At 44.8% G+C, this 72,089-nt stretch overlaps 1 protein-coding gene across 1 annotated transcript; it reads left to right on the top strand.

Moving 5' to 3' along the window:
* Positions 1 to 22,191: 22,191 nt before the first annotated feature.
* Positions 22,192 to 67,173, top strand: DIPK2B (divergent protein kinase domain 2B). Its single transcript, XM_055337909.1, has 5 exons — positions 22,192 to 22,635; positions 30,914 to 31,178; positions 57,400 to 57,573; positions 60,320 to 60,608; positions 62,209 to 67,173. Exons 1-5 carry the CDS (start codon positions 22,403 to 22,405, stop codon positions 62,547 to 62,549), a joined length of 1,302 nt encoding a protein of 433 aa, XP_055193884.1. The 5' UTR covers positions 22,192 to 22,402; the 3' UTR covers positions 62,550 to 67,173.
* The last annotated feature ends 4,916 nt before the right edge of the window (positions 67,174 to 72,089 follow it).

The raw sequence follows: 72,089 nt of genomic DNA, 5'->3' as shown, positions 1-72,089 counted from the left end.
CAAGAGCTCTAAAAAGCCTTGCAGTTAAACACAACAGAAACAAAAAAACACACTTATGCAACCATAAAAACCTTTATTCTGTTTTTTAAAAAAAATTATTTCAGTATAGTTGACACACAATCTTACATTGGTTTCAGGTGTATGACATGGCGGTTCAACATCTCTATATGTCATGCTATGCTAACCACAAGTGTAGCTACCATCTGTCACCATACAACACTACATGTATTACGCTTGTAAAACCTACGAGCATTCATGCTGATTTATTTCTACAGCCCCCCCTCAAAAAAAAACCACTTCAAGAAACACTGAACCACATCCATATGTGTCCTAAACACATGTTTAGTTAGGTTACTAGTCCTCCCAGCATTCCCATCCCAAGATCTGCATTCACTGACACCGAACTCATCAATTTACCTCTTTTGGTCTCAGTTAAAATGGCATAGGAAATTAACCTACTCTAGATAATTACCAAAATTGCTTCCAAGTTATAGTTCTATGATTCCTTCTGCTATATTGAGTAGCCTTAGTCTTCAGCCTGACACTGAAGGATTAAAAGCTCTCCTTTAGCAATTCCCTAGGTGCCTACTGTGGTATACATTGTTGCCTTCTCATCTTAGCAGACACTGTGGACACCCAGCTCACCCACCCTTGGCACCTCCTTCATTCCCATACTTGCTACTTAACTGATGGCTTCCAACTTCAAACACGGCAATGCTTTGCCCGAGGCCTTGCTTTGAAGATCATTGTCCACTCAACCTGTGTAGGGCAGGCTAAAAGTACCATGGAGCTCATATCCCTCAGAGCCCTCCATCAATCACTGATAAGAGTGTGCCACATGTGCCATGTGTCCGGAAATACCCTCAAACCCTTGCTCTTCCATTGGAATAACTTTGAAGTGCGTGCAGTCCAGTGTCTCTCAGAATTCCCCAGGGGATTGAACCCCAACTGTCCACAGTAGTAACTGACCTGATAAGGCCCTCTTTACTGACTTCTTTCATTTCCCTATTTTTCCAGCTCCCTCCTCCCCTACCAGTATTTCATGGGATCACCTCCCAAATAATCTACTTGCACTCAAATCCTCAGAGTTTATTTCTGGGGAACTCAAACCAAGATGCTCGTCAGCATTTATGCTGAATGTTCCACGTTCTTTCTCCTTAATCATGCTTTGTTTCGGTTTACTGTCTACCCTGCCAGAAAATGTATTCCTATCTACATCTCTGAAGATCAAGCCAAGCCAACCATGGTAATCTCAGTCCTCTTCCCAGTGATGAAGTAGGATTTGATCTGATTTTAGCCAATGAGATCTGAAGGGAGAATTCTGAGAAATTGTTCTTTGCTCCAAAAAAGGAGACATCCCCTATTCTTTTTTTTTTTTTTTTGACATCCCCTATTCTTCCACTGGAAGTGGCCATGTCAGAATGTGATGCCCAAAACTGAAGCCAGCCTGAAGGGAAAACTGACTCCCCTAATACACAAAGTGGAGAGATGGCAAGATCCTGTCTCCTTGATGACATATTTGGGCAGCCAGAGCCCACTGAACCTCTGGATTTCTTACATGAGATAATAGATTTTGTAATATTTAGACCAATTTCAGTAGGAAAATTCTGTCACTTGCAGTTAAAGATACTCCTATCTGATATACCTCCCAAAGCTCTCAGGGAGCCAAACTAAAATGTCTTGTTTTGAAAACTTGCCACTTGAAAAATTAAATCATGGATAATTTTTAGCAGATATCTTAATAACAGGGACTGGTTCAACAGCTTATGGCACATTCCATACATCCGCAGAAAATCCTCTAAGAAAATTGTTTAATGACACAGAAAATTACTTCAGTGTATTTTTTAAGTGAAAAAGCAAGTATGGTATAAAAGCCCTGAAAAAATATTAATGTTAATACTCAGAACTGTTAACACTTACTTTATTTTTTTTTTGCATCTTTCAAGTTTTCTATTAAGAAGATGCATTGTGGAGTGCCTGGGTGGCTCAGTCAGTTAGGTATCAGACTCTGGATTTCAGCTCAGGTAATGAGCTTGGTGTCATGGGGTCATGAGGTCGAGCCCCATGTCAGGCTCTGCACTGGGTTTGGAGCCTGCTTGGAATTCTCTGGCTTCCTCTGCCCCTCCCACCCCACTCACATGTGCCCCTCACTTGCTCTTGCTCTCTTTCTTTCAAAAATACATAAATAAGTAAAAGAAGATGCATTGCTTTTATATTTGTTTAAAGATCTTATTTATTTGAGAGGGAACACAGGTGGGGGAGGGGCAGAGAGAGAGGGAGAATCAGACTTCCTGCTGAGCAGGGAACTTGATGTAAGGCTTGATCTCGGACCCTGGGATTATGACCTGAGCTGAAGGCAGACACTTAACTGACTGAGCCACCCAGGTGCCCCTATATTTGTTTTTTTAAAGATGGCATTTGAAAAAAATAACCTAGGGTACTTCAAGTGTCTTTTTTCTCTTTCTTCCTCTCAGGGAAAGGACCACTTGTCCATCATCAAAGGACATACCTAGGGGCAGGAAGTGGCCAGGACTATGTTTCAAAAAATCAGCTTCATGAACTGTTCACGGCACAGTTGTCAAGGAGACCATAAAAGGTAACTATTTCTCTTGCTACAGAGGGTTATGAGCAATGTGAGAAGGCTTCCCCCGGCCTGATGGGCAAATCCAGGTTTGCCTTCCTGCCAAAGTCACTCACCATTGGGAACATGACAGGTACAAACCAGCCTCCTGACTTCAGAAGAAGTGGCAGTGTTTGAGGAACATCTTCTACAAGCTAACTTACTGGTGAGGAAATAGGGGTTTTTTGCAGGATGGAAAAAAAAAATCCAAAAGGGAAGCCAGAATAAGAAAGCAGAAAGAAAGTAAAACCAGCATCACAAGGAGAAGAATAACATAGAACTAAGAGGGAAGAGAAATTAGAAGCCTGGTTGCTGGCAACCTCTCCTATGGTGAGTCCTGGACATCTGAAGTTGCTGACACTTCATGACAACATACGGGTCTTCGCAAGCATCGATAGCTCATCCAGTGGTGTCTGCTGTGTAGAGTGCGCAGGACACAGGCTAGTCCCACAAGGCCAATTCAGAAGTATACCATGCTGCCATGTGTATGTTGCCAAAATATGTGGAAAACCTTGTGAGAACCCAACGCCACTTATGCACACCTGGGGATACAAATTAGACTCACTGAAACCACCAGTACAAACTCAAGCCACATCTTGAGAAGTTGTGTGGTAGAGTAGATGCTGCACTGTGTTATGCTTTGGAAGAGCTGAGTTCAAGTCTCAGGTCTGGTAGTACCAACTATGTGACTGGTTGCCCATTAAACATCTCTAAACCCAGTTTCCTCCATCTATAAAATTATTATTGTTATTATTACTATTATTATTAAATAGCTTTGCAGCCTACTTTACAAGTTGGTTATAAGAATCTAGTGGAATAATAAATGTGAAAGTGCTTTATAAAGCTACAGAAGTCTCCACAATGTAAAGTAATATTAGTGATGTGAAAGTCCTGGTTAGGAAAATTAGAAAGTAGAGAACTAGGGACTATAAAGATGCTCAGGGGCAGTTTTTTAACCATACTTATCTAAAAAAGAACCACAAGAGAACAGATCTACCCCTTGGTGCAGATGGTGCTGACAAAAAAAAAAAAAAAAAAAGCTGAACCCTATGGGGTTGCCATCTTTTATATCAAGGGGGACAATTTTCAAATATTAAAAAGTAGGGCTAATATTGTTGAGGAATAATGAAAACTCACATGATCTAAAGGAATTAGATCTTTTTATTGGGACTTTATGCTAAACAAATTATTTCTGACCCAACTTAGATGTTGGATCCCAGGACCAACGTCAGGACAGCACAGAAAAATCACGTTTCTGTCAGTGCGGTCCTCTAGGAGGCAGACTCAGAGGTGCAGTTGGGAGTGCAAGAGATTTAATGATAGGAGATGCTTGGGAAAGATAAGGGGAGAGGAAGCAGTTTGGGGCAGAGAGAGCCTCAAACCGTGATGCAGATCTGACAAAGCCTCCACCAACCCAACAGGGAGCTCTGGAAGCGAGAGTCCCCATTAAAGGTGTCCATTGATGGGCAGAGATGGACAGACCCTACTGCCTTTGCCATTGGCTCCAGCCATTGGCTGGGGCTCCCCAGGAATAGCGTGGTCTCAGCTCAAAAGATGGGCCCTGAAATGCAAACATTTGGAAAGTATCAGCTAACTGCGCTCCTTGTGGTTGATGTACACTTTCTTTCATGAAATGTTATATATAAAGCAGCATCTTGAATGGTGGAGCTGTCAGGAGACCAAAGATGTTTAGACATACTGTGGATTTTTAAAGGTAGCCTCTGCAGAGTGTAGACTGGACTATTGAGCGAGACAATAGAGCTCACTAGAGGCTAGTAGAGGTTCGCCAAGAAAATGCCATGGTAGCTCATCTCACTTCCTATTTTTAGCATTATAAATCTGGCACACCAGGAGAATGTTGATGATATAGCATCACTGGATTTCAGTAAGATATTTATCAAAAGCATTTTTATAGCCTTATCACTGATATAGAAGTATGGGCAATACTTTAGTTGGGCAAATTCTGATATTTTAAAGCTATCATATCCACAGAGATCAATTGATAAGACCTGTTAGCAGCTAATATTTTAAATTCAAAGGTCCAAAACCAGGCCTTCTGTCTTCTTCCAACAGTAACTCCCCTTCCTGATTCCCAGTTTCTGTCAATAGTATTCTATTTTCCTAGATAGCCAGATTTGAAAGCTCTGAGCTTCCATGGATTCTTGCTACCCCCTCATTCTTTTCACTGACTCAGTTTCCAAGTCAGGCTGACTATACTTCTTCTTATCTCTTACATTCATCCCTTTGTTTTCATTCCTACTGCCATGTCCCCTGGCCCTGGGCAACATTTCTTCAAAGCGACCCCATGTCCTGTCCTGCTAAGTGTTCTCCACATATTAATCCATCATACGCCACCCACATTGACCTTCTCTGCTACTCGAAGCCATTGACTTGCTAGCCAAGGCTCCTTTGTCCATGCCCCTCCTCGAACCATTTATTTACCCACATGACCTACCCCTAAGATCAGACAAATCGAAGTTCTGTCCTTACTGTGCCTCTTCCTGTTTGTCAGCTGCCTCGCAGATTTCCTCAATGCTGAACTACACATTTAAAAAAATCTTCCAGGGGATCCCTGGGTGGCGCAGCGGTTTGGCGCCTGCCTTTGGCCCAGGGCGCGATCCTGGAGACCCGGGATCGAATCCCACATCGGGCTCCCGGTGCATGGAGCCTGCTTCTCCCTCTGCCTATGTCTCTGCCTCTCTCTCTTTCTCTCTCTGTGACTATCATAAATAAATTTAAAAAAATTTAAAAAAATCTTCCAATGCTTCTAAAATCAGGAAGTACCTTCTATCCAAGATCAGAAGAAACTGTCCGCCTCAGAAGTAAAAAAGAGGCTACAAAAGGGCAACTGAGAATTCTGCAAAGTGTAGAAGGGACCAATTCTTCTAATTGTCATTGCAACTGTACATTAACTTTGGATCACTAATTTTTACTCACAATGAGGCAGCATATGTTAGAAACTGCTCTTGATGCTTGAGGCAAAAGAGATAAAAATCTCTACCCTTGTGAAACATACATCACGAGGGACTGCTGCCAGGTTCTAAAAAATCTATCTGTCACTGGTCTGGTTGAGTTTTAAGAAAAGCTCTTTAACTTCGAGTGACAAATAACTCAATTGGGGGGGGAAATTAAGGTTCCAACCAAATAGTACATGCAGACAAAACCCATTATACTTCATGTGACAGAAAAAAGAAAAAAACATTTGGAGATGGTAAGCTGTGCTTTGGTACCCCTGGATTTCCCTCTTTCTGCCCCTCACCCCCCCCCCAATCAAAGAGTTAGTCCCTTTCTTATTTTCTCAGGAGGAGAATATGGCAGGTTAAAAAATAAACACAACCTAAGAAAGGGAATCTGGGCTCCACCTCTTGGTAGTACCAGGAATGCAGGAGAAAGGGAGCAGCAGAACCCCAAAAAGGAAATGGCACTTGACGTACATCTCCAGGTATGTGGTGGGTGGCCTTGTAGGCTGCAGCACGTGTCACAAGTGGAGCTTGAAGGTCCCGAGAAACAACTGGAACTGGACAGGAACAGGCCACGTGGAAAGGAAACACTGGCACCAAATATTCCCATCCAGTGGCTGCATGTTAAATAAATCTCCCAGAATGAATTTCCAGAAGAAAAAAGAAGAACTCAAGAAATAATCATGCTAAGATTTCTCACCACTCCAGGATGGAGGGTTCAAAATAGAAATGAAGTCATAAAAATGTAAAGTTACATGTCTTACACATCTAGATGTACAGACTGAAAACTTTACCTACTCTACTTGCCATGTCATGAAATTAAAGGTGCCAAAGAGACCAAGAATCATGAGAACAGGATGACAAGTAGCAAATCACTTGGAATGCTTGAGGAGAAGAGCAAGTCAGGAAAATCTTCAGACTTGGAATGTGAAAAACACACTCAGAATTTGGTGATGATTCTAAAAAGGAAAATAGCATATATTAAAAATTCCAGGGATAATTTAGAACACTTTTTAATGGATGCTTGACGTAGTGTTTCTTGTATTTTTTCCTGTAAAAGCTGCTATTTAAGTTTATGGTGGCTCTTACAATTCTTGGCATTTTGGAAATGAGAAAAAAATTGTTTTTCATCATTTTAAGGAGTTTCAGCTGTCAAAATCTTATCCATCAGCACCCGAAATGTCAAAAACAAGGGCTTTGTTAAATAAATCGTGCTACATCTATATAATGGAATACAGTACTTATAAATGGTCTCATGGAAGAATATTTAATGGCATGAGAAAACTTTAACATTAAGTTCTTAAAAAAGAAAAAAAAGTTCTTAAAAAAGAAAACTTTGTGCAGTGTCAGCCCTCTAACCCCAAAGGTTGTGTTTTAATCTAATAGCCAAATGACACACCTGAGATCCCATCTCATACACCTCATATGGGAGGTCTACAAGTGCTACAGTGATCAACTGTCCAAGTTTTACCAAGATTAAGGGGTTCCCTTGCATGCCCCGGGGCTAACCCCAGGACAGTCCTCGGCATACTGAGAAAGCTGGTAACCCTAATCGGTGCTCTTCCTAATGTCTCAGGAGTTGAGTCAAGTCCTCTCTGCAACAACCCTCTGCTGCACTGGCCATGAGCAATTTCCCTGGGCTCTTGGCTCCCTCACTGCAGAGCCCACCTATAGGACGTAAAATAAGGCCATAAGGCAACAGGACCATAAATATTTTGCTAAATCACATTGGACATGGAACACCATTCCCAATACTTTGTCCAAGGCTCTGTAGTTAGTCCTGCACATTTTTCAGCATTTCTATACTTTTTATGAACACAGTGGATAAAGACCTGCTTGTAAATACTGCAAATGACAAGAATTGGGTATTAACCAACTCTCAAATCCACAATATCTCTAAGACTGAAACTAAAGCCAAGCCCAAGATACAGGGAGGGACCTCAGCTGAATAAGAAGTTTCCTGGTCATGTTCCCTTCGTCAACAACAATTTGGTATCCACTCACAGACAGAAGTGCCTTTGTGGGAGCTATGGATTCCAGCACCAGACACCAAAAGACTCAGGAGAAGTGTCGCCCACTCACAGAACAGGCAAGAGGCATACAGACCTCAGTCCTGGCTATGGATCCTTCAGTAACCTGTGGACTGGCTTTCCAGGCCCTCTTGGCCACATCCCAAGATTCCCTAGAAAACACTGAGACATTCACCCACAGATGACAGAGATTTTGTGGAACTCCTGTTTTCCAGCAGAGAAGTTCCAGCATACTGGTAGACCAAAAAACAAGTTTGGAATCACTGCAGAGAGTAAGAGGAAGAGTTCTACTTTACCTGCATCACCCCTCTTCTGAGGCAATACAACATGGGCCAAAAGGATCTCAGCCTGTGACTTTTCCCACAGGGGAAAATAAGAGCATGTGAGTGAGCATCCAGATTGCCCAGTTGTGTGAGACCCTGCCAAAGAGGCTCTTTTCACCCTCACCCCATCCAGATTACTGAATAGTGAGCTGCATTATTGAGGGGTGGGGAGGGATTGGGAGAGCAACAGATAGGACTCTTGGAGAGTATTAAAAGGATACAGATCCTACTAACTGCATCATTGACTCCATCAAGAAGCCTGCCTATGAGCCACTAGGGGCACTTCAACCTCAAATCTTTCCAACTGACCATGGTACCACCAGCACTCCTTGAATCTCACCCACACATGCCTCCACCCTGTGGCTGGCTGCTTGTGCATGCTTCTGATGGTGACAAGAGCAAGATTTGGCAGGTGACCAGTGAGCACATGTAGAAAACTGACCCAAAACTGTGGGCCAGGAAGAGACCACAAACTTGAGGTTTAGTGCTGCCTTTGGGGGAAAAAAGTGAGGCTGTCAACACTCTCTTTGGTGCTTTGCAAGATGAAAAGAAGACATACCAGTTTAAGAATTCTTCCACAAGAGGGAGCAAGGAGTGTGGAGATCATGTATCCATCCATACAAGCTTCAGAATCCCTAGCGAGGTTGACAGAAGGTATTTCACTCCCAAAAGCAGTTAGTGAAGAGTGGAGAAGAGGACTGCTACTCCAAATGCGAAGACAGTGATGCAAAACTTCAAGGAACATCAAAAATCAGGAAAGCATGACACCAACAAAGGATCACAAAATCTTCCAGTAACTCATCCCAAAGACATGGAGATCTGCAATTTACCCAGTAAAGAATTCAAAACAGCTGTATTAAGGAAACTCACTAAGGTACAAGAAAACACAGAATGACAACTCAATGAAATAAAAACAACTCATGAACAAAACAAGAAATTTAACAAAGTGATAGAAATCATTAAAAAATCTAAAGTTGAAGAACATAATGAATGAAATGAGGGAAAAATGGATTAGAGAGCATCAACAACAGAGTGAATTAAACAGAAGAAAAAAATAATTTAGAAGACAGGAACCTTGAGGGGTACCTAGATGGCTCAGTCGGTTAAGCATCTAACTCTAGATTTTGGCTCAGGTCATGATCCCAGGATCATAGGATTGAACCCTGAGTTGGGCTCTGACTCAGCAGGGAGTCTGCTTGAGATTCTCTCCCTCTCCTTCTGCCCCTCCCCTCATTCTCTCTCTCCCTTTCTCTCTCTAAAATAAATAAATAAGTCTTTTTAAAAAGACAGAAGCCTTGAAATAATCCAGTTAGAGAAGAGCAAAGAGCAAAGAATGAAAAACAGGATCTATGAGATATTATAAAAAGAAACAATTTGCAAATGATCATAGTTTCATAAAGAAGAGAGGGAGTGGGGGCCAGAAGGCTTATTTAAAGAAATAACAGCCAAATCTGGGAAGTTAATGAAGCTCATGTGTCACCAAACAAACTCAGAGAGATCCTCTACAAGACATAATCAAATTTTGAAAAATCAGAGAAAAAGAATTTTAAAAACAGAATGAGAAAATAGGCTTATAACCTAAAAGGAAACACCCAAAAAGCTATTAGTAGGTTTTGCAGCTATGAAAATATACAAACACTGGTAAAGGTAAGTAGGCAGTCAAATTCAAAATACTCTAGTGCTGTAATATGATGGTGTATTAGCCACTTAACGAGTATAAAGATTGAAGGACAGAGCACTAAAATAACTGTAGCTAAGGCAAGGTGGCCCTCAGGACCTCAAGACTGTGTGGGGTCTCATGGTGACCATCATTCAGGTTCCCTGGACAGTGGCAGCATGAAGAAAGTTGCTGGCCTTAGGATGATGGCCTGGTGGGTGAAGATGGGCGCAGTTCAGCAGGCTGGGAAGGCTCCATGCCTGAGGGTAGGAGTGAGCTGTTCACATGACTGCTGCATGACTCGACATCCAGACTCCTTTGGATCAGTCCCTGAGTCAGGGCCATGTAGGGATAGACCAAGCCAAATTTTTAATTAATTAATCAGTTAATTAATTAGTTAATTAATTATAGCCACAACAATTATTAATGGATAAATAACATAAAAAGATAAATTATGACATCAAAAACATAAAAGGAGGGATGCCTGGGTGGCTCAGTCAGTTAAGCACCTGACTCTTGATTTTGGCTTAGGTTGTGATCTCAGGGTCTTGAAATCAAGCCCTGCCCCTCCTCTGCTCTCTCTCTCTCTCACTTTCTTTCTCAAATAAATAAATAAATTTTTAAAAAAAACATAAAAGGAGGGAGTAAAAGAGTAGTTTTTGAATGTGATCAAAGTTACATTGTTATTGGCATAAAATAGACTGTTATATCAATAAGATGTTTTATGCAAGCCTCATAATAACCACGAAACAAAAACCTACATACAGTAGATTCACAAAAGATAAAGAGAAGAGAATCAAAGATATCACTATGGAAAATCATACATTTACAAAGGATGGCAGCAGGGGATCTCTGGGCAGCTCAGCGGCTTTGCACCTGCCTTTGGCCCAGGGCCCGATCCTGGAGTCCCGGGATCAAGTCCCACATCAGGCTTCCAGCATGGAGCCTGCTTCTCCCTCCTCCTGTGTCTCTGCCTCTCTCTCTCTCTCTCTGTCTATCATAAATAAATAAATAAATCTTTTTAAAAAAAACAAAGGATGGCAGCAAGAAGGGAAAAAAGGAACATGGAAACTTCAAAACATCCAAAAGAAATGAATAAAGCAGCATCAATAACTCCTAACCTATAAATAATTACTCCAAATATAAAGTGATTAAATTCTCCAACCGAAAGAAATAGGATGGCTGGAAGGGGGGAGGACAAGAATCAACTATATGATGCAAACAGGTGACTATTTAGCCTTAAGGACACAAATAGGTTCAAAGTGAAGGGATGTAAAAAGAAATTCCATGCATGAGGAAAACAGACAGCAGAGTAGCTATACCTACATCAGATAAGTAAGTCGAAAATGGTAACAAGACTAAAGAAGGTCATTATATAATGATAGAGGGATCAATTCATCAATAAGATATAATGATCATAAATATGTATGCACCCAACATCAGAGTACCTAAATATATCAAGCAAATACTAACAAATCTGAAGGAAGAAATAGAAAACAATACAATAATTGTAGGGAACTTCAATGCCCCACTTTCTGCAATGGCTAGATTATACAGAGAATATCAACAAGAAAATGTTGGATTTGAACCATATATCAGACCAAATGGACCTAACAGGCATTTATAGAACATTCCATTCAACAGCAGCAGTATATGCATTCTTCTCAATAGCACATGGACCATTTTCCAAGATAAATCACATAATAGGACACAAAACAAGTCTTGGCAAATTTAAGAAGGTTGAAATCATACCAAGTATCTTCTTTAACCACATGGTAAAAAGCTATAAATCAACAACAAAAGGAATGCTGGAAAATTTACAAGCATGCAGAAACTAAACAACACACTTCTTAAAAAGCAATGGGTCCAAGAAGAAATCAAAAGGGAAATCCAAAAAAATTCAAAACAAATAAAAATGGAAATACAACATACCCAAACCTATGAGATACTGCAAAAGCAGTTATGGGGGGACTTTTATAGCAATAAATGCATATAGATCTCAAATGAATAACCTAACTTTGCACCTCAAGGTACTAGAAAAAAGAAGAACAAAGTCCTAAGTTAGTAGAAGGAAGGAAACAACAAAGATCAGAGCAAAAATAAATGAAATAAACACTAGACAATAAATAAGATCAGTGAAACTAAGCTAAGCTTTTGAAAAGATAAAATTTACAAACCTTTAACAAGAAATGAAAAAAAAGAGAGAAGACTCAAATAAATAAGTCATAAACAAAGAGACATTTCATTGATACCACAGATATGCAGAGGATCATAAGATAATACTTTGAACAATTATACACCAATATAGAAGAATTTGAACAACCCAGAAGAAATGGATAAATTCCTAGAAACAAAAAGAAAAAGAGAGAGAGAGAGAGAAAAAAACTATGAGAGACTCTTGGGGGCACCTGGGTGGCTCAGCTGGTTAAGCATCTGCCTTCAGCTCAGGTCATGATCCTGGAGTCCTGGGATTGAGCCCTGTGTCGGGGTCCTTGCTCAATGGGGAGTCTGTTTCTCCCTCTCCCTCTGCCCTTCTGCCCCACCCCTGTTCATCATTGATGCTATCTTTCTCTCTCTCTCAAATAAGTGAACTCTTAAAAAAAACCATAAGAGACTCTTAACAAGAGAGAATAAACTAAGGGTTGATGGAGGGAGGGGTGGGGTATGGGCTAGATGGGTAATGGGTATTAAAGAGGGCACTTGTGATGTGAGTAGAATTTAAATAAAAATTTGAAAAGAAAAAAAATTCCTACACACATACAACCTACCAAGACTCAAACAGGAAGAAATAGAAAATGTGAACAGACCAATAACAAGTAAAGATACTGACTGAATCAGTAATCAAAAACCTCCCAACCCAGGAAAAATCAGGAGCAGATGGCTGGTGAATTCTGCCAAACATTTCAAAGAGAATTAATACCAACCCTTCTCAAACTCTTCCAAAAACTTGAAGAGAAAGAAATGCTCCCAAACTCATTTCATGAGGCCCTCAGGATTGATTCCAAAGCCAGATAAAGACACTACAAGAAAAGAAAACTACAGGTCAATATCACTGATGAATATGGATGCAAAAACTCTCAGCAAAATATTAGCAAACCAAATTTAACAACATATTAAAAGGGTCATATATCATGATCAAGTGGGATTTATCCCTGGGATGCAAGCATGTTTCAACATGCACAGATCAGTAAATGTCATACACAACACTAACAGATGAAAGATAAAAATCACGATGATCACCATAGATGCAGAAAAAGCATTTGACATAATACTGCATCATTTCATGATAAATACGCTCAACAATTTGAATATATAAGGAACATACTTCAATATAATAAAGGTCATATATGACAAGCTAACAGCTAACATCATACTCAACAAGTGTGAAAGTTTGAAAGCTTTCCCTTTAAGATCAAGAATAGCACAAGGATACTCATTCTCACCATTCCTATTCAGCATAATACTGGAAGTCCTAGCCAGAGCAATCAGGCAAGAAAAAGAAATAAAAAGTATCCTAAGTTGAAAAAAAAAGTAAAACTATCTTTGTTTGCAGATGATATGATCTTATGTATAGAAAAATTCTAAAGGCTCCAACAACAACAGGAAAAAAACATTCGAACTAATCAACAAATTCAGTAGAGTTACAGGATTCAAAACCAACATACAAAAACCAGTTGCATTTCTATACATTAACAATGAAATAACTGAAAAAGAAATAAAGTAAGCAACCCCATTCACAATGGCATCAAAAACAAAATTAATACAGTATACGTTAATTAAATTGAATTTAAATTTTAAAAATTTTAAAGAAGAAATATAAAAATAATAAATTTAACTGAGGAAGTAAAAGATCTCTATGCTGAAAACTGTAAGACTTTCTCTGAAAAATATTGAAGAATACACAAATAGATGGAAGATATCTCATGTTTATGGATTGGAAAAATTAATAGGGTTAAAATGTCCAGACTACCCAAAGCCATCTATGATTCAATGCAATCCCTATCAAAATTCCAATGCATTTTTCATCAAAAATTAAAAGAAAATCCTAGTATTAGTATGGAACCAAGAAAAAAAACCCAAATAGCCCAAAACAATCCTGAGAAAGAACAAAGCTAGAGGCATCACACTTCCTGATTTCAAACTATACTGCAAAACTATAGTAATCAGAAGAATATGGTTCTGGCATAAAGACAGACAATAGAACAGAATCAAGAGCCCAGAAATAAACCCATGCATATAAGATCAATTAATTTACCACAAAGAGCCAAGAATATGCAATGAGGAAAGGACAGTCCCTTTAATATATGGTGTTGAAAAAACTGGACAGTCATGTGCAAAAGCATGAAGATGGATCACTCTCTTATACCACACACAGAAATCAACTCAAATGGATTAAAGACATTAGCATAAGAGTAAAACCATAAAACTTCTAGAAGAAAACATAGGTGGTAAGCTCCTTTAGATCAGTTGTCAATGATTTGTTGGATTGACACCAAACACAAAGGCAACAAAAGCAAAAATAAACAAGTGGAACTATATCAACCAAAAAGCTTTGGTTTGCCAAACAGCAAAAGAAACCACTAACAAAATAAAAAGACAACCTATGGAATGGGAGAAAATATTTTCAGATCATATATCTGATAAAGGATCAATATGCAAAATATACAAAGAACTCATACAGCTCAGTAGCAAAAAAACAAAATCTGAATAAAAAATGGGCAGAGTATCTGAATGGACACTTTTCCAAAAAAGCCATAAAGATGGCCAGCAGATACATAAAAAGGTGCTCGACATCACTCATCATTAGGAAAATGCAAATCAAAACCACAATGAGATCTTAAAATGGATATCAATTAAGTATAATCATTGGTTCTCAGCATGCATCAGAATCACTAAAGCACAGATTATGGGGCTCCACCACACAGTTTCAGCTCAGTAGGTCTAGGGTAAGGCCCAAGAATTTCCATTTCTAGTAAGTTCCCAGATAAAGCTTGTCTTAAGACCATACTTTGATAACCACCGAGTAAGAACATTGTCGGAGGGTATACCATGGAAAGGCAAATGTTCTGGAAGCATTATGATAGGAGAAAATGTTCAAAGAACTGGATACATTTAGCTTAATATGAGTTATATGGTAACTTGCTACCCATATTTGAAGGCTTATGTGGCAGGACAAGTGGACTTGTGATAGTTTGAGAGGCAAAAGTGAAGCAAAAACTAATTGGAAATTACAAAGAGGCAAATTTGAGCTCAATACAAGGACACGCCTTCTGTTAGAATCATTCAAAAATAGGATTGGTAAGTTTCAAAAAAAATCAGACAATTGATTTGTATGTATGGATATCTTTTTTTATGACTGTATGTATCCTTTATTAAAACCTGGAATATTAATATATACCAAAAGTTTAGCAGTGCTTATCTTTTGGTGGAGGTAAGACAGATTTTTTTCTTTTGGTTATTTGTATTATCTAATTTTACCACAATAAATATGGATTATTTATGTCATAAAATACTAAGAGCTAAAAAATGAAATAGACTGTTTTGCAGTATAGTTAGGTGGCTCCCTGTTACCTAAAGTAATAAGGCAGAAGTTAGTGAAAAATCTTAGTAAGTACTTAGAGAAGTGATTCTCAAACTTTAAAAATACATCAGAATCTCCTGCAGGGCTTCTTAAAATACAGAGTCCTAGGCCCCACTCTCAGGGTTTCTGATTCAGTGGGTCTAGGTTTGAGCCAGAGAATTGCTTTTCTAACAAGGTTTCAGTCATGTGGTTGCTGCTGGTCTGGAGGCCATAATTTGAGTAGCTCTGGTGTGGCAGGCATTCTTCTAAAATGGCTCCCAATGATTTCCATCTTCTGGTATCCATGCCCTTAAATAATCCTCTTCTTTTATGTGTGGGCTGGACCTAATGACTTGCTTCTAACAAATAAAATGCAACAATAGTGATGGAACATCACTACTGAGATTAGGCTATAAAAGACTGTGATGGACTTCTGCTTCCAGAATGATGTATAGAAGTGCATTTCCCTATCACTCCTACTAAGTGCAACTAAAAATTCTAGACATCATAAGTAAATCAAACATAAGAAGACACTTTAAAGTGGAAAGAAGAAGACAGGAAGACCCATTAGCTAGGAAGTTGGGACCTGAAGAATGACATGGTGGTGAGCTCCCTGTATTTTCTTATTGCCTCATACATTCAAGACTTGGTACCAGAGAAGCCAGTGACCTAGAAAGGCCAATTGAAAGAGATTTTTTTTAAGCCCCAACAGATCAATATCTCTTAGCCAAAGGACTAGGAAAGGGCAACCTAGAAAGACAGAAAAAACTGTGACCTTATCTCGACCAGCAAGGCCAAGAGGACAACCTACATTTCCACTCTTGCCAGTCTATAATGAGGTACCCCAACTTCCCTCCTCCACTGGGGTGATGTTATAGAAGGTCAAGTGGGGAGCCAAGACTTTCATGCCCAGCAGGCAATAACAAGGCATACTCACTCTCCCCTCACCATCAGTGGAGACCATGTGGGGAATCTGGACTTCAATCCCCACCCAGTGGTAATGAAGTGCCTACTTTGTCTCCCTGACAGGGCTGTATCAGAGGGCTTAGTAAAGAATCAGGACTTTTACCACCATCCAGTGGTAATAAGGCCATCATCCTCCTATACTATCAGTGGAGACCACAATAGAGAGTAATAATGGGGCACTCATGACCTCCCAGCCAGGGTGAAATTAGTAGAGGCCTAGTGGAGATCAGGAGCTCCCATAGCTCCTCAGAAGCAAAAAGGAGATCCTCCTTCCCAGGTGTCAACAATGGCTGAGTGGGAGCCTGAACTTCCCTCTGGAAGTAATGAGGTGGCTCTCTCCCCACTAGTCCCTTTCCGATGCTATGTCAGAATGTCAGCTAAAACATAAGATTTAAATAAGATTTCGACTCTCATAACATAATATCAAAAATGTTCAGATTTCAATTGAAAATCACTCATCATACCAAAAACTAGGAAAAGTTCAACTTGAATGAAAAAAGATAATCAACAGATGCCAACACCAATATGATGAAGATGTTGAAATTATCTAACCAAGATTTTAAAGCGGCCATCATAAAAATACTTCAGTGATCAATTACTGAAACATCTGACACAAATTCAAAAAATAGACTGAGTAAAGAAATATAAACCCCGATAAAAAGAAATAAGATACAAAGAACAAAATGGAAATTTTAAACTGAAAAATAGACTGAAATTAAGACTTAACAGAATGGAGGAGTCAAAGAAAATAATTGGTAAACTTGAAGAAACATAAAACATAATAAAAATTACCCAATCTGACAAGAGAGAAAATATGCTGAAAGAAAAATAAACTTGGCCTCAGTGACCTATGGAAATACAACAAAGGATCTAACATATATGTCATCAGATTGTTGGTAGAAGAGAAGGAGGGAGGGGTTGAAAAAGTATTTGAATAAATAATGGCTGAAAAGTTTTTAAATTTCACAAGAGACGTAAACATACACATTTAAGAACTTGAGTGAATTACGAACAGAATAAACCCAAAGAAATTCACTCCAAGAGACAAAAGTTCCCAAAACTAAACACAAAGAAAAAATACTGAAAGCAGCCAGAGACTAACCTATAGGCAAAAAATAATGAGTCAAAATGGATCTATTAGAAATGATATGAAGCAAAAGGAAATGGAACATTTTCAAAGTGCTAAAAGAAAAAGAATTGTCATCTCAGAATTATATATCTACAGAAAATATCCTGCAAGAACAAAGGGCAAATAAAACATTTTCAGATGAAGGAAAACTAAGAGAATTTGTCACTAGCAGACTCACCCTAAAAGAATAACTGAAGGAAATGCTCTAAGCAGAAAGGAAATGACAAAAGATGGGGGCACCTGGGAGGCTCAGTGGTTGAGCATCTGCCTTCAGCTCAGGTCATGATCTCAGGGTTCTAGGATTGAGTCCCACGTCAGGCTCCTCACAGGGAGCCTGCTTCTCTTTCTGCCTATGTCTCTGTCTCTCTCTGGGCCTCTCATGAATAAATAAATAAATAAAATCTTTTTTTAAAAAGGAAATGACAAAAGAAGAAATCTTATATCATCAAGAATGAAGAAAAAGCAATAGAAACAGGGAAATAGTAACAGTATGGGTGAATACAACATGCTTACCGTTTCCTCTTGAGTTGTCTAAAATACACTTGATTTTTTAAATGAAAATTATACCACCGTCTGGTGGGGCCCTAAATGTATATAGAGGGAATATTTAAGACAATATAAGTGGGACAGACTAAAGAGTAAAGATTTCTACACTTCTACACTTACCTTTCTATACTTTATTTATTTTTAAAGATTTTATTTATTTATTCATGAGAGACACACAGAGGGGGGGGGCAGAGACAGGCAGAGGGAGAAGCAGGCTCCATGCAGGGAGCCCGACTTAGGACTCGATTCCGGGTCTCTAGGATCAGGCCCTGGGCCGAAGGCAGTGCTAAACCACTGAGCCACCCGGGCTGCCCCTCTACACTTCATTTAAACTGGTAAGCTGTTGACACTACTAAACTGGGATAAGTGGTGCATATATAATGTAATACCTGGAAGAACTACTAATAAAGCTATGCAAAGAGATACATTTAAAAAACACTACAGATAACTCAAAGTGGGAGTCTAAAGTGTTCAAGTGGTAGGACAAACGAAACAGAGAGAACAAATAAAAGTAACATTGAATGGCACACTTAAGCCCTAACTTTTCAATATTTGCATTAAACGTTATAGATCTAAATGTACCAATTAAAAGATAGGGATTGGCATATGGATTAAAAATAAAACAAAATGTAATCCAACAATACTGTCTACAAGAAACACATTTCAAATATAACAATAGAATTAGGTTGAAAGTAAAGGATGGAAAAACATATACCATAGAAACATTAATCAAAAGAAAGTGGGAATAGCTGTATTAATATCATAGTAAGTAGACTTCAGGGCAAGGAAATTATCAAGGACATAGAAGGACATTACATAGTGATAAAAGGGTCAATTCATCATAAAGACATAGTAATCTTAAATGTGTCCACCAAACAAGATGGCTATAAAATATGTGAAGCAAAAACTGATAAAATGGAAAGAAAATTTTTTTTAAATTCACAATTACAGTCAATCCACAACTGATAAGCAACTAAATAGAAAATCAGCAAAGATATAGAAGAACCAACAACACTGTCAACCAGCAAGATCCAGTCAACATTTATAGAACACTCTGCCCAGCAAGAGCAAAGTGCACATTCTTTGCAAGAGCTCATGAAACATACACCACGACAGACTACATCCTTGACCATAAACAAACCTATACAAATTTGAAATAAAAAATTGATACCAAGGACACCTGGGTGGATCAGTCAGTTAAACCTCTGACTTCTACTGAGGTCATGATCTCTGGGTCCTGGGATCGAGCTCCGAGTTGGGCCCCCTGCTCAGCAGGGGAGTCTGCTTGTCATTCTCCCTCTTCTCGTGCCCCTCCCCCTACTTGTGTACATAAAAAAATCTTAAAAAAATACTAAAACCATATGGAATGTGTTTTCAGACTGCAGTGGAATCAAACTAAAAGTCAATATCAGAAAGAAAAACATCGAAACACTTAGAAACTAAGCAACACACATTGAAATAATTCATGTATCAGAGAAGAAGCCTCAAGGAAAATTTTTAAAGTACATCGAACTGAATGCAAATAAAAATACAACGTATCCGTATCAAATTTTGTGGGATACAGTTAATAAAGTGTCAAAAGATAAATTCATAATGTAAATTGCTTACATTAAAATGAGAAAAGTTGTCAAATCATCTAAGATTCTGTCTCAAGAAACTAAAAAATGAAGAGCACCATAAATCCAAAGCCAGCAGAAGGAAAGAAATAATAAAGATAAGACCAGGAATCAATGAAATTGAAAATAGAAAAACAAAAAAGCAACTCGCAGTAAACATGTAAAACCCAAATATTAAAATATAATACCATTTATAGGACTCGAATCTTGGAATTTACAAAATACTGATGAAAGGAAGAAATAAAACTCCCTATTTGAGGATGATATGATAATCTACATAGAAAATACCAAGGAATCTACAAATAATCTCTTAGAACTAATAAATAGTTTCAACAAGGTCACAGGATATAAGATCAACATACAAAACTCAATTATATTTCTATATAATTGCAATGAACACCTAGACACCAAAATTTAAAACACAACACCATTTACAAATGCTCCTTCAAAACTAAAATACTTAAGTATAAGTCTAAAATAATGTACCAGACTTAGATGCTGAAAACTACAAAATGCTGATGAAAGAAATAAAAGATTCAAATAAATAGACATAAATGTTTATGCAACTGAAGACCCAGCTTAATAAAGATGTCAATTCTCCCCAAACTGACATACAGATTTAACTCAACCCTATCAAAATTGCAGCAAGAGTTTTTTGTAGAGATAGATAAGATTATTCTAAAATTTATATAGAAAGGCAAGTGAACTAAAATAGCTAGAATAATTTTTTAAAAAGAAGAAAAAAGTTGTAGGTATCAGTCTACCCAATTTCAAGACGTAGTCTATAGCTACAATTATCAAGATTGTGTAATACTGACAGAGAAACACATAGGTCAATAGAATGGAATTGAGAATCCAGACATAACTGATTTTTGACAAAGGTACAAGAGCAATTCCATGGAAGAAGGGTAGTCTTTTTAATAAATGGTGCTGGAGCAGTTGGATATCCGTTGGTAAAAATATGACCTTGCTTGACCTAACCACATCTTACACAAAAATTGATTCAAAATGGGCCATAGGCTTAAATGTAAGATATAAAACTTTTATAAGAAATCATAGAAGCGGGGCACCTGAGTGGCTCAGTCAGTTGAGCGTCTGTCTTTGGCTCAGATCATGATCTCAGCATTCTGAGATAGAACCCCACGTGGAGCTCCCTGCTCAGTGGGGAGTCTGCTTCTCCCTCTCCCTCTGTCCCTTGCCCCTGCTTATGCTCTCTCTCTCTCTCAAATAAATAAGTAAATAAATAAATAATAAATAAATAAATAAATAAATAAATAAAATCCTTTTTTTAAAAAAAAGGAAATTATAGGAGAAAAGTCTCTGGGATCTAGGTTTGGGTGAAGAGTTCTTATACTTGACACTAACAGCATGATTCATAAAAGGAAAAATTGACAACAGGGCAGCATCAAAATTAAAAATGTTGGGCAGCCCGGGTGGCTCAGCGGTTTAGTGCTGCCCTCAGCCCAGGGCCTGATCCTGGAGACCCAGGATCGAGTCCCATGTCAGGCTCCCTGCATGGAGCCTGCTTCTCCCTCTGCCTGTGTCTCTGCCTCTCTCTCTCTCTCTCTCTCTCTCTCTCTCTCTCTCTCCCTGTCTCTCATGAATAAATAAATAAAACCTTTTAAAAAAATTAAAAATGTTCACTCTGTGAAAGACCCTGTTCAGAAGATGAAAGACAAGTCACCACCTGGGAGAAAATATTTGCAAGCCACATATACAGCACAGAACTAGTATCTAGAATACATAGGAATTCCTGCAACTCTAGAATCAAAAACAAACACAACCAAACATTTCCCTGAGGAGGACAGACAGTGAGCTTAAAAGCACTCGTTTAGCCATCAGAGAACTGTCATTAGTCCACTCTTCCTGCCAATCTTTAACAAAATTCTCCAATTCTCCCTAGACCATCCCGGCCCCCTCTTATCTGGTTCCTACCGCCCGCCCCGGCCACACACACACCCCTCTCCTATCCTAAGCCTGCCTGCCCCAACTTGGTCCTCATTTGCTCTCTCTATTCCTAAATTAGCACACCCTTCCACTTGGTGCTGTGGCTCTTATCTTGCTGTCAGGATAAAGGCAACTGTGTGGCAGTAAATGCCACCAGGTCAGGCTGGCCATGGAGAAGTGCGGCGGGGTGGTAAAGGAAAGAGGGACTGCGGGCAGGGGAGGTAGAGACAGACACTGCTGTGGGCAGGCAGAAGAATCTTTCTGGTGCTCCCTCATCATGTCAGAGGCCACCAGATTCTTTCCCCTCCCTTCTCTGGTCTGTAAGAGGAGCTGAGATATGAACTAACTTACATTTTTTCTATACCCGAAGCAGTCAAAAGGTTTTGCTCTTCGAATCAGTGTTCAGTGTGCCACCTAATAGCCAGCAAACTAACCTTGAGTTATTTCCCAGCCAAATGGAATCAAAGTGGGGCTGGTATGGTTAGTCAAGAGGCAGGCCAAAGTATCCACTGCAGAGGGGGGAGGTTGGTGTGTGTGTGTGTGTGTGTGTGTGTGAGAGAGAGAGAGAGAGAGAGAGAGAGAGAGAGAGAGATCCATTAGGACAGATGTGCCCAGAGCTGAAACAGTAGAGGGTGGAGGACTTCAGGATCCTTTGAAACTCCCAGGTGGAATCCAGGTCGGACACACATCCTGCATGGACCTTTCCTGCCCAGCCAGGATATCCTGTGTTTGTCAAAAGGACTGCGCAGGGAAGCCCTGACCATTGTCCTTCCCGAAATCTGCCAGTCAGCCCTTCCCCAGCGTGCGGCAGCCGCCCCAGACAGAGGAAGAGTAACTCTGGAAACAGTGTTATCAGCATCCTCCATGGACTTCCTCACCTCCTCCCCAGCCCCATTAGCCCCAGGCTCCTTAGCATCCTCAAACAGAAAGTGGGGAAGCTGGGATGGGGTCAGCGCCCTGAAGCCGGCCCCCTCTCTTTTGCCAAGACCTACCTCTGCGCAGCCCTGAGTGGGCAGCTGAAGGCTGCAGCTGGAATCCCGAGTGAGAGATGGAGCCCCAGCTGGGGCCTAAGGCTGCCAGCCTCTGCCCAGGCCGGCCCGGCCTGCTGCTGTGGGTCTCAGCCCTGAGCTGTTCTTTCTCCTCGCTGGCTTCTCCCTCTCCTTCTCTGGTGCCCCGAATCAGAACCAGCTACAATTCTGGAAGGACTTTCCTCGGTCTTGATAAATGCAATGCCTGCATCGGGACATCAATATGCAAGAAGTTCTTTAAAGAAGAAATCAGGTCAGAATCTCCATTAGATAACTCGGAGGGGCAAAATCCGGTTCCCTTCACATGAGGATGTCCAGGAGTTTGATGAAAATGAATCGGGATGTAATTAATGGGTGGGAGCTGATGCAAAGTCATTTAATCATAGTGGTGATGGGTTGAGGTTGGGGTGGGGAGGGGGTTGCGGTATGAAGCCAAATTCTAGCCCTAAATGCTAAATCCAAAGTTTTCTTTTGAAGTGGGAGCTGAAAGTGTTCTTTTCTATGAATGGAGTAGCCCAGGATTATTGAGGTTACCAAGCTCATTTCTCATGAAAAGAGGGAAATAAAATTAATTAGAAGGCCTAGCAAGTGCCTGACATTTTACTCTTTTTATTCACTCTGCATCTCCATCCTGGAGTTAATGTTATGCACTCATTACTCAGACAGTGAACATGACAAGATTAAGTGACTTGTTCCAGGTCACCACCTAGTAAGTGGCAGATATGGGACTCAAACCAGGGCAGTTTGCTCCAAAGTTTCTGAACAAATTTTCTGATCAGAGGAAAACCTAACTTTGGTAAATAGTGATTCACATGGATCTCACCAAAGGATGGTATCGCAGTCTGGAATTAAACCTGTCAACACATAGTCAATGAGTCTTGCCACAGCCAAGACCTGGCAGGGGCTCTAGTGACATTGCTATAACTCTGGCCATTGCCCTCGAGGGGTTCAGGAGGAGGGAGCCATGTTAACAATAATAAGATAATTTGTTTATATAACAATAATAAGACCTGGTCTGATGCAGGCCAGAAATGAAATGTAAAGGACCTCCGGGAGCTCCATGGAGGGGAATATTAATTCCAAATGGGGACCAGCGAAGGCATTCAGAGCAATGCCTTTAAAGAATGACCTGAAATTTGGGAGAAGGGCTTAAGGTAGAAGGACCAGCTAAAGCAATGGCCCAGGGTGTGGAAAGAGGCAAAAAGCACTTAGTGGCTAGAGCATGGGGCCTATGTGGAGGCATGGCAGAAGGAGGAGATTGGAAGAGGCAGATGGGGCAGGAGTCTTGAAAGCCATGCCAAGGATTTGAGACCCTCACCTGTGGGCCAGTGGTTCCACGCCTCTTTGATACCAGAGACCCTTTGTAATAGGCCTTTTCTCCTCAGCCTTCCTCAGGGACCTATCTTAGGCATGTAAGATTTGGTGACCAAGCAAACAGCATTAATTTACAATAATTGATTTCCAATCTGTATTAACCTAAGACGTATTTGATTATCTAACTAAGTTTCTAAACAGATATAATGAATAGAAAGTATCAGTCAAAAATGTGGAACTTTTGCTAGATGGTAAATATCGTATTGATGTGGACTTTCCTCGTTAGACGTTTTTTTTAAAGTATTTCAAATGGTGAAAAGTTGAAAGACCTTCCCAACTGGGGAACCTCTATTTCAGGCAATGGTGAAGGAGTTTGGCGGGGTAGAGACAAGATGAAATTTGTGTTTTGGAAGGATCTCCTGGAAAGTAGTGTGTAGGAAGGGGCGCCTGGGAGGTTCAGTCCATTAAGCATCTGCCTTCCGCTCAGGTCATGATCTTAGATGATCTTAGGATCCTGAGATCAAGCCCTGCGTTGGGATCCCTGCTCAGTGGGGAATCTACTTCTTTCTTTCTCTCTGCCCCTCCCTCTGCTCATATTCTTTCTCAAATGAATGAATAAAACATTTTTTAAAAATAATAATAATTTTTTAAAAAGGAAATCAGTGTGGGAGGATGGACTGGTTGATGCTGGCAGGGGCGGCCAGATCATCCTTCCTAGTCCAAGAGAAAGGTCAGTGGGAGCAAAGCAGGGCAGGAAGGATGCCAGTCAGTTCAGCTAGAGAGTCAATTTGCTGACCAACTCAACCCGACGGAAAGTAAAGATGGAAATGTTGAAAGTGAATGCAAGATTTCCCGCCTAAGAAATGGGGTGGAGAGGACCAAGAACACGGGTGAAATGGGGCTGATTCCTCAGAGAAAGGAGGCAGGGAGAATATGGACATATTTTCCAAGGAGGGTGAACATTATGGAATTCGACAGAAGGAGAGTCCTGGGTTCACATCCTCCTCGAGGTAACTAAACAAGAGTGTATGGATCTTACATTTGACTCTTCGCCAAGTGGCAATAAATGAAGGTTTTTCTCACCAGGCAGGTATTGGCCAAATCCAGGAAGCATTTCCCCAAATAGGTTTGTGTTCCCATTCAAGTTCAGGATATTACCTCAGCTCCCTCAGAATTTATTTTCCATGTGCGCCTGAAAGGGACGTGTGCAGATACAAGCAGGAAAGCACCGGGAGGGCCAGGTTGGGGTTTAGGGCTCTCCCTGTTGAGAACGCACATTCCTGAAGCTCAAAGCAGCAGAGAGAGGCAGTGAGTGGGTCTGGGAACCTGGACTTGTTTATAGTTCTTTACAGAGTCAGCAACTGTTTCCTTATTTCAAAAGTCCTGTTTATTTTAGAATTTTCAAGAAATACCAGAGAAAGCACAAAATGAAAATCATGTATAATTCCTCTACCAAAAGACATCTTGGTGTATATCCTCACCACCTTTTTCCTAAGTATGGATTTAAAATTTTTTTTCAACAAAAATGTGATCATAGTGTGTATGCTTTCCTGTACACTTTCATGTAACAATATGTCAGGAACACCTTTCCACATTAGTAACTGTTCTTTGACATCAGCCATAGAAACATTTTTCTACATATGTCTCCTTTGGCAAGGGAAACAAAAGTAAAATTAAACTATTGGGACTGCACCAAAATAAAAGGTCTTTGCCCAGCGAAGGAAGCCATCAACAAAACAAAAAGGCAACCCACCAAATGGGAGAAGACAGTTGCAAATGACACATCCACAATTTTATTTCTAATGGCTTTGTGGTATTAGATTGCATTGATCAGCCACAATTTATAAAACTAATCCACTACTGTGAGACAACTAGGTTTTTTCTTCTTTTCAGTATTATAAGCAGTGTTATGTTTGAACATGCTTGTTGCTAGATTTTTGTGTGCATCAATCATAAATTCTATGACAAACTCCCAAAAGTGGAATTTCTGGGTCACAAAATGTAGCACAGTTTTAGAAGATTTTATATATGTACATATCTCCAATTGGAGACTTCTTCTTTTTTTAAGATTTTATCTATTTATTCATGAGAGACACAGAAAGAGAGAGACAGAGACAGAGACACAGGCAGAGGGAGAAGCAGGATCCATGCAGGGAGCCCGACGTGGGACTCGATCCCAGGACTCCAGGACTCCAGGGCTGAAGGCAGGCACTAAACCACTGAGCCGCCCAGGGATCCCCCCAAATGGAGATGTCTACCCATAGTGCTCACTTCTTGCACACTCACAAATATTTCATATTACTACTATGTTTAATTTGTATTTCTTCTGAATTGAAGCCTTTTTTCAAGCTTATTGGCCATTTCTATTTCTTGTTTGCTAAACTGTCCACAAGTTCATATCCTTTGCCTAAGAGTTTGTTCATCTTGTTCACCACCAAATATTTTCTCACTTCTACAAATGACTGTGATGATACCTTAGGGAAAAGCCCAGCCCAAACTCTCAGATGTTTGGCCAAAATGCTATAACCAGGGAAACATTAGCATTCCAGGAGAGGACCTCAGTAAGGATTGGACAATACTTGTTTGTCTGGCAGCAGAGAGGGAGTCTGGGAAGCTGAAGACACGTAATTGGTAGATGAATGTCGTCTTTCCTTCTGTCCTTTATCTTCTCTGGTAAGAATGCTAATGATAAACTGATGCTTCCCATTCCCAGCCTATAACCTTTAAACATTTCAGTGTTTTCAGTACCAGTTTTCCCATGCATTCCTTGTTGACTTTCAAATCCTGAATGAAAAAGTTAAGGGAAACCAGAGAAAAAGAGTAAACCTGATTGACATAGTCTTCCTACTAAAAACATACCTAACTGTGAAATCCTAAGTGATCACACCAACTGGCAAGATCTACCAGGAACTTATTGATCGGTATTTGTGTATGTGAAGGTAATAGGTTGGGGAGAAAGGTGGAGGTGGGGGTTATTCTGATCAGAGTCACTCCTAGGGATACCTGGGTTCTCACCAAGACAGGTGCTTTACCTCACCTTCTGTACTGTACTCACTTGACCTTACATCCCCACCTCCCACTCCCAAAGTCCAGAGAGAGAGGGAGAGGCAGAGAAACAGGCAGAGAGAGAAGCAGGCTCCATGCAGGGAGCCCAAGGCGGGACTCGATCCCGGGTCTCCAGAATCACACTCCGGGCTGAAGGCAGCGCTAACCGCTGCACCACCGGGGCTGCCCCCACTCCCAAAGTCTTAAAGGATGTTTATTTTTTTAATGGCACTTAATTTTTATTTTTTTAAAAATTTATTTAAATTAAATTAATTAAGATATAATGTATTACTGGTTTCAGAGGTAGAGGTCAGTGATTCATTCATCAGTCTTACATAATACCCAGTGCTCCAGGCACCTGGGTGGCTCAGTGGTTGAACATCTACCTGGTTGGCTCAGGTCATGGTCCTGGGGTCCTGGGATCGAGTCCCACATCAGGCTCCCCTTGAGGAGCCTGCTTCTTCCTCTGCCTATGTCTCTACCTCTCTCTCTGGGTCTCTCATGAATAAAAACAAAATATTAAAAAAAAAACAGTGCTCATTATATCACATGCCCTCCTTAATGTCTACCACCCAGTACCCCATGCCCCCACCCCATCCCCTCCAGCAACCCTCAGTTTGATTCCTATTATGGAATGGTCTCTTATGGTTTGCCTCCCTCTATGATTCAGTCTAGTTCTATCCACGTCGTTGCACATGGCAAGATTTCTTTCTTTGATGGCTGAGTAATATTCCATTGTGTATATATATATATATATATATATATATATATATATATACTGCATCTTCTTTATCCATTCATCAGTTGATGGACGTCTGAGTTCTTCCCGTATTTTGGCAATTATGGACATTGCTGCTATAAACACTGGGGTGCGTGTGCCCCTTCAAATCATTATTTTTGTATCCTTTCAATAAATACCTAGTAGTGCAATTGCTAAGTCATAGGATAGTTCTGTTTTTAACTTTTTTGAGGAAACTCCATACTGTTTTCCAGAGTGGCTGCACCAGCTTGCATTCCCATCAACAGTGTAAAAGTTTCCCTTAAAGGATGTTTAAATACTTCTGAGTAGTAGAGGGCTCACAGTAAAATAAGTAAAACATTAGACCTGATTTTGCCTTCTCTTCTCCCTTGCCCTTGTCTGTCTCTTTCATTTCAGAAGATGATAGTAACTATTGCTTTAAGAATCAATTCAGAGGCCTCAAGATCTGTAGGGCCCCAGAGCTAATGGCAAAAGCATCCACGTATACATTCAATCATCCACACATGCACCCATCCATCCATTTACCAATTCATTCAGGAGTCCATCAGTGCATTCTTCACTCTGCAGCCAGCCAGCCAGCCCTCCATGTATCCCTCCACTCACCATTCATCTATACATCCAAATAACCATCCATCCATCCATCTATCCATCCATCCAACTAAAATGCATCGAGCACTAACTTGGCACCAAGCAAGCTTCTAAGCACTGAGTGATCATGTTGAAGGAAGCCCAGTCCCAGCCTTGAGGAGTTTACTTTCTACTGGGAAGACAGTGATTACACTGGGAAGGTGGAAGGAAGTATCTCAGACAAAGGGATGGGCACATGAAAAGGTGAGTGGAGGTTCAGAGGCCCAAAATGATGTGGCTTTAGCCGAGGATGATCAGTGGTTTGGTGAGAACAAAGCAAGATTATAAGGGGAGCAGCAGGAGATTGGCCCAGAAAGGATTCTGTGAACTGCTCTAAGTAGTGAGAGCTTTGGGGAAGACGCTAGATATTTTAAGGGTCTTGGCAGAGCTGAGGAATGGAGAAGAGGAAAGAGAGGTGAGAAATATTTAGGAAGGCATGTCTACAGACTGTTTGGATGTAAGCATGAGGAGCATGCATGAACATAGAGTGTTCCATTCTCATTGCAACACTGTCACTCCCCCCACGCCTCCACTCTGTCCTTCATGTTGAGGGGCTGTGGCCAATTGGACCACATGACCTTTTTGCTTGCTTCCACCTCTGGAAACTATGATACTTATTGTTCATCTCTCGAACTAACAAGGAGCTTGGCCAGCCTCACTTTGAACATGCCCATGATCTCAGTTCAGAAGGAATATTAGAATACTCTCTCTGTTTGGCAATTTTCCAAATTCTAGGATTTTAACATTTTAGTGAATAAAGAGCAGGGTCCATTTTCTCACCAACACCTTTCTGCTCGATGAAGTAGGTAATCAAAGTTGTCAGCACACACATTTTTTTCCATTCAATACCATAAATTTATTACCACTTTGAGTGGGGGAGAAGTGGCCTGTAAATCTGTGTATTTGTGCTCAGTCAGTTTTTATGGGATGCCTTGAGCCACCTCTGAATGTGCACCAGGCATCCGTTACAGGTCACCTCTCATTTCAGACCCTGTTAGCAACCCCTAATAATGTTATCTATTCCCCAAAACAAAGTCATAAAAAGGATGTCAGGGGACCAGGCAATGGCAAAGTGCTTGAAATTGCAAGCTCTGGAGACTTGAATGCCACTTCCTCCAATCTCTGGTTGTATGACTTTGGACAAATTACTTAATTTCTCTGTGCCTCAGTTTCCCCATCTGTATGGTTACGAATAGTACTGACTTCACCAGTTTGCTGCCAGGTTTAACTGAATACTACCCACGAAGCCTTGAGCAAAGTGACTGGTGTGCTTAAGTGTTTCATACACTCATGTTGCTATGATCAGTATCTAAGAGAGCTACCTATTATAAATTCTCAGTCACAGGCCTTCCAGGGGGTTGAACCCCCATGAGCAAGAGCAGTTATAAGAAACAAGCAGACAGGTCTGCCTCAGGGTCCTCTGCCCTTCCTTAACCCCTCAGAAGGGAGGATCATTTCCATGAAAATGCCCTGAAATGGACTCACTGCTAGTTTATAATGATTCATCTTTTTAAATAGATTTGTGGCAATGTCTTTGAACAGAATTCTTTGGGCCTACTTCTACTGCACTTTGGATAGTACTGCTGCATTCTGGAAGGTGCTAATTGACAGTTTCTGCTGGAGTACCTTCTCTGAGAAGCTTGCAGTCTCTTAGAGTGAAGTGGTGTCATTTAAGTGAGAAAACAAACCAGTGGAGCGTTCAGGGCCAATCCAAATGCTAATTCTTCCAAAACTCATGATCATGAGGTGGTCCCATAATACCCAACAATAAGAAGTTAAAGATTCTTCCTTAAATATAGAACACATCTTACTTAGAAGCGAATTTTATTCATCAGGAAAGTAAACGTTACCTTACCAATCTTTCATACATAAATCAGAAGACTCCCCATTCTTCCCTAATGGAAATGTTGGCACGCAGCCAGAAGAATGGAGAAAAGGCTCAAGGTGGCACCCAGGAGACCAGCAAGTGGTCATAGACCAGTGCTGCTCCCCTGGGGAGGATTAAGGACCGAGCAGGCCGTTGTGTGGAATTATACACCTCTTGGATCCCAGGTGGCTTTGAATTTAGTGACCATTTAGCAGCCACTGTTCCCTGTGACTTGGTTGGTACAGATGTCTTAAATCTTTGGACAGAAAGGAAAATTGATGGGGCTGTGTAGGGTGAAGTATGGAGAGGCAGAGCTCCGCCAGAAGCCTCTTCTCCAACTACGGTTCCAAGACCCAGCCGTTCAAGGGTGGGCTGTTTCTAGAACCAGGGTAGAGAAGGGGAAAGATCATGGGCTCTGCTGACAGAGGGCCCTGCGTTTGCCTCTCTGCTTGGCAACATATTGTTGGAGCTTAGGCAAGGTCCTTAAGCTTTATAGGCCTCAGGTTCTCCATCTGTAAAGTGGGGACAGGGTATGAGGAGAATCTAAGGTACCAGCATGTGTAAAGCTGCTGTCTGTACATGGAGAAGAAGCCCAGAAAGCCATGGTAGCCCTGCTGTGCCAGCTGCATGACGAGTTTGTGTCTGGCTTGTATCTCCCTCACCTTTTGTGACATCAAAGGTTTACTTCCCTGAGTTTGGGGAAACAAAAATTGTCTTCTCTCCGAAAGAGTCTGGAGCGCCCCAGGCTAAGGAGGAGAAATGGGACGGACGGGATGCTGTCCCCTGTCTCCTTGTCCCCCGGGCTCTGCTGGCTCTGGCTGTACAGCTGGTCCCTCCTTGTCCACCCCCCCCCCCCCACACACACACAGACTTTATCCCTCCAGCTCCAGCCAGATCCTAAAAGGGTTCTTCTTCCAGGTTTGACAGCTGGCTGGCCTCCCACCTCGAACTGCCTCCCGACTACTTGCCTTCTTACCCTGCAAATTACTCAGATGATTCCAAAACCTGGCGCCCTGTGGAGGTCTCCAGGCTGGTGAGCAAACAGCAAAGCGACATCTCAGACAGGAGAATCTGCGCCTCTGCGGCAGCCCCGAAGACCTGCAGCATCGAGCGCATCCTGCGGAAAACCGGGAGGTTCCAGAAGTGGCTGCAGGCCAAGCGCCTCACACCGGACCTGGTGCAGGTGAGTGTGCGGCCCAGGGCCGGAGACAAGGAGGCGAGGGTGGAGGGAGGTGTCTCTTCTCGTCTCACCAGCTCCAAGTAGGGAAAAACAGTCACCGTTTGTCTGCAGTGGGACCAAACAATGTCACGGAGCAGGGTGGCTTGTGACAAGACGGTAACTAGATGGCTTCGGTGATAGGGACCCTTCCCCTTGTCACCCATCGGTCTCTGCAGCTATTTGGGAAACAGGTTCCCGCTGCTCCCTCTGTTCTCAGGAACTGATGCGAGGACCCTTCCCAACCCTCCCCCTGCCGGGGTTTTGGTTCACCTGCGGCCTTCTCGGGGGACCCTTGCCAACCTCCCGACTGTGCCCTCTCTTGGAAGCTCTCACATACACCCCGCGTCACCATCCAGAGAGCCCACTTGGAAAATCAGCTCCCTCATCAGTTTCCCAGCACGGAGAAGAACCAATCCTGAGTCATGGGAGAGGCGGCCTCTGATAATACAGCACCCCCCTTCCCACCTGAGGGCTCCCACTCCCTCCCACGAGGAGGCGGCCTTGAGCACATCACTGGTGCATCGTATCCTGCATTCATCCCCACTACCCCGGCTTCTTCCTCCAGACCAGCACAACCACCTACCTCCACACACACACCCCCGCTGGGCCCCTTCTGCTGAAGACGCCCCCTCAGAGGACTGGGGAGTGACTCATCTGCAGCAAAAGTGGGAAGGAGAGGCTCACCCCAGCCTCCCTGCCGTGACAGGGTTGGAGGGCTTGAACTGGCCCTCTGGGTAGGTGGGGGGTGCTGAGGCTGCTTCTTGCACTCCCCAGGCCACAAGCCCCCTGCACATGGACTTCTGAGCGCCCAGACCTTCCCTGGGCCTCTGCAAGATGAGGGGCACAGAGCAAAGATATCTCATCCATGTCACAGGGCCATCTGGCTTTGCTCTCAGGTGATGTGGAAACTGCTTTGCCATCAGGAGGAATTGAGCTGCCGGTAACAGGGCTGCCATCTGACACTGAGCCTTCCAGTGGGAAGACTTTGCACTCTGCCCTCTATGAATGTCATGGCCATGGCGTGGGAGAGAATGAGCCAGGGGAAGTCACGCTGGGCCCAGGCCGGGGAGGTGGTGGCAGGATCCAACATACGGGTCTTGGAGTTGGTGCAGGAGACCCGAAGTGGAGGCCCAGGTGGAAAGAACCCCAGTGGGGGCTGCTCAACACTTGGCAGTGTCCAACAACACAGGGCAGATAACAAAGCCCTCGCCATGGTCCACACCCTAGGTGTGATCCCTCTGTCACCTCTCTTTGTGCATCTGCAGAAGGACCCTCTGCACACTGGCCTCGGTACCTGCCACAGGCCATTTGCAGGCTGGCCGCAGCACAGGAAGAACCAATATGAGACCTTTTCTGCTTTGCCTCAAATATGTGCTCAGCAACAAATAGAAGTCCGCAGGAAGAGCAAAACAAGATACACAAGGAATTGTTTCAGAACCGCTTGAAAATCCCATCACCTCTTTCCACCCCCATCATTATCAGGTCCCATGCCGAAGGACACAGTTTTCCACAGACACTGGTTCCAGACGAGCTCTACTTGAGAGCTGGACAACATACCAAAGGACATCCTGGTGTTCAGGATATCCTTGAGATCCCACAGAAAGTGGCCAGACTGACATGAGGCTTTGAACTCAGGAAGGCTCCCTCTTTCCTTCAGCTTCTAGAGATTTCCATAATAACAACACAGTGGGGATTATCCCAGCGGGCCTGGCAAGGCCAACGGCAACCTGCTCCATACATCTAGTGTCACCTACCATGATGAGTGGTACAGACCAAAGATCTCTGGGGCCACCCTAGAAACTATGCCTGAGTCCCAGCTCCACCACTAAATTCTGTGGCAACACGAGAAAGAGCAGAGACCCAGGAAGACCCTCTGGTCAACAAGTTTCAACATTGTGCTTTATCTTGGGGACACAGAGATAAATCTGACACAAGCTCCACCTCCAAGAGCCCGTGGCCCACTAGCGAGGACAGGTCAGAGCACAAACCACCACAACGCAACATAGTGCATGTTATGATGACACTTGGTAAGGGAAGAAAGGACAACCTATTAATTGGGTCCTTCACTCATTAACCAGTTGACCCTGCATGCAAGCCCAGGACTTTCTCACTCTGCCCCATCGTCCCTCCACCCAAACTGGGTTGTGGGGAAGAGGGCCTCCCAGCTCTCCTATTCTTTGACGTGGTATGACTGCTTCACTTATTATCAAACAAATCCTGATCGGTGCCTACTATCAGCAGGTGTTGTGCCGTGTGCCTTGATGTCCTATTTCTCCAAGTGTGGCAAATAGTGCCTGCTCCACCTGAGTCAGGCATCCTCACGATCTTACACAGAGGAAGATGCTTTAGAAGAAGCCCATCACCACAGACATGCATGGCAACGTTATTGTAACAAGAGGATCCCTTTTGTCGGTGTGTTGTGCTAAAATTTGCTCAACCGAATTTGTCCTCTCGCATGAACATGCAGCCAAAAAAGCTTTCTTTCTTTCTGCCAGAAACACATCCATTAACAACACCCCGTTAAGACACATCCAAAGCCACAACAATTTCACTTTTCTGCTGACTCATCCCCACCAGAGGTTTTTCCTTTCCTTATAAAACAAACAAACAAAAAACAACCCACAGAAAAATATCAGCATTTTATAAATGCTGAACAAACCCCATGTTTTCTCTATCCACCAAAGCCCAAGGTTATTGGCATCCCATTTGGCACCACCTCCTCCCTCTCTTGTCCTCCTTTCCAGAGACGCTTTGCCCTTAGGATTCCACAGAATGCCCTCGGTGTTCTGCAGCCTTTCCCTCCAAGGCCTCATCCCTCATCCAGGCAGCACCCAAACTCCTGCACTTCTCTTCTTAGCGAAACTCACCTCCCAGACAGTTTCAAATGGATCCATCATCACCAAAGGTGGGTGGGGGGATAGGGGGTGGCGGCTAGGAACTCACCTACTTTGCCCAAGAGACTTGAAAAATGAGCGTTCAGGGACGCCTAGGCAGCTCAGTGGTTGAGTGTCTGCCTTCGGCTCAGGTCATGATCCCAGGGTCTGGGATCAAGTCCCGCATTCCGCATTGGGCTCCCTGCAGGAAGCCTGCTTCTCCCTCTGCCTGAGTCTCTGCCGCCCTCTCCATGTCTCTCCTGAATAAATAAATAACATCTTGAAAGAAAGAAAGAAAGAAAGAAAGAAAGAAAGAAAGAAAGAAAGAAAGAAAGAAAGAAAAATGAGTGTTCAGGCAAAAACTTGAACATTCACAGCAGCACTCTTCACAAGAGCCAATAGGTGGAAGCGACCCACACATCCCTCAACTGAGGCGTGAATAAACAAAACATGTTATATCCATACAGTGGAATATTATTTGACCGTAAAAAAGAATGAGGTACTGCCTACTACAACATGGATGAGCCTGAAAACCATTAAGCTAAGTGAGGGGAGCCAGGTGCTAAAAGACAAATATTGGAGGATTCCATTTATAGGAGATATCTAGAAGAGGTAAATCCATAGATACGGAAAGCAGATTAGCGGTTCCCAGGAGCTGAGGGGGAGAATTAAGAGTGAATGTTTAATGGGTACCGGGGTTTTCTTTTGGGGGTGATGGAAAAATTCTGGAGTTAGAGAGTAGTGACAGTTGCACAACCTTGTGAGTATACAAAAAGCCATTGAATTACATACCTTAAAATGGTTAGAATGGCCAATTGTATGTTATGTGAATTTCACCTCAACTTAAAAAAAAAAGGAAGAATAAACCCCAAAGAAATTGCACCAATCCTGTGATTGCATTCCCTAGAAGACCCGAGATGGGCAGCTAATCCAATAATTTAATTCATGCCAAGATGTGAACAGCTAATAGCATTTCACTGTTAGCCCTCCAAGAAACCATTTGTGTGTAAAGCCGATATGGTAATACTCGTACTCCTCCATCCCCTGACTATCTTGCACCTTCCTGATACATCCCTGCATTCTTCCCCCCTGACCACAAAATCCAGATGTGCCCCCCCCTCCGACCAGAATCCTTCTCGGTGATGTTCTGAACAAGTAGCCCATTTCTGGGTGATGATTCATGATATCTGCCCGCCCCGGGAATTCTCTAGATCATGACTTGAATGGTGTTCTCTGATTTTCTCAAAAGCCACTTTCCGACAGGGATGTGAGCCAAGACCCTCCAGAGTGTGCGTCTGTGTGTGTGTGTGTGTGTGTGTGTGTGTGCTGGTGCATGTGTGGGGAAAGAGAGGGGGGCCACGAGAAACACAGATTCACTCAGAAAACTGGCAAGGGAGAGAGAGAAACAGTCAAAGAAATAAAAGAAAATTTAAGACAGGGGACATGTGAACAGCATGGGGCCCTCAGAACCTTGACTATGAGTTCTGCTTCTGAATAAATAAAGTCAGCTTGGATGAAAAGCCCCAGTGGTCACCATCAGAGGCTAAGCCAGGGAGTCCGTGGCTTCCTCTCCTGCAGGACCAAGTGCTGCTTTGTTTTTTTTTTAATTTTTATTTATTTTATGATAGTCACACACACACACACACAGAGAGAGAGAGAGAGAGAGAGAGAGAGGCAGAGACACAGGCAGAGGGAGAAGCAGGCTCCATGCACCGGGAGCCCGACGTGGGATTCGATCCCGGGTCTCCAGGATCGCTCCCTGAGCCAAAGGCAGGCGCCAAACCGCTGTGCCACCCAGGGATCCCCCAAGTGCTGCTTTGTATTAAGGACACTCTCGAAATAAGTCAGTCAGAGAAGGACAAACATTATATGGTCTCATTCATTTGGGGAATATAAAAAATAGTGAAAGGGAATAAAGGGGAAAGGAGAGACAATGGGTGGGAAATATCAGAAAGGGTGATAGTACATGAGAGACTCCTAACGCTGGGAAACGAACAAGGGGTGGTGGAAGGGGAGGAGGGCAGGGGGTGGGGGTGACTGGGTGACGGGCACTGAGGGGGGCACTTGACGGGATGAGCACTGGGTGATATGCTATATGTTGGCAAATCGAACTCTAATAATAATAATAATAATAATAATAATAATAATAGGACACTCTCTTGAGCCAGGGAGGCAGCGAGGGACCAGAAATCCGCCAGAGGGTGAAACAATGCAGTGTGTATGTGTGTGTGTGTGTGTGTGTGACTTATGCTAATAAAACCCTGACTTTCCTCCTAAAAACTACATTATTCTGATGGGAATACCCTGCAGCCTAAATTACTAGCCCACAGATAGAACCAGAGCCAAGAACACCACCCAGTTTATTACGATTGCTTGTTCGAAAAACCACAAAGAAGGCTTCCTCTGCTATTACGCCAAACGCAAAGAGGCAGCAACCCTCGGCGGTGCGTGGCTAATCGGAGGAAACACATATCCCCCATCCCCTCAACTACCAGCTGCTTCTGACAATGTTCTAAACACAGACCCTATTTTTCCCTGGCGTGGGAACGGATTCCATGGACGCAGGGGCCTTTTATCCCACTAGATGGCAGTAGAGAGTGTTCAGGCAGCTTCCTTCAAACAAGGATGGCTGGCAATTTTACTTCCTCTGCTTCGGTTTTGTTTTTGTTTTTAAGAAAGAATTTTAAAAATACAAATAAAAATAAATAAAATGAAGAAAAGAGAGAGATAATGAAAGGCAATAAACAAATTAAGCAAAATGCACATTGGCCATTTAACCAGGATAGGGTTGTAGAGGTAAATACTTAACTAAATTTCATTTTTGCTTGAATTTAATTCAATAATACTTAAGAGGGTGTTTGCAGGACCTGTGCTAGGCCCCAGGAGGGTATAAGGGTGTGGAGACAAGGTCCCTGCACTCTGGGAGATGACACCCTGCTGGGGCAGGGACCCATTGTGATAGGAGACAGGTTATGATAATGTGTATGCATGAAGATGAAAATCTTGTATGAGAGTCACAGCTAGTTTTCAGACAATATTTTAACCTCTCCCAAGCTACCAGGTCAAGGACCCTTCTTCCAAAAAGCTACATTTGTTTTTAGTTTTTTGTATGTTTTTTTTTTTAAGAACATGTCCAGCTTGATGCTGGAAAAAGAAAAGCAGCTAATTGGTGGCCATTCCATTTTCATATTGATCTAATATGGGAGTCAAAGAAGAAATGAGTATTAATGGAAAAGGAAATGTGCGCTACGGAAAGTGCCTGGCCAGTCCCACATAGGCCAGCATTCCCAGAACATCAGCACACACCCTCTGGCTAAACCGTCTTTGGAGATAAGAGGTCCTTCTAGGGTACACTGTGATCGTGAGTCCCTGCTCCCCATGACCCTTGGGAAGTAGTCACGGCGCTTTGTTCGTTGGCCATGGGAATTTCAGGAGCCAACTGGAGCGAGATCACAGCCTGGACCTGAGCCCCGCCCAATCCACTTTCTCCTTCCAGTCACGGAAATTGGCAGTTGAAACAACGAGGACTTTGAATCATAGTATTTGTTGACGGTTACAACCACGAAGACTTCATCATCTCTGCATGTATGGCGAACACGAATTGTGATAGAGACTAACCTATTCATTTCCAGGCCTCTGTTTCATCAGAGGCTCATAGAAAAGGGACGAACAGATTGCTCAGCCTGTCTCCTAAAATGAATCCTAAATTATTCCTGATGGACCATGAGTGAAAAGAAGACAGTGAGAGGTGTTCCCCACCTTGGTTGGGAAATTATAGAGGCAAGAAAAGACTCCGGGAAGGTAGACGTGAGATGAGTCCCCAGAGGTTCCTTCCTGATGAGCTCAAATGCAGAATAGAGAAAGCCTGCAGCCCAGGCATAGCTGAAGGCTGGGCAGCCGTCAAGAGGGACCAGCCAAAGCAGGCTCTGCTATCACACGTGCTGAGCTTTCCCTGAACTTGGATGTTGGCCAGCCAAACCCGTTCTTAAATAAACCAAGCCTCCTTTGTTCTTGCTATGATTTCTTCCTTTGCTATTTCAGTATCCCTATTTTGTAATCTGCTGGAACAAATGCTTTTGCTTGGTTCAGAGGCCTGAGCATTGGCTGTGCCTCTGCATACATCCACATAATATGAAGTCCACAGAGGTTAAACTATATAGTCTATAACAGACATCTATAAAGACATTCATTCGAAAAAAATAGAATGATGAAACTTATATATTGCTTGTGTTCTAGAAACAGTTTCTTGGGCCACAAAACCTCTCACCAAATTTCAAAAAGTAGAAATACCACAGACCACTTTCTCTGATTAAAAGGCAATAGCATTAGACAGTAAGGGTAATCAAACAAGGGAGGAAAAAAAAGAACCCTACCAAAATCTGGAATTTTAAAACATTACCTTTTGAGCCACAAAGCAAATAACTGAAATTGTAATTGTATCAAGAAAAGAACAATAACAAAAACTCTGTATACCCCCAATCTATGATTTAACCTTTGCCAAATCACTACTCGGAGGGAAACTGGAAGCCAATCCAGTGTCGTATTAGGTGGCTGTCAGTACAAGTCTGGTCATTGATATGGAGAAATAATACACAAAAAGGTATAAAAATGAGGAATGACATGTCACTGCGGTCCTGACTCAGGGCCACCTATAACAATAAAAAAATGTCCAGTTTTGCTAGCCCTTTTCCCTAAGGATCACCAAGAATTCTATGGAAGACTTGATTTGTAAGCCTTTTCAGTGAATTAAGTGCAAAATAAATGTATTTATCCCTGGTTTATATATTATACACCAAACCACAGAGCAATGTAGCAACCTGTGAAACATCAAGATAGATTTCTACCCACTGAACCATACATGTGTCATAGACTCTTGGAGTTGAGTAAACTTGAAAGCTTACCAATGGAAATTCTCGAAATATTTGCATCCTTCATCTTACCATACAAAAAGGGGAACTCACTACCTTCAGAAGACAGCCTATTCCTTCTTTGAACAGAAAAAATCATCAGAAAGTTCATCTCAAATCTGGCTTCTTGTAGCTTTCACTCATTTAAATTATTAAATTCTTTTTACTCCTTGGCATTGCATATGACATTTCCCCCTCCCATATGTTTGCCCCCTCGATTCTGGCTTCCTAGTCTAGGTAATCCCCAATTCCCTTTTCCATCCAGGTCATTCCCCTCAAATCAATGCATATTGAACCCTGTGGCAGCTAAAACCCTTGCTACAGCCAGATTTTAGTTTTCAAGAACAGAGCCTTTTATTTATCCTGTTAAATATGATCTTCTTTTAAATCCATTACTCCAAGAGCCTGTCATCTTGATTCTGTTCCTTATTGTAGTCACTATCTTCCCAACTACATATCACCATCTTGTGTTGATGAACACAATTTTTATCTAGGTCCTAGTCATAAATAAAAATGTTAAACAGAACAGGGAGAAAGAGAAAGTATTCTCTCTCTATGAGGATTAATCTGTTAAGTCTCATTACTGTTGAATGCCTCACTAAAGTCTATATATTCCATTTCTCAAATTAAAAATCAAATAATCAAGTCAGAGAAAAAAAGTGAAGTTAGTTTAACATGATTTGATTAAATCAATCTTATATCGTAAAAGATAGCTATTTTCAAAGGTTTTAAATCAAAGGAGAAATTATATACTTAAATGCAAAGATCTTAAGTGTACAGCTAGGTAAAGTTTCACATGTGTTCACCCATGTAACCATGATCCACATCAAGATCATGAACATTTCCAACCCCTCAGAAGGCTCTTTCATGTCACCTCTCTAAAAAGAGCCCCCGCCAAAGGTACTATTTTCTTAAGACTTTCCCGGGTTTAGCACTGAAAGACCCACATCCCAGGAAACCTCTCAATCCCAAGCAGAGTGGAACCATTGATCACCCTACCCGCTCCAATGGTAGCCACTGTTCTGACTTAAATCACCATGAATCAGTTTTGCCTGGTTTTAAACTTCATTTAAATGAAATAGCACGGTATATACTCAGCATGGTGCCATACTATTTATCCATGTTGTTGCATGAATCAGTAGTTGGGGGGGTTTTCATCACAGTATAATATTCCGCTGTGTGATGATGTCACTATTCATTCCACTGTTGATGAACATTTGGGTTGTATTTATCTTGGGCGATTGCAAATGAAAGCTGCTACAAACATTCTTGTATATGTCAATTGGCGAACATAAACAGACTTATGGAAGTAAAGTATGCTGATGATAGCATGTACATAGGGACTCATTTTAGTAGATATTGCCACTTTTCCAAAGTAGTTGTACTGATTTCCTCCTATAAGCAAAGGAAGAGGGAGTTCCATTGTTCCACATTTCCATCCACACTTAATATCATTAGCTTTTCTTTTCTTGTCCTCTTGGTGGATGTCTGGCAGTAATTCATTGTATGATTTGAATTGGTATTTTTCTCATGACTAATAATATAGAGACTCTCTTCACATACTTTTTGGCTGCTTTGATTTCATCTCTTGTAAAATACTGGGTTAACTTGTCCATTTGTTTACTGGGTCATCTGTCTTACTGTTTGTAAAAGTTACATTTATATTCTAAGTTACGAGCTCTTTGTTGGATATATGTCATATTACAAATGTCTTTTCCCAATCCACACCTTGCCTTTTCACTCTCTTGTTTTTTTAAAGAATTTTATTTATTTATTTATTTATTTATTTATTTATTCATTCATTCATTCATTCATGAAAGACACACAGAGAGAGAAGCAGAGACCTAGGCAGAGAGAGAAGCAGGCTCCATGCAGGAAGCCTGATGTGGGATTCGATCCCGGGACTCCAGGATCACACCCTGGGCCAAAGGCAGGCGCACAACCACTAAGCCACCCAGGTGTCCCCCTTTTCACTCTCTTAATAGTATCTTTTGATGAACTGAAATTCTTCATTTCAATGTAGTCCAATTTATTCACTGTTTAAGATTAATGGCTTTAGTGTCCTGATTATCCCATGGTCATAAAAGTATTCCTTTGTTTACTTCTAGAAGCTTCCATGAATTATCTCTCATACATAGCCCACTAATAATATGCTCTGATGTGCCCAGTTTGGTGTTAAATCCAATCAGTAAGTTCTTAATTTCAGATACTGTCTTTTGTATTTCTAAATGTAATTTGTTTTTTTTTAATAGATTCCAATTCTCTGTTGAAATTCTCAATTTTTCTCTTTTCCCTTAAAAATCTTAATCCAAGTTACTTTGACTTCCATACTTGCTAACTCTGGATTATCTCTTCTTCTTCTCCTTCTGCTTCTGCTGGTTGTTTTCCTTTTTCTTGATAACCAATTAGTTTTTCTTGCTTCTTCACATTTTTTTGGTTAATTTTTTATTGTACACTGGATTTTAAGGTTAATACATGGTAGAGGTTCTGAAATACATTATCTTCCTCTAAAGATTGCTTTCATTCTACCAGCCAATTACATTGCTCACAGATTACCAAAATCCAGCGTTTCTCAATCTCAGAGCTATGAACATTTTGGGTCAGATTATTCTTTGTTGGGAGGATGAAGGTGAGGCTGTCCTGTGCATTGTAAGATGGTTAGCGGCATCCTTGGGCCCCACCCACTAGACACTAGTAGCATCACAACCTCCAATTGTGACAACCCAAAATGTCTCCAGCTGTTGCAAACCATCTCGTAGGGAGCAAAATTGCCCCCCAGTTGAGAACCACTGCCTTAATCCTGTTGAGGCTTGGTATTAGATTTTGTTCATGTAGATCTTCAGTGCTGCTCTTGCTCCTGGGACATGGTTCTTGCTGGTAGGACATGATCCTTACTACTGGAGTGTGGACTTTCTGAGGTCCCATTCAAAGCCCAGGGTGCTAAGATGTCCGGCTCAGGCTCCGGCCTCCATCGTGCCAGCAGTCTGCAGCCTCTGAAATCTCTTTTCAGGAATACAGCCTTCTACTGTGGGTCTCTGCTACGCCTGGAGTCCCACCTGCTTCCATGCAGCTTAGGAGTTGGCAAAAGACTTGACAGGCACTTTTACACGTATTTGAAGGGCTCTTCTCTGTAGCTCTCTCCTTGATAGGACCCTGCCTCCAAATCCCAGCTACTCTGGAAGCCCCATAGTGTTTCCTTTACCCAGCAAGACTTTGTGCTGCAGCTTGGAAAATGCCCTTGAGGGATAAATAGTATGAATATGGGGCTTGGCTCATGTGCATTCTTTTTCTCAACAACCATTGCCCTGTGCTGGTCGTGGTCCAATGCCCACAAACCGTTATTCTATGTATTTCATCCAGGTTTTAGAGCTATTTTATGGCAGAGAAATAAATCTGATAGCAATTGCTCTGCCATGGCCAGAACTAGGAATCTCGGAATAATCTACTTTCCAGGAGACAAAAAAACTGGTCCCATTGCATTCATATTATCCAAATCCTAAATGCAGCTATTAAAGCCATCTTTCCGGCTTTTGAGAATCTCACCTTACTCTTAAAGGATTCGGCATTTTGGATACTATTTCAAGGCTGAAGGAAGTGCAGGGAATTCCTGTGGCTCACAGCCTGGCAAAAATGCGAGGAACCAAGCCTGGTGTGAGAGACAGAGAAGAATGCGACTTAATAACACACTTACAGCAGAGCAGAAAGACACTTTCTCCAGAGTACATGGCCTTGGTTTCTGTTCTTTTGGTCTTTGCCTCTCCAATTAGCAAGGTGTTGCTTGAGGGCAAGGACTGCTTCTTATTCATCAGTGTCCTCCCTCACAGGTGTCTGACATGGAGTAGACACCTCACAAATATTTGGGAAATGAAGAAGTGATAGAATGAGTGCAAGGATGGGACATCATTCATCACTCACTGTTCATGGCTTCTGGGTGACACTCAATCCCTACCAGTGCTAACTACCTGGGCAGCTCTGGAGGCCGTTAGATTTCAGAGTCTCTGAAAGTCCTGACTTTCCCCCAAAAGAACATTGTTACTGGCTTGACCCAGGTGTTAACAAGTCTGAAAGCATCATGGTTCCTGCTCCTTGGAATATGACTCTTTTCTTTAAAAAAAATTAATTTATTTACTCATGAGAGACACAGAGAGGCAGAGACATAGGCAGAGGGAGAAGCAGGCTCCCCAAGGGGAGCCTGATGCAGGACTCAATCCCAGGACCCTAGGATCACTACCTGATCTGAAAGCAGATGCTCAACCATGAGCTACTCAGGTGCCTCCAAATATGACTCTTGATACGAAAGATATCGAACGGATTCGAGTGAGGAGGGATGGTGACACAGTCATCCATTAATTCTCTAGAGCTTGATCTCGCCACCATTATCTTGGAAAAGAGACAACTAAAGCATTTTGACCCAGGGCAGGGGAGGAAGAAGTAGACGGGGAGCCTCTTGCTCAGAAGAAGAAGGGGTGACTTCTCCAAGGGGGTTGCCTGATAAACTGGGCCAAGCACTTCTGAGGACCGTACTTCAAAGGGAAAGTGAGGCACCAAAAGACCAATTGCCCTCCCATCACTATTTCTCCTGGGGTCAGCAGTGCCTCTCTATCGAGAGGTTCTGGGAAGGTCAGTGGTCCAGGGTGACCTTGCATCTAGGGGCCCCCAAAATGGCACTGGATGTGGTAGAGACCTTTTGCCCACCATCATTCAGATTCAGCAGGTGCTCATTTACATGTGGTACTTTCCAATTCTGGTGACAAGACAGCAGACAGCACATAGGCTTTTGGTAGGGAGTGGAGTTTCTAAAACATAAATGACTTTTTTGTATTAACCAACAAATACAACTACCTTCTAGTATTTTGAAATTGGTGTCTTCTTTTCATCCTAAAATGACAGTCCTTTGTGAGGGCTCTGGGTCTAGGGAACTCTATATGTGAAGCCACCTGATTTTTATATGGCCACATGGCTGCAGTGATATGGGAAAAGTCACAGGGCTCACCCCATTCTTAACATTCATTGTTTTGGGATTCATCTGATCTCTCTGTCCTCCCTGAAGTCCCTGTAGTGAACAATCTGTGGCCTCCCCTTTTAGTTACATGTTTAAACTTAATACCTCAAGCCCTCGAGGCCCTGGAGGCCATCTTGCCTGAGCACATTTTCCCACAGGAAGTTCCCGTGACAGATCTTCCCTCTGCGTAGACCTCCCAGCTGTGCAGAGAGAAGTCTTCCAACCAAGTCCTTCTACACAGAACCCTCGGTACTTCCCCATCCACTGATGTGGCAGGGCACCACTTCTGGCCTGCTTCAGAGATTCCTGTGACCTGCCTCCTCTTCCCCACCTGTGCTTTCCAAGACACATCCTCACCCCGGCCACCTGCCACCACCAATCCACTCCTCCCCTGCCCCCCAAAAAAAACCCAGGTCCCCTTCCTGTTCCATTTTTAAATTTTATTTTTAACCATCAAAGTAACATATATTCATTATAAAAAAATGTCTAAAGTCTCTATATTTTAAAACCCATAAGCCCCTCCCCGCCTCTGGTTATCTCTCAAATAAAAATGTCTTTAAAAAATAATAAAAGAATTAAACCCATAAGGAACTAAAGGGGGAAAAAATCACTTACGACCCACCGCCCTCCTGGAGGCAACCACGGCAAACACATTAGAGCTCTTCCTTCTAGTCTTTTTTCTAGCCGTATTAACTTAATTAAAAATAAGTTGGGGTGACAAAACATGAGAGACACTTAACTCTGGGAAATGAACAAGGGGTAGTGGAAAGGGAGGTGGGCAGGGGGTTGGGGTGAGTGGGTGATAGGCACTGAGGAGGACACTTGGCGGGATGAACACTGGGTGTTATGCTATATGTTGGCAAATCGAACTCCAATAAAAAATTTTTTAAAAAATAAGTTGGAAGAATTATAAGGTGAATAAGTGGAAAAAATGATAAGAATAATATCTAACCATACGAAAAATTCAATATATGTAATGTCGCTCATTCCTCTGTCACTTAGTATAATATCACGTATTCTCCCCTACGTCATTAGCGAAGAGAAAAGTTGCCATGAGAGACACAAAGAAAGGCCAAGATGACAAGGCAGCTTTGTCAGGTGTCACATTGGCTGGGCTGAACTGCATTTCCCAGAATTCCCTTCCCTGTTAGCTTCCATTTCCAGGAGGCTATAGAAAGATTTCACTGGGAGTTATGGAGGGCAGAAGGGAAGCAGCGACCACGTTGTAGCTCCCACACAGCGTGCCCTCTGCTGGCTCCCCTTGCCCGGGTGAGGCCCCAGCTGGGCCTGTGGCTGTTCTCTCTTCCTCCCTGGCGCCTCGTTCAGCTTCTCTGACTCCTGGGCTAGCTTTCATTCCATACCAAAGGACCCGGGCTTCTGCGGGTCACCATAACATCAAGCTCAAGGGCAATAAGATCTGACACGGGTTGCAGTCCATCCTCGTGGGCTCCAGTCTGTGCCTGTGGGTTCAGCCTTGTCCTTGGTCTTCCCTCACCTTGCCTTCCCTGTTCTTGTCTTGCCCTCCCAACGGCCTGCCTGTGGACTTCATCACAGAGGGGCTGGTGAGAAGCCTGACAGCCCCTCCCCCAGGCAAGCACAAGGCTACTTTGAAGGTTTTCCTGACAATCTGGACTCTGTCTGAGCTTCCCTGGACCACAGGACCTTTGCACAGCAGCTCCTACGGAAGGTTCTGCAAGCTTGCGTGCACAACTGAGTTGTCAGAAGCACTTGGCGTCCTTCTTCTGATTAAACAAGAAAGGTGGGGGCTGGGGAGCCCAGCAGCCCATAACATGAAATGGCCCAGTGGAGAATTATGACCGGCCTTGGCATACCTGAATCAAAATGACAGACCATGAAATCATGTGTCACCTGTCCCGTCCCTCCCAACTATCGGCTCAATTGCCTGCCACAAAGATTATTCCATCTGCCACAGTGAAAATCTTGGAGTAGCTCACAAATTCCACAATGGCAAAGCTGGGGGCCCCCAGAATTGCGGAAGATGGAGGAGAAAGTGGGAAGAGAGAAAGAAAGAGACTCCAGCAGGAGGACGAGACGAGCCACCCCTCCCATAGGCACGGTCATCCAAGACGTTGGCTACCCCCATGGAAGAGAGGCCATGACTGCTACCCAGTGAGCTCTGGCTGCCGGAGTTTTGACAGCAAGGAGCACAGGGCGGCAAGGAAAGGAGTGGCCCTGACCACAGCTTCTGCTCACACAGCTCCCACGAGTGACACTGTGGGGGATTCAGCGAAGGTGGTCACCTATGCAACCACAGCAGATGCACATCTTCTGAAAGCAAACAATCACTTGTAACTTATTCAGGGATCAGAAGTTTCAGGGATCAGAAACCACCTGGGAACAATGAAGCTTAAAGGGGGGGGTAGTGTTGTGCTGGAAGTCCATCCATCTGGACCTTATGGAAACCAGGAAGTCCTAAGATACCTATTCAGCCCATCTCCGCCTGCGGGGCAGCATTGTTGCTCAGCCCTGTTTTTTTCTGGATGTCTGCCCCATCACCGTCTCGGCAGGCCGGATCTCCCTGTGTGGTCATGCTCCCGGCTCCTCCCCAATGTGACAGGACATTACCCTTCCTGGACGGGCCACCAGCCTCCTGGGAGTGGGGGTCGGAGCAGACGCCCCGAGTGAGTGCTCTCTGGCGCATCAATGTGTCCCTGAGCAAGGACTTGCTTGTTAAGGACCTCCTGGATGCCCACACCGGACTGGGAGCTGAGGAGGTTACAGAAGTGTTGTTATTCAGCGTCCCTGTCCACAAGGTACCAGAGAGCTGAGGAGGGATCCAGCACACACAGCGCGAGGACCAGACTCCAGGAGAGGGAAGAAAACGAGGGTGTGGAGAGGCCAGGAAAGCTGCTTAGAGGACAGGTGAGCTGAGCGGGACACAAAGGATGGGCTGGGGGAAATGTCCCTGGCAGATCCTCCGAAGAATAAGAGAAAAGCATGCCGGGCAAGGATGGGGAAGTGAGAATAAGGTGTAAGTGTAGAAAGTAGTAAGTGTCAAGTCCCACGACCACGGTCTGTGTCCACAGCAGTGGGTGGCACTGCAATGGCAGGCCGAGGAGGCAGGAGTTCTCAAACCTGAGCCCACATAGGAATCTTCTGGAGGGCTCGTTAACACAGGCATGACTGGGCCCCAGGTTCCAGGGATTCTGATTCAGCAGGTCTGGGGCAGGGACTAAGAATTTGCGTTTCTTTTTTTTTTTTGTTAAGATATTATTTATTCACGAGAGACACACAGAGAGGCAGAGACATAGGCAGAGGGAGAAGCAGGCTCCCTGCGAGGAGCCCAATGTGGGACTCGATCCCAGGACCCCAGGACCATCACCCAAGCCGAAGGCAGACGCTCAACCACTGAGCCACCCAGGCCTCCCAAAATTTGCATTTCTAAAAGAAAAGTGACTTGAGAATGGGGGATCTTTCCACAAATTGGCTTAAAAGTAGCAGGCAGGGGAGATGGACAGGGATACACAGTGGGGCTCCGGGGGTGCTGTATAGCAAAAGTGAGGCAGGGCTGTACAAGCACAACACCTGCTGGTGAAGAAAGGGGGACAGGACACAACCAAAAGGCTCTGCACCTGCTACGGGGGGCGGGGGGCAGTTCTTGGGGAAGTGAGGATGCCTGGGATCCAGGCCCTGTACTTGAGGCCCAGGACGAACAAGGAGCGAAAGCAAACAGAAGCCCCTGCCCAAGGAAAGGACGTCACCCAGAGTTTGAGGCCCTGCTTTACGTGGAAGCCAGAGCTCTGCCAGAGCCAGGCCTTCCTGTGCCGGGGAAACATCTGATAGCCGTCACCCTGCTCCGTGCCATCAAACCTGTTTCTTTCTTTTTCTTTTTTTTTTTTAAATTGAATGTTGTGTTCCTGTCTACACAACCTTCCCGGGTATGTTACCCACTCAGAGGTGATCCAAAGCAAACTCCAAATTCTGGACCTGCTCCTGGCTCATTTCCTGTCCCGGCTTCTCCCCTTCAAGCAAACGGTAGCAGAGACAAACCTCCTACTGGGGGGATGGGGTGTACAATAAATCCACCACCTCATGGATTTCAAAGCCAAAATGAAATGATGAGAGGGCCAACTATACTGTGCGAAGTTCCCTCCATTCTCTGTGCAATAACAGTGAGTGGCTGAGGATGAGCTGTGCCTGTAAAGGAACATAATTGAGAATTATGAGGACATTTTTAAATGTCTAAAATTTGGAACCCAACATAGGGCTTGAACTCATGACCCTGAGATCAAGACCGAAGCTGAGATCATGAGTCGGACACTTAACTGACTGAGCCTCCCAGGCACCCCTAGATGCCTAAACTTTTTGAGTCATCCAAATGGTTTCTCCCAAATAATCACTGCGGCAACCAGCACTTGCAGAATGAAAAGTTAACAAACCAAGAAGCCTCTAGTTGGGTCTGGCTTCCAGGTGAAAAAACAATCAGAAAGCATTTCAGTAAAAGGGGGTGGAGGTGGAAATCCGTCTACTGGAGGAGGAAAGAACTGCGAGCTATGTCTCATCATAACAAAAACCAAATGGGTTTTCCTGGTTTTGAATACAATGCAGCTTGAAGAAACATTCTGTAACTTTGGACTTAATTATCCAGAACAACCAGCACAGTCAGTGAGTCATCATTGTTTTAATTACGACACACTGATTAACTCTGATACATAATTAACCTAAACCCTGCTTCGTAAGCATATTTAACAACTAAATCATGTAAGAGGTGTTGGGATGTGTAACCAGAAAGTCAACTCAGAGGTCTATTAGCACTCAAACTTTCTCTTTCTCCCTGGGTGCCAGGAGGGCTTGATGACAGTAAATTCACTAAGAGTGACACTCATTTGTTCAAGATTTCCCTCAGCCCTCCAAATCCAGCCGGTCAGGGCAACTTTCTCACTGGAAAAGCTGACTTCCATCCATCCTTCCCCCCTGGTACATACGCCTATTCATGCATCCCCACATAGAACCCTGGAAGTAGCCTCTGTGGGCAGTAACAGGGGCTTGTATTCACTTTCACACTGTACGACTCTATATTGTTTGAATGTGTGACAGTGAACATGCACAGAGTGCACAGGATGGCCGACTTTGGATCCTCCTTCCTCCAAGTGCATGGAAAAAAGTGCACCGGTTAACCCTTCTGTATGAACAGTGTGGGCCCAATCCGTTGATGGGGAAGATAGTGGTGATCTTGAAAAGGTTAAAAGGGGAAATAAATGGGGACCCCTGAGTGGTTCAGCAGTGGAGCATCTGCCTTCCGCTCAGGTCATGATCCCAGGGTCCTGGGATTGAGCGCAGCATCAGGCTCTCTGCTCAGAGGGGAGTCTGCTTTTCCCTCTCCTTCTGCCCCTCCTCTCTCTCTCTCTCTCTCTGTCTCTCATAAATAAAATCTTTAAAAAGGGGGAGAATAGGGATCCCTGGGTGGTGCAGCGGTTTAACGCCTGCCTTTGGCCCAGGGCGTGATCCTGGAGACCCGGGATCGAATCCCACGTCGGTCTCCCGGTGCATGGAGCCTGCTTCTCCCTCTGCCTGTGTCTCTGCCTCTCTCTCTCTCTCTCTCTCTCTCTCTCTCTTACTATCATAAATAAAAATTTTTTAAAAAGGGGGAGAATAAATAAAAAGGGGGGATAAAGTGACTTGAGTTAGCACGTCTGCTGTATTTAGGACGTGTGTCATAATTTGTGAACATAAAATATTTGTTTGCCTTATTTTTACGGTCTGTAAAGCCTTTGAAGAACAGATTGTGAGAAGTGAAAACTAATTCTGATTTCAGTGTGAAGCTCTCCATTGGCCAGTTGACTATGCCCTTGGCAAGAGAGGTGAGCCCTGAATCCAACTGTGCCTTCAGCCATCTTTACAACCTCAGATTGCTGACTTCCAATCTTTAAGAGAAGAGCCACCCTTCTTGCCCTTAGATTGTCTTTCTGAGAGAAGTTAGGGTTCTTTCTTCTCCACATTTTACTCCCATCGGAGCAAGTGCTAAGATATGTTCAGTCATGGTAAATCTTTGTCTTCTGAGCAATATTTGCTCTTGGGCAACAGCCCAAAGTCATCCAGAACCAAGTGGGACAATTAATATGGGAAATGAGCTAGGGGCTAGGATGGCTCTAAGGGGCCCCAGCATTGAGGACTTAAAAGAGATCCACATGCACACACACATTGTCTTCCTGAATCCTCCTGCCATTCCTGTGAGGTAGAAGAGGCACCATCACCTCCTTTTACAAGAGGAAGAAACTGAGTCTCAGTGGGGCCCAGATTCCAATCCGAACTCATCGCCCTTCCCTGGTGCCTCAAGGAGGTCTCCTTTCTGTGGGTTGCTGGGCTGCTTGGCTTCCCTGGGGTTAAGGAACAAAGACTCAGCAACCCTACTCTCTCTGGCCTACAGCTGGGCCTGGAAGCTCCTGGAACCTGAGGCAACTCTGCCATCCAGCAACCATGCATCTAACACTTCAGTCTCTCCTGGCCCCCAGTCACCCTGGCTCGTGGCATCTCTGCTTCTTTCCACAGCTCTGCCCCATCTCCTCTTTCTCAGATGGATCCCACATCTAAATTCCAAAAGAAAGAAAAATCAGCTTAATTCTTCACTGATACCCCATTTGCACCAGGCCCCCTATCCCATTAAAGATGGCCTCACCCTGTTTGGCTAAGCCATGGAAGGGGAGGCCTCAGCTATATGAGGACATAGGGCATGGAGAGTACCATGTTGCTTAGAAGACAAATCTATAGCATGGCAGTGATGACGCTAATACTGATGACAATGATTTGTGCCATTTACTGAATGCAAAACACACGCCTCTCACCATGCCAAGCCTTTTGTACGCACGTTCTGCAAGGCTTGTAAACTGGCTCTGTGCTCCATTCTCACAGAGATGGCGGAACAGGCAGTAGTGTGGAATCTAAACAATTTCTTCAGTCTTTCTACCATGTGAAGAAGGACAACACAGCAGTGTGACTTCTGGCACTATTTCCCGGCCAAAATAACCAAAGGGTCAATCCTAGTATCCTAACCCATCTCTGACCCAACACAAGAAGCATAAAAGTGGAGGCATCTAGGAGTCCAGTTCTCCTTCTGGTCCTGTTCCCCTGGGTTACAGCTTGAAGCCTCTTCTTGCTCCACCTAGGGATGAACACTCTTATCTCTAGCTTCTAGAAAAGAACAAGCATCTAACTCTTTTACATTGTAAGTACCTGCAACGGAGTCACAAAATCGTTTGTCTAGACAATTTACCATCGATGCTTCTGTTCTGGTAAGAACCCTTTGTGTGAGGACACTGTTGGTGGCTGGTGAGGTTTTTTGAGCCAACACACTCGAGAATGTGGGTAAAAAGCCAACCGAAGGTCAAACAGCACATTGGGGAAGTTACGGTCTTGTGTATTCCGCTTTCACTAGAAGCTTCAAAAGTGAAAGCAAATCTAGATTTTGATCTCGATTGCTGTCATTTCCGCAATGAACAAGTGCTTGTCCTTTAGCGCCAGTTTATAATCTGTGTGTAACGTATCTTATGTGTTATATTAATATATTAAATACAATGTTAATAATTTATCAGCTAATATTAGTTAATGGGATGTAAACATTAATATGTAAATATTTTGCATAATGTATAATTATATATGACATAATATTTTATATGTGTATATATATACATATATATGTGTATGCGTATATATACATACATATAAGCAGCTTTATTTCAAGGAATTGGCTTATGCGATCATGGAGGCTGCCAAGTCCCAGATCCAGGGACTTCCCGGCAGGCCGGGAAGTGGAGTCCCCTGGGAGGGAACTGACGGTACAATCCACAGGCAGAATTTCTTCCTCCTCAGGGAAACCCTAGCTTTGCTCTAAAGGCCCTTCAACTGGTTGGATGAGGCCCACCCACTTTATCAAGGATCATCTCCTTTCCCTTATGTCACCTGACTATAGTTGTTAACCACATCTACAAAATATCTTCACAGCAATACCTGGATTTTTTTTTAAGATTTTATTTATTTATTCATGAGAGACACAGAGAGAGAGGCAGAGACACAGGCAGAGGGAGAAGCAGGCTCCCTGTGGGGAGGCTGATGCGGGACTTGATCCCAGGACCCCAGGATCATGCCCTGAGCCAAAGGCAGATGCTCAACCACTGAGCCAGCCAGGTGCCCCAACACCTGGACTCATGTTTGACTGAATAACTGGGCTCTATAGCCTGGCCAAGTTGACACACAAAACATCATCCTACCCATTAAATTTTGTTGACTGATGTACAAATTGTTAGGGATCGTGGAGGAGGAGTGTGACTATCGCTCTCTGTACCCCCCTGCCACAGAAAGGCCCCTGTCGGGTGGCAGTAGAGCAGAGCAAAAGCCCAGTCGCTAGCACCATACTGTGAAGACTCTGACCTGCTGGCTGGTTCCCCAAGGGATTGGGACCAGACTGGAAATTAGAAGGATGAGGAATCCAGGCGGGCGTGGGAGGGGAGGGGCAACAGGGGACCAGGATTTGGTTTTCCTTCTGCCTCTTGTTGGAAGGTGCTGATTTAAGCTTGCTGCCCATGTTTGCAGAAGGGAGTAGTGACTTAGAAGCTCCAGAGCAGTGGGCCATTCCCAAAAAGGGTGTTATTTGGCTTCGGAATGAATCATGATTTTATTGAACAAATGTTTACTGTCCCAGTTCTGTTTGCCATTGGCCAATATAACTGTGGGCTTGCCCTTGGCCAGCACACACCAAACAGAACGAGATGGAGTCCCACCATGTGAGCGGGACCTTGAGCAGCAGCTGCCTCCAGCATAAAGGGGGTGGGGGTACAAGACAGTTTTAAAGCCTTTTCTGACTATAGTTCAAGAGGTGGCCCAGAACCCTCTCTGCAAGTATATCAGTTACCGATTGCTGTGTAACAAACAGCTTCAAAACTCAGCGGCTTAAAACAACAACAATCATTGGCTTTGCTCATAAATATGCAATTTGGGCAGGGCTCAGAGGGGAAGGCTCACCAAGCTCCATGAGGCATCAGCTGGGGTGGCTCACTGCAGCACCAGAGGAGCCATATTTCCAAGATGGCTCTGTCATGTGGCTGGCAAGTTGGGGCTGGCTGTCGGCCAGACTCTCCACTGGAGTGAGGATTGGGGATCTTGCTATCTCTCCATGTGGCTTCCTTATGGCATGGTGGCTGAATACAAGAGACAGCCAAGGAGAAACTGAATCATCTTTCATGGCCAAGACTCACGGGTCATGTAGCACCACTCCTAGAAACGTGCCAGTCACTAGACTCAAGTCACCAAGGCCAGTCTGTGTTCCAGGGGAGGGGAATTAGACTTCACTCATTGATGGGAGGAGTGTCAAAGAGTTGTAAACACATTTTAAAACCACCTCATGGGGCGCCTGGGTGGCTCAGTCAGTTAAGCGTCTGCCTTTGGCTCAAGTCATGATCTCAGGGTCCTGGGATTAAACCTCACATCGAGCTCCCTCTGCACCCCTGCTCCCGCTAGTGCTCACTCTCAAATAAATAAATAAAATATTTAAAAAATAAAATAAAGCCACCTCAGCAAATGATATCTCTGGTGTCCACCCTCATATGGGGTACTACCTCTGACACCTCCGTTTTCCTTGCCCCCCTCCCTCATCCAGCCAATCACCAAGGCTTACAAATTCTACCACCAACAAATATCTTTAAATCTTTTCACTCTCTCATCTCACACCAGGACCACTGCATCTTCCTGACTCTCCTGCCTCCATTATTTTCTTCCTGTGACATGTAGGATTAGGTTCAGTTGCATATGACAACAAAAAATCCAAATAACAGTAGCTTAAACAAGATCAAAATATACGTCTCTTTTACATAAAATAACTGATACATAGCTGTCCAGGGCTGATGTAGTGGCTCTGTGATTCCCGGGAATCCAGGCTATTTTCATTTTGCTGCTCTACAACACTTAGTGTGCCCTGGTCCAAAATAGCTGCCTAAGCACCAGCCATTATTTCCACATTCCAGCCAGGGGAGGGGGAAAAAAGAATGAAGATAGATACATCCTCTCCCTTTTAAGGATCCTTCTAAAAAATTTCTACTTATATTTCATTGATCATACCTAGTCACGCTATGACACCTAGCTGCAAAAGAAGCTGAGAATGTCATCTTTATTCTGGGCAGCCATATGCCTCACTAACATCCAGGAGTCTGGAACTAGCAGTCTTGGACACATTCCCCTGAATCCATACACTGTGCTGCACCCAGAATCATTTTCTTAAAATGCGTATGAGTATAGCACTCTCCTGTTCAAGGCCTTCAGTGGCTCCCCATCCCTTCTGGATAAAATTAAAATTCCCTTAAATGACTCTACTGTTCCGGCTTCTTCTCCGTCAACTGTTACAAGTGATATTTCACCTTTAAGCAGTACTAAGCTATTTGCAGTCTAGCATAGTCTCTCTCATCTCAAGGTTTACACAAGGTGTCCCTTCTGTATAGCATCCTCTCCCACCTTCTTTACGGGCTCACTCTGCCCACGCTTCAGACCTCAGCTTGGACATCACTCTCCTCCAAGAAGATTCGGAGGGGCCCGTGGACACGTTGTCATTTCATTTAGAATCAGAAGGATAAAGTGAACTCCTAGGTCCAAGAAAATGTTGGGATTTATCAATATCAATAGTACCTACCTCACTAGGTTCTTGTAAGAAGTGAACAAAAGAAGACGCTACATTTGAGGGGGCTTAGAAGAGTTCCCGTCAAATAATAAGTGCTCAGTAATTATCACCTATTATTGTTGTTGTCGTTATGGCCAATTAGTATCCTGCCTCTTCCAGAGGTATTGTCACTTGAGAGTTGGTTCTTACAGAAGAGAAAAGATTACTTACCTCCCTCGGTCCCCAATGATTATCTGTAATGGTGGCATTTCAAGCTGCCTGGGAAAGACTATCAGAGCAAAGAGCTGTTCTTAAAGCTTCAAATCACCTGCTGTGGTCTCCACCTGGGTAGTCTATGCGGCCAGAGGTATAAAGGGGCAGGACTTATTACAGGGGAAGCTGCGTGGACATTCACATCTAATGGATCAACATCCAAGTCTAACTGTTAGCTCGGGCTCCTATAACAGAGAAGCACAGACTAAGTGGGTTAAAGAAGAGAAGACTATTTCTCACTCTTCTGGAGGCTGGGAAGTTCAAGATCAAGGTGCCAGCCAGTTGGTTCCTAGGGAAGCTCTCTTCCTGGTTTGCAGACAGCTGCCTTCTCATTGTATCTTCACGTGGTGCTCTCATGTCTCTTCCCATAAGGGCACTAATCCCATCATGAGGACTCCACCCTCCTGGTCCAGCTCCTTCCCCAAGGCCCCACCTCCTGAAACCATCGCCCTGGGGATGGCGGTTTTCAACATATGAATGGAGGGGGGCAGGGGAACAAACACGCAGTCCATACCAGGTTCAAATCCCGAATCCAACCCTTACCTACACTCCGCAGACTTCCAATTCCTCAGTTGCAAAAGGAGGCTCATAATGGCACCTACATCGTGGGTGCCCAGGAGGATTAAATGAGCTACTGCATGGGAAATCCACAGCCCAGTGCCTGGCACATGCATTCCCAGAGGATGGAGCACACATGAATTGGACACTCACAGACTCAGAGGTGCAAGCATGGAATGTTCTTTAATTTTCTCTCCCTGAGCTCAACTCCTATGCCCTCACCCCTCTGGGGAGTACGAAGTACCATCCAAACACTTCCAGCCCACCTTGGCCACATTTCATCACTTCAGAATTTGGACCAGCCCCCTCCCTACCTGGGGCTCCCTGGGTACCCCGGCCATGGTGGTTCAACAAGCATCCACACTGGCTTCTACCAGTTGGTTCCGATCCTTGTCTGGGAGCAGAAGCGTATGTGGCCACGGTCTAGCTGTGACCCTGTGGTAGAGTGGCCAGCTCTCTCGGGTTCCCGATTGTAGCTCCAAAAACTCCATGTCCCAGGAAACCCTCAGTCCCAGGCAAAGCGGGATGGTTGAGCATCCTACCCCGAGAGCCTATGCATGCCCTCAGCGACCTCCATGACGCTCAAGACTTCTCAAGGTGCCCAGTGGCCCTTCCACACTCTGGGGTTCTGGCTGGGGAGATGGATGGTGCAAGGCTCGGGGGTCCAGGGCTCTGGAGACTAGCCCTTGCCACCTACCCCAGGCTCGCAAACACCATCTCCAGACACCTTCGGGCACACTTTCTGCCCTGGGTCTTCTGTTCTTGGAAGCCAGGGTCTAGAACTGGGAAACCCTCTTCTCATCCACAAAGCCTGACTCCTGCTGTCAAGGTGATTACTGGCTGTCACCACCATTCTCTGAGCTGGGACTTGAAACTTTGTCAATTTAATAAGAGTGGGTAGCATTTATTGAGTGCTTACGCCTCGCCAGACACACTTCTAGTATTTTACATCTAGTAGCTTTTGAGATTCCTGTGATCTTTTAGTGTGCTGTTACTGCACCCTCCCTTTAAACTGTAACCCCCAAGGGATCCCTGGGTGGCTCAGCAGTTGAGCGTCTGCCTTTGGCCCAGGGCATGATCCCAGGGTCCTGGAATCAAGTCCCGGATTGGGCTCCCCGCGGGAGCCTGCTTCTCCCTTTGCCTGTGTCTCTGCCAATCTCTCTGTCTCTCTCATGAATAAATAAATAAAACATTTAAAAATAAGTAAATAAACTGTAACCCCAAGTTCAGAGAGACTTGTAAGAAACTTTTCCAAGTTCACACGGCTAGCTGGTAGGGGTGGAGCTGGGGCTGAATTCTGGCTCACTGGGGCCCAGGGCCCTATGTTTAATTATGTTTCTTTTATTCTATTAGTAAATTGGGTTCATTGTCTTCATTCAGTGTGAAGAGAAAGGTACAGGGGCGGGTGGAAGGTCATGGAAAATAAACATAGGTTCATACCTCCCAATTTTATCCCGAGAAGAACGAAGCGGCACACGTGAAGATGCTCAGGTGTAGCATCCCAACTGTGATGACATTGTCATGATGTGGTGGGTGGTGTCGAAAAGGTCAGTGGCAGAGGGCTGATCTGATTGATTCGGCCCGAGCCCGGCTTTCGGTGGAGAGGCAGAGTGGGGGTGCGAGGGTGGTGGAGACGTAGGTGCTCCAATGCTTTGAGTGCTTGCTGGGGTGCACCACCTGCCCAGTGCCCGCCTGTCCTGCCCCTAGGATGGCTCAGTCCATTCCCCTTGGCCCTTGGGATCTCCTCCTGAGCCCCCAGCTCAAGCCTGCACAGCCTTACACTCCACCCTCTGATAGTGCTCAGAACCCCCCTTCCTGGCCTGAGGTCTCTTCCCAACAAGGTCCATCTTGTTCGCCAACCCTGGTGTCCCCCACCCCCCGCCAGCAGGGGCTGCTTGTGTCCCATCCTGACACCCCCCGCAAGAGCTCAGCCTCCTCTCCCCCTCCGGGGTCTCTCCCCGCCCCCCTGCAGGGCCTGCCCAGCCCCTTCCTGCGCTGCCCCTCGCAGCGACTCCTGGACCGCGTGGTCCGGCGCTACGCTGAGGTGGCCGACGCCGGCAGCATCTTCATGGACCACTTCACTGACCGCGACAAGCTCCGTCTGCTCTACACGCTGGCTGTCAACGCTCATCCCATCCTCCTGCAGGTACGGAGCGACCGTCACCCGGGGAGGGGGCTCATGTCGGGCTCCAGGGAGGACAGCCCCGGGCTGAGCTCTCTTCCCCTTTCCACAAGCCTTGGGGCCACCACCTGGAGATGGGCCCTGCAGCCGTCCCTAGAAAGGAGAAAAAGATGGAAGTAACCTAGATGTCCATCGGGAGGGGAATGGTCAAACAAATGAGGATGCACCAGAACCTGGGGATGCACTGGTCAACGAGGCCATCATGATGGGATTTTTTCCCCCACATCCTAAGGGTCAGGGAGCTCCCAGTGTGGGCTCAAAGGAAACTAGGAAATGGGAAGAAAGATCGGGTAAAGGAGGAGGACAAGAGAGGAGAAAGAAAGAGGAGGAGGAGAAGGAGGAATAACGGGAGGGGGAAGAAAAGAGAAGGAAAGGGGAGAGAGAAAGTGCAAGTAGAGGAGGAAGATGCCACAAGGAAGACACTTAGTATTTACTATCACAAGTCATCATGTGATTATTAATTTCATCATTTTAATTTAATTTTAAATATCATTATTTATGTAATAATTATACATAATCACTAATCATTGATATACGGGATGCCTGGGTGGCTCAGCGATTGAGCATCTGCCTTTAGCTCAAGGAGTCATCCTAGAGTCCTGGGATCGAGTCCCACATTGGACTTCCTGCATGGAGCCTGCTTCTCCCTCTGCCTGTGTCTCTGCCTCTCCCTCTCCCTCTCTCTCTCATGAATAAATAAATAAAATCCTTAATAATAATAATAATAATCATGATATACTAATTGTCATGTTACATATTTTATTCTATATTATTAATTAACTGATATAACTATCTTTCTTATATATAATTTCATTATTCACTAGATATGATTATATGATGTTTAATTATATAATTATATATAATTAATTATATATTATCCATTGTTATATATAACTATATAATATATAATCAATATATATTAATTATTATATAGAACATATGTAATACATATGACATATAAAATGATACATAATAATCAGATTATAATATAATAATCAGATTATAATATATTATAAATATAGTGTATATACTACATAGCATATAATATTAATGATTATAAATAATTAATATCATCAATAATTATATATTGTCATATATTAATATGTATTATTACATATAATGACTATATTATATAGTATAATACCATTATATATTTAATAATATATTAATAATATGATGTGATCTATAATTATTGATGTATTAATATATAACTTCTGTGTAATGAATGCATATTCATTAGTATATGAGTAATTAATATATATTGATATATAATCAACGAGGTGCTCTTACTTATTGAGCACCTGCTATGTACTGGGTGTTGTGTTGAATGTTTTACATCTCGACAACCCCACAGAAATATTATTATGGACCATAATATCTTTTGGTCTCATCTTTTCCAGATGAGGTCCGTGGGGCTCAGTGACGTGAGGTGACTTGAGCACAGTCACATAGCTCATGTCAGCAATGGGCCTCCAACCCCGAGCTGTCCGAATGCAAGGTCCACACTCCAAAACGTGCCTAGTAACCACGGCATTTTAAATCCTAGAGAAGGAGAAGGAATTGCTGGGGGGGGGGGGGCATCTCCGTTTCCCATTGTTTCCCATCGTTCTAAGCTCAGTGGTGGCAGCAGAGTCCCGAGAGGCCCGGCCCAGAACCCTGCACCCACCGTGGGCCCCACCCGGGGAAGCCTGGATCTGCCACCGTCCTGCATCCAGGGCACTTCATGGGAGAGGTCCCCGGTGGGCAGGGGAAGCAAGGAAAGGTTCTTCCCAGCAGGCAGGTGGGTTAAAAAGGGCAGAAGACCAGAGCAAATTGTCAGAGAGGGGGATAACTTCTTTAAAAAAAAAAAAAAAAAAGAGGAAGAAGGAATATAAGGGGAAAACAGTGGTATTTCTAGTTTCTGTCGTTTCCCCTGGTCTAAAGACACGGCATGCTAGGTCGCGCCGCTCCAGGAAGCAGTCAAGGGAAGAGCAGCCAGGCTTCCGTCCTCTTGCAGCTCGCAAATCCGCGAGCGCGGCGCTCCTGTGAGGACCCAGACGAGCCGGAGGAGCCGGAGGAGCGCGGGCAGGGGGGCGGCGGGGGGCGGCGGGCCTCCCTAGGTCGGGGCTGGGTAGGCAGCGGTCCGTCCTGCGGTCCTACCCTCAGGGCCCCTTCTGGGGGGGGGCTGCGGAATCCCAAATACCAGTCATATTTGTTGGACTCTTCAACTCTTACGATAAACACGTTGCCCCGAATCCTGAATCCCGTGGAAAATCACCCCTGGCTCCAGATGCGCTGCATGGAATTGGGAGCTTCCTTTAGTGAACCCCTTCATCAACCGTGGCATGGGGGGCGCCCGGGGGGCTCAGCGGCTGAGCGTCCGCCTTCGGCCCAGGGCGTGATCCCGGCGATCCGGGCGAGTGCCGCATGCGGCTCCCTGCGAGTGCCTCTCTCTGTCTCTCTCTGTCTCTCTCTGTGTCTCTGTCTCTTTCTCTCTCTGTCTCTCTCTCTCTGTCTGTGTCATGAGTAAATAAACAAGATCTTAGAAAGACAAACAATGGAATGAAAGGGGCGCGGGGTCCGGGCCGAGTCCAAGAGGTAAAGAGAGCCGGAGAGGCAGCGGCTGAGGAAGCGGGCGCAGGCTCTCCCGGGGCGTGGCGCGAGGCGCAGGGAGGGCGTCGGCGTGTCCTCCTCCCTCACCGTCTCCCGCGGCGTCCCCGCCGCCCGCCAGATCTTCCCGGGGGCCGAGGGCTGGCCGCTGCCCAAGTACCTGGGCTCCTGCGGCCGGTTCGTGGTCAGCACCAGCACCAGCCCGCTGCGGGACTTCTACGCGGCGGCCGCGGACCAGGCGGCCGACCTGGCCTACCAGCTGCTCGGGGTCCTGGAGTCCCTGCGGAGCAACGACCTCAACTACTTCTTCTACTTCACCCACGTCCATGCGGCCACGTTTGGCATCTTTAACAACGGGCACCTGTTCATCCGGGACGCCAGCGCGTTGGGCGTCATCGACAAGCAGGAAGGTACCCAGCATGGGCCTGGCGGAGCAGCTGTCACAGGGGAGGTCAGGGTGACAGGAGCCAGGGAGGGGGTGACCGGGCGGGGCTGGGGGGTGGGCCTTTCCGGTCTGCGCTGTCACCGTGGGAGCCGCCCAAGTTCCGGGGGAAGGACAGCTGTCACGTAAAACGTGCCTCTCGCTCTTTGGAGTGTGCGCTGCGGGGCAGTCTCCGAGGGGGAAGTGGACTCGGCCTTCCCGGGTGGCCTTTTGCACGCGGCCCGGCCTCAGGGCGCTGCCGTGTTCAGTGCAGTCCGCGGGGCCCGGGCAGCCCTCCCGGTGCTCCTCCCCCGAGCCTTTCCGACGCTTCTAGCCTTCATCTGAAACTTCCAGAGCTGGCTGATTCCCCGGCACACGCTGCCGTCCATTTGGGCGCCTTTGCTTTCTCTAGCGTCGTCAAACTAAAAACCGGTGGCATCGAATGTGCTGTATGAGGGACATCAGGGTGGGCGCCGCACCACTGGCTCGGCGGGGTTCTAGAACTCTCTGAGCATCCCGCCGCCTCCAGCGGTGACGAATTTTCTGAGCCCAATCACGGGACACACGGTTTTCTTCTCTGATCCCCAATTTTGCTGACATGACAAGGCCTCTAGTTAAATCACACTGGCTGGTTTCCAGAGTTGCCTTGATTAAGAAGAATCCAGTCAGAAAGGAACGAGGCTGATTCCAGAACATCGGGGCTATGGAGACCACTGCACCTGTGAGCCCCACTGGACCCCGCCGAATGCATATTCTGCAGCACCTGTTGTTTCTCCCAACTTTGTAGTCCAGAAGGGCAAATGAGACCGGCAATTTCCTGCCCTCACTCACTCCCTAATAATAAATGAGAGAGGGCAGCCCAGGTGGCGCAGCGGTTGAGCGCCTGCCTTCAGCCCAGGGTGCGATCCTGGAGACCCGCATCAGGTCCCACATGGGGCTCCCTGCACGGAGCCTGCTTCTCCCTCTGCCTGTGGCTCTGCCTGCCTGCTTCTGTCTCTCTCTCTTTCTCTGTCTCTCATGAATAATAAAATCTTTTAAAAATATAAAAATAAAGAAATAAATGAGAGAATCACGGTGTGGATGAGAGCCCTACAATTACAAGGCCGACTCCAGCAATGATCCGTGTATTTTCCATGCCCAAGCTTCTCCTTCCATAGCACAGAGTCCCTCCCATGTTGTTCCCGGCGGGGACTACTGTGTCCCCAAGCTCTGAATCTCCTGATGAGGGCACCTGGGTGGCTCACTCAGTTGGGCCTCTCCCTTCTGCCTTCGGCTTAGGTCATGATCTCAGGATCCTGGGATGGAGCCCCAGGTGGAGCTCCCTGCTCAGTGGAGACTCTGCTTCTCCCTCTCCCTCTGCCCCTCCTCCTGTTCATGCTCACTCGCTCTCTCTCACTCTCTCTCTCTCTGTCATGTAAAAAAAAATCTTTCTTAAAAATTAAAAAAAAATAATGAATCTCTTGGTGATCAGAGATGCTAGGACACCAAACATTCACCCCGCAATTCTAATTAGTGGTCCGCCCCCCGACCCCCACCCCCGGCAAGAAGCACAGGTTGTAGGACCCTAATATTGTCCATCTCTCTTGCAGGTAGCCCAGCGGCTGCCGGGGCAGCAGACAGTGAAGACATCTTTAGCTGCCTGGTCTCCGGCTGCCAGGCCGAACTGCCCTCCTGCTACACTGTCCCAGAGAAGCAGAGCCTGGTGCTCGTTTGCCGGCAGGTGCTGCCTCAACTTCTCCAGGGGAAGTTCCCCTCCCCGGTGCAGGATGAGATAGACGCTGCGCTGGCACAGTGTGGGGACGATGCCCGCCCAGACCCCGAAGTCCTGGGGGCCGCCCGCCGGCTTAAGGACCTCTTGAGGCCCCTGAGAACCTGTGACCCCAGATTCGCCTATCGCTACCCAGACTGCAAGTATAATGATAAGTTCTGAGGGGCTGGAGCCTTGCAGGCCTACGGGGACAGCATCCTTGGCCCTCCCTGGCCGAGGCGGGTCGCTGCAAGGTTGACAGGAGCAGCTCTGCGCTTAGACATTTGGAGAACTGCCCCTTCATCTTCCCCGGGGAACTGAGCGACACCCCGACAAGCAGAGGAGAGCCGTGCAGCACAGCGCAGTTGCCCCTGCGGCCACAGCATCACCGAGAAGAGGCTGGACGCTCGGTGGGCCTCCCTGAGCCTCGGGGTCCTCTGTCCTCCTCCGGACTCTCGAGTTAGTGAAAGAAGACAGGGCTGTGAAGGGCCAGGTGCGTGCGGGTGGTTACGAAGAGTGTTCCGGAAGCCTGCACGGGCAGGACTAATGGGACAGAGCCGTGGCGGTGGAGGCTGACGTGGAGGGAAGGGAGTGGGGAGGTGAGGCCTCTGGCCAGGACGCTGTCACACTCAAACCCAAGGGTCTGCCTTCCGGCCCCCTGCGCCCTAGCACTAGCCCTCCTGCCCTGCTCCCCACAGCGCAGGGGTGCAGGAGACCGAAGGCCGAGGAAGTGCATGGACAGGTCCACACTCTGGGTGCCCGGCGTCCCATGCGCTCGTGTGAGGCACCCTGTGGTGTGGGTAGAGAAGAGACCAGCGGTGGGCTGGGGGCCAGTGTGTTCGTCCGGGACCTCCGAGAAGCAGGCGTTACGACAGGGTGAGACAGGCAAGGATCGTATTAAAGAAGATGCCTGCATGCAATGGGGGAAGGAGGTGCTGCCGGTCTGAGGCCCAGTGAGGGAGAGCAGGTCAGTGGGAGCATTCTAAGACTGCTGTCTGCGCTACCTACCGGACGCTTCTACAGGCCTGTCAGGGTGTCCTGGAGGCCAGGCCAGCCACCAGAGGAGCCCCGAGCCTTCCAAGGCTGGGTGGCCGGCCCCATAGCCCTGCTGCACTCACTGGTTGGCAGGGAACGCCCATGGGAAGCACCGCTCCGGCCTCATGGCACAGATGGATTTCAGAGTGGGGTGCAGGGCCTGCAGCCAGCTCTGCTCTCCCGTGCAGGACATGGCAGCCGCAGCCAGGGCCCCAGGCCAGCCCTGTCCTCCCCGCCGCCTCCACTGCAGGAGTGGAAGGAGTCTGAGAATTTTCATTCAAACTTGGCCTTACAGGTCATTATGTCGGTATTTTGTCAAGGTCGGCCAACAGAACGGATTTTATTCAACAGCTTGCTAGTTTGTTTGGTATCAAAGGTACCTTGATACCTTATTTAGCCATATGAGATGTGGGCCTCCATGTGGATTCTTGCCATGGCCCATCAAGTCATAGTGGGGGTGGAGGGTTGTGGACCTTTGTCCAGCCTCCCTGTCAGCCCTCTCCCCTTAGGGACCTCCCAGGTGGCCTCCTCTCTTCTCCCTCAGAATCACCACTTTTAGGTCAGAATGCCTGACTTAACAGGCCTCATTGCAGACGGGATAACTGAGACCCAGGAGGAAGAGCGACTTGCTGAGAGAGCCCACAATCCTCTTGCCTTGCCCTTTGGCTGCTGATTTGCACCCTGTCCTACCCAGTTTGGGTCCCTTCACTCACATTTAAAGATGGGCCCAGAAGAGTCCTATTCCCTTGTCCACTAGGTTGCTTGTCTTTGGGGTTTGCCTTCTGACTGCTCCAGACACTACTCCTGGGCCAACCATGATAGTGAGGATGGCAGGCCAAGCTTCTGGAAGGGCGGGCTTGGGCTGCCTGAGAGCCTTTGAGACCGTTGCCTTCTGGCTGGGTCTGGAGAGGCGAGGATTGACCACCTTTCCCAACACCTTGCTTTCAGCCCAGTGAAACTGATTTTTGACTTCCGGCCTTCAGAACGATGGGAGGAAACATTTTTAGTGGTTTAAGCCACCCATCTTGTAGTAATTTGTTATGACAACCCCAAGAAACTGACACACCCCCCCAACTCCGTCTTAGTGTCTGCTTCAAGAGAACCCAACCAGCAATATTCCCCAACTTCAGTCTATAGTGATGGCTTCAGAGGCCAGACCCAACTGTGAGGGAGTGTGTTTTGCCTCTGTACCCAGGGCTGCGGCTCAGATGATTCCATTTCTCCACTTACTAAGTCCCACGCCTCATTTAAGATCCTGTCTGAGTCCTACTTTGACCTAGAGCGTTTCCTGACAGGCCGGTCCCAGTGAGCCCTTTCTGAATCCCATCTCTGTACCCCTGAATCATAGGTTTGTGCTCATTTAAGGCTAATTCTAACGGTATTCCAGAGAGATCTGTGTCCCATCCTGCCATCCAGCCTCGGGCAGCCTCAGGATGGTGGTGGTGTGGGCCCTTTGGGTTTCTCCACAACAACCTGACTGGGCACAGAGCAAGTGCTCAAAAAGTGTTCTTGCTATGATGAATACATCCTTTAGCCCTTTTTGCTTGGTGTTTGTCACATACCATGTGCTCTAGGCTCAATGTTCGTGTCTCCCCAGAATTCTTTCGTAGGGGATCTTAACCCACAGTGTGATGCTATTAGGAGCTGGGGCCTTTGGGAGGTGATTGGCTTGTGAAGGTGGAGTCCTCATATATGGGATTAGTGCTCTTCTAATCTCAGAGAGTCTCCTTGCCCCTTCTGCCACGTGAGGACACAGGGAGCAGATGGCCGTCTATGAGCCAGCAAGAGGGCTCTCTCCCGACACCAAATCTGCCAGCGCCTTGATCTCAGACTTTCGGGCCCTCAGAACTGTGAGAAATAAATGTCTGTTGTGTATAAGCTCCCCTGTCTATGGTATTTTGTTATAACAGCCCCAACAGACTGAGACATTTTGCTGGCCATATGCAGGACAGAGCTGCTTCCTTGAGAGTTTTGCTAGCTACTGCCTTTTTACCTGCAGAACCAGCGACATCATTTGCAGGGTCTCGTGCAAAATGAAAATGTGGAGCCTCCTGTTCTTAAGATTCGCCAGACAAGAAAGCATGAAATGAAGCACAAGCCCCGTGAGACTGTGCAGCTTGCGTGCCGGTGAAGCTGGCCCTGGGTGCCTGAGAAGTCCAATTTTTAACCTTGGCAGAGAGTGTTCCTGGGGTTTGCTGGGGTCTCCTTTGACCTCCACCACCAAGGAGATTGGGTGTGGGACCAGAGGTGATATACAAAGCCCTTAACAACCACCATGGCAAAGGAACCAATCTACAAGAACGCACTCCACCCACTGCAGCCATGATGTGGGCATAACCAGAGCCTGGAGGCCAAGTCTAACTCTTGGAATGAGGAAACTGGTTCAACCAATTCACTCAAAGTGACAATTTTTAGGTCTCTGGCTTCCCAGTCCTTCCCTGTAGCATCTGACTTCCTCTCGTCAGTGGTTCCATGAGCCTGAACATTTCCTCTAGGGTTAAAAAGTAAAGTTTGTTAAATAAATAAATGAATTTTGTTGGATTTGTATTCTTTTTGGAAAGATCTACATACAGCCCTGGAATCAGACAGACCTAGTGTCAAGTAATGGTTCTGCTGATTCCTCTGCAACCTGGGCAAGTTGCTTAACCTCTTTGAGCCTCCCTAAAATGGGAAGGAAAGGATCTACACTTGCAGAGTTACTGTCCTATTTCAATAATACAATGTCTCTCAAGAGCCTGGCACATAGAGGCATTTCGTATTCAAAGGCAAATACAGGGCAAGAACAGAGGGTCTCCTGGCAAAAAGCGTTCCTCACAAAGCCCAGGAGGGTGCCACAGCCCCTGGGAGGCCCTCTGATCCCTGTCCCAAGGCTCTACTCCAGCCCAGAGGACCTGTAAGGATGCTACAGGCTGGTAGACAGTCTGACTGGGGCCAGTGTTAATCCCCTCCTGCTAACCAGACTCTGGGTTGATCATGAATGACAGTTGGGCAGCCACGATATTCACCTCCCCCAGCCCAGCCTTCCACTACACTCAAAAGGGAATCCTCCTCAAGCAGGTAATGTTGGGAGCCTTGGGAAGTCCATCCATGCTCAGTATTGAAGAGAAATGTGGACGCCATTGTGGTCCATTGAAAGCTGTTGTTCCTTTGCCTATGTACAGTGATGTGGCTTTTCTGGCCACTTTAGGCCTGTTGCCCACAGATACTGGTGCAGTTGGGCCCAGGTGCACACAAGTATACTCTTTGTCTATCTGCAGCTCTTTACGGCACTAAGAACAGTTGCAGTTGCAAGACATATGGGAGGGTCAACGGCTAGGCAGGGGGCCGTGAATTTGCAGATACAATGACCCTCCAAAAGGCAACTTAGAGGAGCAGGCCAGCAGAGGGGAGCTGGGCAACTAGTTCAAGTGGCCTGCCCAGTGTAGGTCTTTGTAGGAGCAGACAAGGAGAGGGAGCATTCCCATCCCACTAGGGTGTCAGATCCTGCACCAGCCCCTCTCGCAAAAGTCAGGGCATCAAAGTTACTTATTGCAGTGTTGTTTGTGATTGAAAATACTGGAAACAACTTTAGTGTCCGTACATGGAAGACTGGTTGAGTAAACCGTGGTATCTCCACACAATGGAGTGCTATGCAGCTTTGCAAACGAATGAGTAAGATTTCTCTGAACTGATATGGAGTGATCTGCAAGATACACAGCTAAATGAGAAAAAAAAAAAGCAAAACACACAAGTATTTAGAGGATGCTAAAGAAAGAAAGAGTATAAGGATGCCTGGGTGGCTCAGCGGTTGAGCACCTGCCTTCAGCTCAGGGCGTGATCCCTAGGTCCCGGGATCGAGTCCCACATAGGGCTCCCTGCATGGAGCCTGCTTCTCCCTCTGCCTGTGTCTCTGCCTCTCTCTCTGTCTCTCGTGAATAAATAAATAACATCTTTTTAAAAAAGAAAGAGTATAAGAAACATTTATGCATCTGCTCACTTGTAATACAAATATACATTACGTAAATATATGTGGTGTGTGTGTGTGTGTGTGTGTGTGTGTGTGTGTATTCACAGAGAGAGAGAGAATAAACCAGAAGCTAATAAGATTGGTTACCTACAGGGAGTAGTGGGAATGGGGCAGAAAGAAGGGAGGAATGGGAATGGAGGTAGGGATAGGTAGGGAATGAACCCTCTCCGAGTATACCTTTTTGTATAAATGTGACTCTTAGGGGGCACCTGGGTTGCTCAGTTGGTTAAAGATCTGACTCTTGATTTCAGCTCAGGTCATGATCTCAGGGTTGTGAGATGGAGTCCCACATTGGGTTCCTCGCTCGGCATGGAGTCTCCTTAGATTCTCTCTCCCTCTGCCTCTGTCTCTCCCTCAACTCCCTCTCTCTCTCAAAATAAATAAAATATTTTAAAAATATGGCCCTTAGAACCATGGGGGTGCTTCACACAAACCACAAATAAATAATTAAGATCCACCAGGATGTGGGTTGCACTAAGATATAATACAAATGACAACGAGCGGACCTAACTGTGTTACAAATGAATAAGATAACCACACTGAAGAACTAGCATAAGTAACTTGAAAAGTAAGCATTTTGACTACAACAGTACAAAGCAGTATAAGGCTAAAGACAAAAAGAACTTCACACACAACTTAAAATGGTTCATTTTGTTCTATAGAATTTCACCTCCATTTAGAAAAAGAGAAGAGACAAAGAACCAAGCACAAAAAAAAATTGTGCTCTGGTTAGTAAATATTTTTCCCATGGGGATGTGGGTTAGCTGTTCCAAAATTATTTTAACTGTTAACCAAATAAGTAAATACATTGTGGATAATGAGAGACAGGCTCTTACCATTGGAGAAAGGAGTTACAAGCAAGGAAAGAGGGAAGGCAAACGTGAACCCTTCAAGGGTTCAATTCCAGTCCTGGAGTGGGAGGTATCACTAAAAACACGGGATTTTTGCTATATATACACAAATGAATAGATATAGAAACAACGATGTGAGTGTTAGAAATATATTTCCCAGCTCTGTCTCTGAGAAGGCCTATAAGCATTGACACCCCCACTACTTGGTGTCCAGGTCTTGGTTTTTTCCAGTAAAAGAAACAAGAGCTCTTTAGAGAAATGGCTGATTCCAAAACTAGGAAAGCAAAAGATGAGTCTGGAATAATCTTGTGTTGCCAAAAAGAAAAGAAAAGCTCAAAATGGGGGCAGCCCCGGTGGCCCAGTGGTTTAGCACCACCTTCAGCCCTGGGGTGTGATCCTGGAGACCCAGGATCGAGTCCCACGTCGGGCTCCCTACGTGGAGCCTGTTTCTCCCTCTGCCTGTGTCTCTGCCTCTCTCTCTCTCTCTCTCTCTCTCTCTCTGTCTCTCATGAATAAATAAATAAAATCTTTAATAAATAAATAACAGAAATGCTCAAAATGTTGGGGGCATGTCAAAGGGACACAGAAGCCAACTTCAATCAGGTTCAGCCTTAGCAGTGATAGGTCACATAGACATCGTGTGCCCCCAACATGATGCCCTGAGAAGGGTACAGCATCACATATGCAGTATTCTTGCCCAAAATACAAAACCTCAATGGGATCATGAGATAAGATCCAACAAATTGAAGGATATCTTGCAACTGACCATGAAAGGCGAGGAAGGACCAGAGAATTATCACAGATTGGGGGAACCTAAGGGAACATGAGCACTACACGTAATGTGGGGTCCCCGATTGGATCATGGCTCAGAAAAAGGACATCAGTGGTGTTAATACCCACCAGCCAAGAGTTACCAGGAATGTACTCACAAGTTGAGCACATTGGGTTTATTGCTTATGGCAATGAGGAGGGATGGAATGCACACCATGGACCAACATAAGGTGTCCCAGTAAGAGGGGGTCAGAAAGGATTTGTTGGGGGATTAGAGCTTGTTCAGAGTATGGGGAGGGTTCAACAAGGAAGTGGGGCTTTGTTCTGGGTTGGATGCTGTCAAGCAGTGGTGGTAAATCCATAACTGTACACCTCCATCAATCTTATCTCTAGGGCAGGGGGAATGAAGCAGGCTAACACTGTAGTTAGTAAAGCAGCGGTCACTCATCGTAGCCAGGATGGGCGGGGAGGGGGGTTGTTCCGTTATTTTTGGTTAAACAAAGCTCATGTTGTTTTTGTGTTCAGACGTGAGTACAGAGTGGCCTTGTTTTATCTGATTCATTGTGGGCACAGAGTGGCCTTCTTTGACGTTCGTGATCTGAACAATTGTTTCTGTTCAAGGAGAACGTGGAGGCCCAGGGATGAGGGCCAGGCCAGCTCTGAACACCACCAAGGGGAAAGCCTGACAAAGCCAGACCAGTTCCCAGCTAGCAGGGGCTTCCCCTCTCTTTCTCGGTGGAATGTTCAGTAACATCCCGGGTAGGTCTCTTCCATTAGCACATAGGATTTCATTGATGTTAATTTCTTAGTTTTAATAATTACACTATGATTGGTAAGATGGTAACATTGGGGGAAATCAGATGGGAATTCTATATACTTGTTTGGAACTTTCACAGAAGTCGAAAATAATTCCAACATAAAAAGTAAAAAAAAAAAAAAAAAAAAAAAAAGCAACTCTGTGAATGAAGCAGAAATCGGTTTGGCACCAGGTGAGGAAGCTGGCTTGCCTATTGGAGCTGTGCTGTATAAAACAAAAGAAATATCTCGAAACATAAAAGCATTACCTGTGTGGTAAGATGGTCCTGACTATGAAAAACACAAACAACACAGAAACTGAGTTGGATTAAAAGGAAGACTCATATCTCCCATTTGGGGCTTACTCTAGGGCAATGCTCATGGAGTAGAAGCATTCTCATGGCTACTGCTCTTTCTCTGCTTCTCTCTTAGCCAATTTGCCCAAGCGAATGTGCCCATACTCGAACCAGGGCTGCCCCTGCCACACTGGAAAGCAGTAGAGACCTGGGTCTCACGTACTCACTTCTGATCCCCTCTCTCCTACGCACACACCACAGTGTCTCATGTAGAGAGAGCATGTAGCATAAGTTAAAATCCCCCTTCACCCGCTTGTACTCCTTCCTATTTAGCTGAATCCACCTTTCTGCTTCACCCCCCTATCTGGAGCTTTTCTCTGAAAACTCATTCTCAAGGGGGAATATGTGCTGAAAGTGAGTTCACATTTGCCTTGTTAAAACAACACGTATTTTTATATTTTATTTGTTTTCATAATCCAACCCAAGGCAGAGAAAAATTCAAGTCATGGAAAGTAGGTGAAAATATCATCTTATTGAAAATTAATTTGGCAACATTCATCAAGAGCCTCCAAAAGGATTGTGTACTCGATCCAAGAATTTCACTTCGGGGATGCTACCCAAAGGAAGTAATCAAGAATGGAGAGAAATTTATGCACAGACTGTTAAAAATCCCATTTGAATACTCGTAATCTCTACAAAAATGACAGTAAGTCGAACTTTTAATAGGTATAGACTATCACCCAGGAAGAAATGAGAGGAGAAAAATAGAAACAAAATTTGGAAAGCTGGAAAGCAAATAACTTCACAGGACCAAAAGAACAGAATCCTAAACTGGCAGCTAAGAATACTGGGAACCACCACCATTTACACCACAAAATCTCTCAAGAAGTTGAGGAATCGGTGGCACTAGATCCTTCAGTAAGTGAGGGGGAAGGCTGAGATAAGGATGAGTCCTAAAGACCATTTGAAGAAGCAAATGGTCAGTCAGAGGAAGACAAGTACCATGTGATCTCACTCATATGTGGAATTTAAGAAACAAAACAATTGGACATAAAGTAAAGGAAGAAAAAATAAAAGATGAAAAGAGAGAGGGAGGCAAACCATAAGGGACTCTAAACTGTAGGAAATAAACTGAGGGTCCCCGGGTGATGGACATTAAAGGGGCACGTGATGTAATGAGCACTAGGCATTATATGCAACTCATGAGTCATTGAATTCTACCCTTGAAACTAATCATACACTGTATGTTAACTAAATTGAATTTAAATTAAAAAAAAAAAGAAGTAGCAAATGGAACCTGATCCCTCTGCCTACCCCACCCCCACCCCAGGCATGACCTTCAGAGTCAGGTAATGGCCAGGTGACAGCCCTCCAAGATCCAACAAAAGATCAGAAACTCCTTCCCCAGAGAGAGTAAGTCAAAGGGTCTTCAGGGACAGCACAGAGATTAGAACAGGAGGTCGCAGTGAAGACTGGGGAATCCAGGGCACATGTGCACAACGGATGCTCCTTGCCCTGCCCTGTACTGGCAGCCTGTCCTTCCACCCCCCACCTCAGGCAGGAGATCTGACCAATGAGCCCCCAGGGAAAAAGCTAAAAAATCCTGATGTCAGAAGCTCCTCAACCACCCCACTCAGGTCTCTAAAAGGAAGATCACAGCCAGCAATCCCCACTGGGTGTCCAGAGCACCTGGTTATCTCTTTAGTTTCCCACTCCTTTTCTTTTTCCTTTTTTTTCCTAATATTGTTTTGAGATAATTTCAGGTTTTCAGAAAAGATGAAAGAAAAGTACAAATAATTTCCATATACCCTATATCAGTATTCTCAATTGGTTACTTCTTTCCATGTTTGCTTTATCATTTTCTCCCTCTTCATTTCTCTCTCCTTCCCTCCCTCCCTGTCTCTCCTCTTCCATCTCTCTCTCTGTCTCTCTCTCCCCCTTCCTCACTCCCCAACCATCTTTTTTCTGA

The sequence above is a fragment of the Nyctereutes procyonoides genome, unplaced genomic scaffold, assembly GCF_905146905.1.
Source record: "Nyctereutes procyonoides isolate TBG_1078 unplaced genomic scaffold, NYPRO_anot_genome, whole genome shotgun sequence".
Lineage (NCBI taxonomy): Eukaryota > Metazoa > Chordata > Mammalia > Carnivora > Canidae > Nyctereutes > Nyctereutes procyonoides.
The sequence above is the reverse complement of the archived record's forward strand: the minus strand, read 5'-3'. Positions and strand labels throughout refer to the sequence as shown.

Excerpts from the sequence above, each read along its gene's own strand:
- DIPK2B (XM_055337909.1), top strand. The coding sequence starts at position 22,403 with ATGGAGCCCCAGCTGGGGCCTAAGGCTGCCAGCCTCTGCCCAGGCCGG. Across the intron at positions 22,636-30,913 it reads TTCTTTAAAGAAGAAATCAG|GTTTGACAGCTGGCTGGCCT; the intron begins GTCAGAATCTCC and ends TTCTTCTTCCAG. Across the intron at positions 31,179-57,399 it reads TCACACCGGACCTGGTGCAG|GGCCTGCCCAGCCCCTTCCT; the intron begins GTGAGTGTGCGG and ends GCCCCCCTGCAG.